Source organism: Sarcophilus harrisii, chromosome 1 (assembly GCF_902635505.1).
Source record: "Sarcophilus harrisii chromosome 1, mSarHar1.11, whole genome shotgun sequence".
Lineage (NCBI taxonomy): Eukaryota > Metazoa > Chordata > Mammalia > Dasyuromorphia > Dasyuridae > Sarcophilus > Sarcophilus harrisii.
Genome location: NC_045426.1, coordinates 87316209 through 87388297, shown reverse-complemented (window position 1 = coordinate 87388297; position 72089 = coordinate 87316209). Strand labels below are relative to the sequence as shown.

The following is a 72089-nucleotide window of genomic DNA, read 5'->3' as shown; positions in this document are numbered from 1 at the left end:
TCCAGCAGGGTGTACCTGGAAGATGTTAAGGCTATGACTGATTGTTGCTGTCAATCCAAGGGAAACTCTGGGACTCCTACTCTCCTCTGACTAGCAATCTCTAATCATTTCCTGCCCCCAAAGTAAACTCCTGGGAATCCTTGCTGTGAACAGCAGTCTTTAGCTTCCCCACATTTCTGCAGGCTCTTTCCCTTCCTGTTATTCTGTTGATTCTACAAGGGACCCTGGCTAGGTCAGTCAGAGATATGCCTCTGTTAGCTGCCTAAACTGAGCCTGTCTTTTTTTCTTGAAATGTGCTATCACCCTGTGATAAATAACTTGTGATCCACCCTCTGTTCCATGTAGCTTCTGAAATGCCTGAGTATATATATAACCTGTGTTGGGAAATGCCCGCACTGAACTTTTCTCTGTGGATTATATGTCATTGATCTGTATTTGATCAATTTTTTTTACCCTTACTGAATGCCTTACTTTATTTCTTGATTAGCTTTTCAATCTGATTTTTGTAGAAGTGTGACACTGTCTACATAGGATTCCAATTATTTGTATTTTCTGATTCTCAAAAATTTTTTGGCAGAAAACCAAAAGGAAAACTACAATTTAAACACATTTTTGGTTTCCATGCTCATATATGTCCTGATAGTGTTGAACTGGTCTCTGAAAACTGTGAACTCAGCACAATGTTCCTTTCTGACCTAACTCCATGAAATTAACCTCTTGATCCCACCTGGGCACAGGACAAGGTACAGACAGAAAGGACCTTTCCTATGCTAATAAAAGTCTCTCATCAGCAGAAAGCTTTCACTTTTCCCTGAGTGGCCTGAGAACACAGATCTTTTATGCTGTGGTGATGGCGTTCTGGGCTTCTGTGCTCATAGTCCTGGTGACCACTGTCCTGGTGGTGCTGTACAGGTTGGGAGCCCTCCGCCAGAGGAGAGTCAATGAGCCCCCTCTGGACAAAGGCCTCATCCCCTGGCTGGGCCATGCCATGGACTTTTGTAAGGATGCCTCCAGTTTCCTGAAGAGGATGCAAGAACGTCATGGGGACATCTTCACTGTCCAGATGGCTGGTAGATACATCACCTTTGTCACAGATCCCTTCTCTTTTGATGCCATCCTGAAGGAGAGCAGAAGCAGGCTGGACTCTTCCAATTTGATATCTGGTTTGGTGTTCAAAGTCTTTGAATTCCAAGGACAGGAATGTCATGGAAATATCATGCACAATTCTACCCCAAAGTACTTGATGGGTACTGGTTTAGTTGGTTTGACCCAGGCCATGATGGACAACCTGCAGATCCTGATGCTAGAACCTGATGCTGGTAGGAGATCAGGACCTCAAGAGTGGAAGCAGAAAGGGCTATTTCAGTACTGCTGCAACACTGTTTTTAGAGCTGGTTACCTGGCCTTGTTTGGGCACTTACCTACTAATGGCAAAGCAGACCATGCTCAGGACCTGCTCCAATCCCAGAAAGTCTTTGAGGAATTCAGGAACCTTGATACTCTCTTTCCCCAGGCATTTTATTCTGTGCTCCTACCCAAGGAGAAAGAAGAAATGAGGAGACTCAGACATTTCTTCTGGGATATTCTCTCTCCCCAGCACATCTTGGAGAGGGATGATGTGAGTGCATGGATCCGTTCTGCTCAGGAGCAGCAGGTGGAAGAGGGAGTATCTGAGAAAGCACAGAGCCAGTTTAACCTATTAATGCTTTGGGTTTCCCAGGGCAGCACAGGTATTGTATCCTTCTGGGCCCTCCTCTTTCTCCTAAAGAATCCTGAAGCTCTGAAAGCTGTGAGGGAGGAGGCAGAAGGAGTCCTCAGGAAAATGGGGCAGGAGATGAGACCAGGTGAGGCTCCCATCAGTGTTGAGTATAGCATGTTACAGCAGACCCCAGTGCTGGACAGTGTCATGGAGGAGACATTACGCCTGGTAACCACTCCTTTCCTCACCAGGACTGTGAAGGAGGACTTGATCCTGAAAATGGATGGTGGCAAGGAGTATGCCCTCCGCCAGGGCGATGAAGTGTCCATCTTCCCCTATCTTTTCCTCCATAGGAACCCAGAAATCTACCCAGACCCCACTGCATTCAAATATGATCGTTTCTTGAACCCTGATGGCAGCAGAAAGGTAGTTTTCTACAAGCAAGGGAGAAAGCTCAAGCCACACATGTTGCCATGGGGTGCTGGTATCACTATCTGTCCTGGGAGATTCTTTGCCCTCAATGAGATGAAAATGTTTGTGTTCCTGATGGTCACACAATATGACATAGAGTTAGTTGATCAGGATGTGAAGATCCCTTCAATAGATCTAAAGCGGTTTGGAATTGGTGCCACCCAGCCAATACAGGATGTTCAGTTCCGATATCGAATACGCTTCTAGCTTGTTGGTGAAAACATTTGCACAAGGTCAAGGCTACGGTGGAGTATATTCTCTCTCTCCCTTCTTAAACCACCCATTCTTTCCCCAGATTCTTCTCTCCTGTAACATGGCTGTCATCCTCCTCACTCTCATTAAACTGCTCTCCACTACATTTCCCAATCAACATCTCCAGTTGTCTTGTCTCAGACCTCTTTCATGTTTGTAGCTTTTACCACTCTTGACTATCCCTTCCTTCTGAATACTTTTTTCCCCTTCATGTGCTTCTCTGGTCCTTCCTTAATCTCTTTGAGTGAATCCTCTTCTGCTGGTGGGCAGAAATTGTAGAGAGATTGGTTTCACCTGAACAATAGGGTAAAAAGCCTCTAAACTATTGGGGCTGTCCCATGATATAATAGATTGCATTGAACACAATGGGGCTAGGGTGGTAGGGCAGTGTCACTGAAGGTCAGTAATCAAAAATTGGCCAGCTGGGGTAGCTAAATGGTGCTGTGGATAGAGCACCAGCCATGAATTCAGGAGGACTTGAGTTCAAATCTGGTCTGAGACACTTAACACTTCCTAACTGTGTGACCCTGGGCAAGATCACTTAACCCCAATTACCTCAGAGGGGAAAAAAATTGGCCAATTTCTTTGCAGGCATGTTGTGCAGGGGATTCCTACTCAAGTACAAATCAGACTAGATGGCCTCTGTGGTCTCTTCCAGGCTGAGATTGTAGCAGTGAATAATTATTTGTAGGACATCTTGTTTTCTGTGACCCTGTTCCTCTCTGTCTGACTGCTCCTTCTCTGTTTTCTCTGCAAGCTCCTCTTCTGTCTCCTGCCCCTCAGCTTCCAAACTTCTTTTTTGGCCCTTCTTCTATTCTTTCTTTTCAATCTCTCCCTTGATCATCTCTTTCACTCCCAGGCTACAGTTAGACCTTGTATTCAGGTCATTCCAACTTTACTTTCCAGATCAAGCTGTTGGTTCCCTTCCTGTCCAGGATGTGTGACTACCTTTGGATAGCTGCATCTTATATCCCAACTATACAGATCCCAGACTGAAATCATCCTTATTTCCCCAAAGCTGAGTCCTTTCCCAGCTTCTGCCTCTTTCTGTTGTTGACATCACCATTCTCCCAGGCACCCAGACTTTTAAGTGTTTGTTTCATTTTTACCTCCAATGTCCTCCTCTCTTGTCCTCATAGCCAACTAATAATTTTTTTTTCAAACACCCTCAAATCTCTTTATCTTTTTTGTTTACTCTCTCATGAAGCTCTGGCTGCGGGGGCCTCAATTCTCATCTGGATTGTTGCTGTGCTCTCTTTCCCAGTCTCCCCGTCCCAACAGGCCCATTAATAGACTACAAGATTTAGCCTCCTAAAATAACACTGTGATAATATTACTGCTTAGTTTTAAAAAATGTCCTGCACTTCCTACTATCTATAGGATAAGTTCCAAGCTCCTTAACCTAGTGGTTAAGACCCCCAACAGGCAGGTTCCATCCTTTCTCCCTCACCTTTTTCTCTCATAGATTTCTCATAAATCCTAAATTTTTCCTCACAATTGACCACTTACAATTTGTCTAAGATGTTCTGACTTGTTTCATATGCCAATTTTTATTTATGAGTGCTATGTTATTAAGAACACTGAAGTTGGAATCAAAAGATCAGCTTCCAAGTCCCACCTTTGTTTTCGTAAATGAAATAGAGTCATTTTACCTCATAAAGCTAACTTCCTGTTCCACAAAATGAGAATCTGATTTGGCGATCTTTAATCCTTTCCATCTCTATATCTCATAATATACTACCCAGAATACTGTCCTTCTTATCTATACTTATTAAAATTTAACCCCAACTTTAGGCTCATGGTTATGTTTTATATTCCACCATTTGTTTTACCTCCTAGAGGGTAGGGTGCCTCCCAAAATGTATCAAAATAAAGATTGTTTGCTATTTCTTCAGCATTTTTTAGACAGAGGATGTCTTGATAACCACAGGTTTTTTGGTTGACTGGCTGCTGTATGCTTGGAAAGACATATTAGTATAGCTCACAGGGCCACTCAATTTTTATAGCAGGTGTCTGTGATAAAGTTCACATTTCTCAAATATATAAAGAACTGTGTCTAATTTATAAGAATAAAAGCCATTCCCAAACTGACCAATAGTCAAAGAATATGAACAAATTATTTTCAGAGAAAAGCAATATTGACAGTTGTAACAAAAAGCTATCAATTGTCATAGTGCTCTAAGTCACTATTAATTAGAGATATGCAAATTAAAACAACATCCAGCTACCTCCTCACATCTGGAAGATTTACTAACATGACAGAAAGGAAAATGGCACATATTGGAGAGGATGTGGGAAAATTGGGCTAGTAAATGCATTGTTGGTGGAGTTGTGAATTGATTCATTCATTCTGAAGAGCAATTTGAAATTCTGCCTTAAGGGCTATCAAACTATACATTACCTTTGATCCAGCAATACAAAATCTCTATTCCAGAGAGATTCAAAAAAGAGTAGAAAGACCTACCTATACAAACACATATAAATCAGTCTTTTTGTAGTGACACAGAATTAGAAATTGAATGGATGTTCATCAATTGAGAAATGGCTTTTATCAATAATAGTAATAGAATACTGTGTGTTGCTATAAGAAATGATGAGCAGACTGATTTCAGAAAAAAACCTGGAAAGGGTTACATGAATTGATGCAAAGTGAAGTGAGTATGACCAGGAAACTATGGTACAAAGTAGCAGCAATATTGTATCAAGATCATCTGTGAATAACAGCTATTCTCAGTGATAAAGTGATCCAATACAACTACAAAGAACCAATAAAAATGCTCTCCACAGTTTGAGAAAGAGCTGATGAAGTCTGAATGGAAATTAGACCACATTATTTTTTACTTAATTTATTTTTATCATGTGTTTTTCCCATTTTGATTTGTGAGTTCTTTTAAAATATGATTGATGTAGAAATATGTTTTATATGATTACATATTGTACAACCTCTATCAAAATTGCTTACCATGTCAGAGAGGGATGAGGTAAGGGAGGCAGGAGGAAATGTGGAACTCAAATTTTTTTAGAGAATGAATGTTAATAATTGTCCTTGCATATAATTGGGGGAAATAAACATTTAAAGTTTTAAAAGATCATTCAACTGAGAGAACTACAGTTTATATTTGATTTCCTCTGAGACCAATAAAGTGTATTTCAATTTGACAGTCATCTCTGCAGCACCTACTGTATGCAAAACACTACTTCTTATTGTGCGTTTTGTAATTTGATGAACTCTTTGATTCATGATCCAGTGCTCAACAAGGAACTTCTGTTCTATTTGTTGGAAGTCAGCACAGTGTGTGGGTAAGAGGGCAGTGTACTGTGGTAGAAAGAGCCTGGACTTGGAATCTTATGACGTGCATTCAGTTCCCTTCTGCTAAATTGCTGTGGGACCTTTAGCAGGTCACATTCTTTCTCTGAGCCTCAATTTCTTTTTGGGTCAAATGAGGCATTTGGAGAAAGATGAAGCTGTTGTCCCTAATATTCTGACTCCAATGTTGTAAACTCCCTTTGAACTCTGATACTCTGGGATTATATGATCTTGTTGCCTTGAGTTTGCTTGTCATCTTGGAAGTGCTATTATAACTTGATTATTACATGAATAAATTGACAGCTTTTTTTTTCAGTCTTTTTTTTTTTTTATGTGTTTTGTTTAATTATTGGGCTTCAGGTCTCTAGAATATTTAAATGGATAAAAGCAAGTTTCTGAACATGCTGTGAATCTGTGCAGTACCCCCAGGAGGCCCAGGTTGAGCAGCTGGCCTCTGTTTTACACATTTTCACAATCAGTTCTAATACCATTTTAAGACTCACTTTCTTCATCTGTACATTGGGAATGAATACCACCCTTTCTAGGGTAGAGTATGATACTTTGGGGGCAACTAATATTTAGGGGGTAGTGGAAAAAAAATCCTTTTCTCTTCTACTGGTTAGTTTGGCATTTGCTACAAGTTGAGGAGGACCAGGGACTGTAAGTTATCTGGTCATTTTCATCTTAGGTGTCTTCTGGAAACAATTCAGGTATAAAAACATTTTGAAGATGGGTAGGTGAAAAGAGAAAATAGACTTGGGAGTTTTGTCTCTCAGCATTCTCTGAAGAACTCATCACCCATCACTTCATATACCCAGTCTTGTATCTCCAGGATCTCAAAGATGTTGTGTCTCTGCAGAAGAATTTCAGAGTGTTGTGATCTTGCAACCAAGGTTTTTAAGGGATGGAAACCATAACTAGGAGGATGTCTGTAACTGTTGCTGGAAGCAAAGGAGAAAGTTTCCTGTTTTTTAGCAATAGTGGGAATAAGTTAGAATTGGGAGTGGGGAAGGTTGCAGCTTCCTGGATCTTCTACAATTGTTTTCTTCTTCCTTCTCTTTTGGTGCTTCTTTGTAACTTCTTACATCCTGTCTTTCTCATGAAAGTTTGCATCTATCTTTTCACTATCCCCAAGACATTGAAATATCTCCAAATAGAGTTTATTGTGGAGAAGCATTAACATGGGCTGGACAGTAATGCCCAGGTAAGGGTGTGTGTGTGTGTGTGTGTGTGTGTGTGTGTGTGTGTGTGTGGTGTATCTTGAGAAAACATGTTCCCGCTATATAATATCAGGGCATTTAAAGTCAATAAATATCAATAAATCTTCTTGGTTGCTCTATTTGGCCAATTGCCTATTTCTAGTGCTGGACCTATGGAATGAACTCACAGAATGTTTTACCCAATGATGTTTTTATACGGAATAATGATCATTGTTATTCCTATTTTACTGGAGAAGGAAATGGCCAATCACTCCAATATCTTTTCCAAGAAAACCCCCAAAGCAGTCCCCCAAATGAAAATACTCAACTATAACCATAATGCCACATATATACAAACGTTTTAAGTTTTCCCAAACTCAGTCTCCCCCATATTATCATCTCCATTAAAATGAGAGGTTATTTATTAGAGAATCTCAAAGATTCTTCTAAGAATTAGAAACTTGATTCAATATGGAGATACTAAAGGGCTTTGAGTTGAAGAGTGGCAGAAAAAAAAAAAAAAAACCTCTCTGCATAAGGAATCTTGCAGCTGTGGAGGTTAGAAGGCAGCACAGACAAGGAAAGTAATAACAACAGTATCAGCATCCCTCCAGGTCTACCCAAGTTGTAATAATAATGTAACCTCCCTGTGAGGTTATTAGTACTACTATTGCTATCCTCATTTGTAGAAAACTGGGGCTGATGAATAGTTAATTTATAATGAATAATTAATTTAGTGGTTCACACACACCTTGTTAGGGCTGATTCTTGAATCCAAAACCAGCTCTCCTGGCTCTGGCTAGCATTCTTTCTAGTGTATCATAATGGACAGTGTCAGACTTGAAGCAGGAAGCTCCTAGTTACTGTTTCTGATAATTCTTAGCTATATGACCATTAGCATTTCACATAACCATCTTGAAGTCTAGTCTCTTTATCTGTAACAATGGAGATAATTATACCTCTAAGATGGCAATTCTCAAAGAGGGAAGTGAGGACCCCTGGGGTCTCGATGATCTTTTGGGGGCGGTCTGTATGATCCAAACTATTTTCATGATAGCACTAAAACATTTAAATCTCTAATATAGTAAATATGAAAAGATGTAAATAGTGGAATGCTAGAATCATCATAGACTGGCTCCTGAGTTGATTTTTAAATGTTAAATTTTCAATGTGAGCATATATGCCTCAGAAATGCTACAAATCAGGATTTGATTTATTATTTTTATTAATTATCTATTTTTAAGAAAGTGATGGAGAAAATCTCAGTAATGCAGATTACACTTGAACGTGTATTGTGAATACTTTTTGGAGAATGGGTTGTTAAATAGCTAATAGCACACTGTCAGATATAATCCCTTCAACAAAAGCTCTTTGGGAGATCTGCAATCATTTTATGAGTGTAAAGGAATCCTGAGGCCAAAAAAGTTTACACACAGTTTAGCCTGGGTGAAAAAGTATGAGGCAGAGTTGGACAGGAAGGGTGGTACCAGAATGTGAATGACTATGGATACCAGACTGAGAATTAGGAATTTGATTCAGTAGAAATGAAGAACAACAGACAAAATCCAGGACATTCACCCTACAGATTTGCGATGACATCATTATATGCAAAGCATTTTGTACGGTTCAGAGTGCTATGAGATGTCAGTTATTATTATATCACAAGGGGAGAACTTTTAAATGTCAATGAAGAGACCTTCCCAGATCTCTGGAATTCCCACCAAGTGGCCTATTCATAAGACCAATCTTGATCAAAAATAAATAATAAATGTGAGTGCTATATTGATTAAAAAGTATAGCATGATTGGTGGCTCATTTCTAAAATGAGATGATGAGGGAAAAAAAGTTTAAATAAATAATTTACAAAATAATAACAAATTGAGGCAGTGGAGCTAGTTTTGTTTTCTTCTACACCTCTGATCCTGGGATCCTGAAATCTCTGCTCTGACAAATAACTAACAGTGGGATGCAATTCCTACTCTTTCTCTCTATGCCTTAGGGAATTTTCTAGGATTGAGCTATTTAATTGAGTTGTTTTCAGTCCAAATTTTTATTATCATGTTGGCATTTTCTTGGGAAAGATATTGGTTGGCCTTTCCATCTCCAATTCATTTTACAGATGAGGAAACTGAGGCAAATGGGGTGAAGTGACATGCCCAGGGTCACAGAGCTAATGAGTGTCTGAGGCCAGATTTTTAACTCAGAAAGAAAGAGCTTTGCAAACCTCAAAGAACTATAGAAATGAGAATTATGTTTAAAGTAAAGACACCATTTGGGGAAGGGGAGAAGTTATCCTGTCTTTAAAATTTAAGTCTTTATAAATAGTTACACTTTCATAGGTACTATGTTATCTGGGTAAATATTTGTGAAGTTTGCAGGTCCATTCAAGGTCTTGATTCTGTTTCCCAATTCTCACTAAACTGGAGAGGCAAAGGCAAAGGGTCATGTATGGTCAATCTATGAGATGTAAATATTTTTGTACTCTTTTAGAGAGGAGAAAATTGAGAGGCAAAAAGGCAAAAAAGCAAAAAGCTTTGAGGCTCAGAGAGGGGATCATTGTGGGTATGGAATGGTAAATGGGGGATCTGGAGGAGGCAGATAAAAACAAGAGCCTTGGGCCAGTCAATTCAACTTAGCAAAAATTTATGTACTAGAGGGATGTAAGAGTAACACACTTGTATGTCATTGTTCTCAATGTTAACCCTTCCATGAGGCATGAATGCTTTCTTTTTCTCTGGGCTGGCTCATCATCTCATATTAGGCATTCTGATGGGTAAGATATAGTATCTCAGAGTTATTTTAATTTGTAATTTTCTAATTAGTAGTGATTGAGAGCATTTTGTCATATGACTATTGATAGTTTTGATATGTTCATGTGAAAACTGCTTGTTTACATCCTTTATCCAATTATCTTTTGGGAAATGCCTCTTATTTTATAAATTTATCTCACTTCCCCACATATTGAGAAATGAGGCCTTTATCAAAAAAAAGTTGTTGTGAAAAAATTCCTAGTAATTTTCTACATTTGGTTGCAGAATCTCCAAAGCCCTTCTCTCACAGAACTAGATTCCCTTCTCCTCCATGTAGAGAGACAGCATCAGAGACCCTCTGAGTGTTTGCCAGTCCTATCACAGCAATAACTCTAGAAACTACCTGTTCCTGGAAGAGAAAAAAGAGAAGTAAATCATTAGAAGAAAATTTAAATGAATATAATACAATGAATGTGTGGCAGGGATCGAAATCAAGGCTATATCATCTAAATAGGGAAGTTTACACTTTCATTTGCTTAGATGGAGAATCTGTGATTTCTCAGCATGAGTATTCTGGCTAGCATTGCAGATCCCTATTCAGTCATCATTTATTTATTAAGCACTGTCAAGAACTGATATAAATCAAACTCATGAGTGGAGAAATAAAGCATCTTTAATCAAGATAACAGGGTGACAAACCTGCCATCCTGTGGGATGGTCTACCAGAAGACACACAGGAAAAGGTACTTATACTTTTAGGAAACAGAAGGAAGGGGATCACATTAGGTAGCAAGAACTGGTCATGAGATGCTAGCTGCCCTCAGCAATCTGAGCAAAGAAACCACATTCATTCTACTTAATTTACCCTTCGTGAACTAACTTGCCATAATCTTAAAAAACAAGTGGGAACTCTGGGTGTGGTTCACCTAAATCTAAGAGAGTTAATATCTTAAAAAGGCATTACTAAAATTCTAACATTACTAGGATCATGAAGAGGGATTGAAAGGTAATACTACATTTCATTTTATCAGCTTTTAGCATTATATTAACAATTTTTCTGACATTCTCCCCTTGAGAAGGGAAAGTCTTCTCAATGGATCGTTAACTGGTATGACACTCAATAGTATAGAGGAAAGGAGAGAGAAATTGAACAACATATTGACAGGAGCTTGTTAAGGACAACCTCCAACAAGTAAGTACATGTTTCACAAAACAGAGGTACCCAGGGAAGAAGTGAAAAGAGAAGGGTCACATCCTTTATTGTCCATATTATTAATTCATCAAATCTTAAGGCTTAGACATCTCATAAAGCTGCCTGGTTTCTGAGAAATTCTTCTAATGCAGTCCTCTGGAAAGCTCTCCTCTTAAGAGTTCTGGAATAGGCACAATTTCAGAGCAACTTCTACACTTTACAATACATCAGCTCATATAGGTCTTTCCAGGTTTTTATTTTTTAAATCATCCTGCCTGTCATTTCTTATAGCACAATAGTAATTCATTACAATCATTTACCACATCTTGATCAGTCATTCCTCTATTGATGGCGCATCCCTTTGATTTCCAATTCTTAGCCATCAACAAAATAGAGCTGCTATATTTGCACTCTTTCTGTTGTTGTTTGCTTGCATTTTTCTTTTTCTTCCCAGGTTATTTTTACCTTTCTAAATACGATTTTTCTTGTGCAACAAGAGAACTGTACAAATATGTACACATATATTGTATTTAACATATATTTTAACATGTATAGAACTGCTTGCTATCTAGGGGAAGGGGAGGAGAAAGGAGGGGGAAAATTGGAACAGAAGTATTTGCAAGGTTAATGTTGAAAAATTACCCATGCATGTGTTTTGTCAATCAAAAGATATAAATTTTTTTTAAAAGAGCTGATATAAATATTTTTGGTATGAATAGATCCTTCCCCCGCCCCCCTTTTATTTTGAATGTCTTTAGGATGTAGACTGCCAAATTCCAATAATCATAGCTCTAGGTGAATTCAATTAGTCAAGATTACTTATTATTGATAACAAATATTAACCATATCCTCAGATTTAAAACAATAAGAGATTCATTATTTACTTTTAAAAAATTCCAATTTATCTTGCCCTGGTTAGATATATTTGCTATGAGAGGATGAAGCAGGGATGTAAATAAAACACATCAATACTGCTTTTAAAAGCCTATACCCAAAATTCAGAATGATTATAAACAGCTAAATATATGGAACATGATGGGTAGATTTCTTATATGGGAAAATGAATGAAAAGGGTCCAAACTTAGCCTTCCCAAGGTTGCCCTCTCAACTTTATTCACAGGGACAGATAGATATCCACTAACTTTAGGTTATTACTCCCGCTGAGCTGCTGGCATTTTTCCTGAAGTGCTCATTTAGGACTGGACCAAGGACACAACAAATAGGAATGAAACTCAAAAAGAATTTTCATGGTTCCCACATTTAAATGGAGCATTGCTACTGCTTAGTCTTCATATCAAACACTTCACTTCTCTATAAAATTATGCTCAATGAATAACTGAGTTCCCCTTTAATGTGATATTTGTTTCTTTATAGTAGTTAATGCACTTTGCCTGATCAAATTATTTTCTCCTTTGGATTTTGTAGTTTACTTTCCCATATGGCAGCCACCTCCCCTCCTGCCTCAGCTACATTGACTCACTTTGGAAACACCAGCATCTATGACTACAACTACCTTGACAATTTCCTGCATACAGTCTGTAGGAAGGAGGCCATCTTGTCCTTTGGCCAAGTGTTCCTGCCTACCTCCTATTCCCTAGTGTTTATCCTGAGTGTGGGGAGAAACCTTTTCTTCCTCACTGTTCTCTACCCTGCCCATAAAAGACAGGTTACTGAAGTATACTTGTTGAACCTGATTGTTTCTAACCTCTTCTTCGTGCTGACCTTGTCTTTCTGGGGGGTTTCTGCAGCCTGACATTGGGTCTTTGGGGAAGGTCTCTGTAAAACCATCTGCATCCTTTACACTGCCAGCTTCCATAGCAGCATTTTCTTTCTTGGCTGCATGAGCCTGGAGAAGAATCTGGATGTTGTCCATACTCAGACCCACCATCACCTGTGGACCCCAGCAAAGAGCTGGCTCCTTTCAGGTGGGGTATAGACAGTGGTCCTGGTGCTTTCAATCCCTGACCTGGCCTTTGCTCAAGTGCAAGAAGGTCCTGGAGCTGTGCTGTTGTTACCTGGACTTTAAAGATAATGGACTTGCGTGGAAGGTGCTTCTTCATTTTAAGCAAAATATTCTGGGAATTATCCTCCCACTTTTTCCATGGTCTTTTTCTACCCCCAAATAGGGTGCGTTCTCACAATCCTAAAATCTCGGGGCAGGGGTGGAGCCCTGTGGGCAGCTACAGCACTAGTGATAGTCTTTTTTACACTGTGGTGTCCCTATAACATCACCCTGTTGCTGCATTCACTGCAAGACTTACAGGTCCTCCAGGGCTGTGAGGTCAGCAAGTGTCTGGACTATGCCTGTCATCTCAGACAATGTGAGAGGTGTGTAGTGGTATCTCAGAGTTGTCTTAATTTGCATTTCTCTGATCAGTAGTGATTTAGAGCACTTTTGATGATTAGAAATAATTTTAATTTCTTCATCTGAAAATTGTCTGTTCATATCCTTTGACCATTTATCAATTGGAGAATGGGTTGAATTTTATAAATTTAAGTTAATTCTTTATATATTTTAGAACTGAGGCCTTTATCAGAACCCTTAAATGTAGAAATGTTTTCCCAATTTATTGCTTCCCTTCTTATCTTGTCTGCATTTGTTTTGTTTCTACAAAAACTTTTAAACTTAATAATCAAAATTATCTATTTGGTGCTTAATTATGAGTTGTAGCTTTTTGATATTTAAAGTGTTTCTTTCTGGCTGCTTGCAATATCTTGGTGTGATAGTTCTGAACTTTAGCCACGATATTCCTTGGGATTTTAATTTTGGGGTCTCTTTTAGGAGGTTATCTGTGAATTCTTTCAATGGCTATTTTACCTTCTGGTTCTAAGATATCAGGACAGTTTTCCTTTATGATTTCCTGTGAGATAATGTCTATGTTCTTTTTTTCATCATGGCTTTCAAGAAGTTCAATAATCCTTAGATTGTCTTTCCTAGATCTATTTTCCAAGTCAGCTATTTTTCCTATGAGGTATTTCATATTTTCTTCTATTTTTTCTTTTCTTTTTTTTTTTTTGTTTTTGTTTGACTAATTCTTGAAGTCTTATTGAGTCATTCACTTCTATTTGTTCAATTCTAATTTTTAGCGTATTATTTTCTTCAGTTACTTTTTTAAAAGCTCCTTTTGTATTTGTTCAATTGAATTGTTTTATTCATTGCATTTTTTTCCATTTCATAAATTTTGTTTTTCAATGAATTGGTATCTTTTTCATATCTATTTTGTAAGGCATTATATGTTTTTTCAAATTTCATCAAATCTATTTTGTAGAGCGTTATATACTTTTAACATCCCATCTTAAAAAGATCTTATTTTCTTTTCCCATTTTTCTTCTAACTCACTTTTAAGATTCTTTATGCAATCTTCCAAGAAAGCCTTGTGAAATGGAGACCAGTTCATATCTCCCTTTGGGGCTTCACCTGGAGTTGAATTGCCTTTAGGAACTTCAGGATTTGAGATCTGTTCTTTTTCTTTATAAAAGCTTTCTATGGTGAGAGTTCTTCTTCTTCTTCTTCTTCTTCTTTTTTTTACTTATTTTTTAAAAGACTTTTGGGTCTGCTCTTTATGAAAAGGAGTGACAGCTGCTTTAGTTTGCTCTATTCATTTGGGAATTTCAGGTGGGAGAAGTCATCATAGGCTAGGGGAAAAAAGAATCGAGGGTATTTGGGGCAGAAAAAGGTTACAACATCTCATTTTTTAAGAAGTTTTTCATGTTTTTATGTAGCATTCTGGACTATTCTCCAATTCAAATTCAAGAATTGTGCTACCTGGGGGTGATGATAAATCTCAGGTTTAAGATCCTCTGTCAGAATACATTCCTAAACCATAGAGTTGACTCACTTGTATTAGCATGTTTGAACTCTAGAAGGAATAGATTTTAAGGAATTTAACAATACCTAGAAGGACTGAGGTGTGTCAATTTATAGTAGCATGAAATTTTTATTTCAGAGTAAAATGATAATATTTGCTTGTAATTGTTTTATTTAAAATGTATTTTCCCAAAGAGAAGAAATAAATGTTAGCCATTAGATACAATTAGCTTAAAACAAAGGTACTTACTGAAATTATATCTTAAGGACAATAGTTTCAAAAATAGTTTCCCCCATAAACCTAAAGTGTGTAGTTCCAGAGCTCTCTGACACATACATAAAATATGCTGGGAGAAAGATACACACTTAGGGAATACATGTGGCTCAGGCCACTCATACCTTCACTAACAGAATGCTCTAATGGTGGCCTCCTGCTGCTACCCCTGGATCCAGGGTCTCTAACTGGGAAGTCTTCTTCCTACTAACCTACTAACTAATCTCCATCCTCAGAGGACCTACACCCCAGAACTATCTTGCCTTGGGTGTCTTGGCTTCTCTGAGGTGAACAGTTCCACTTCAAAATGCTATTGACAATGGTTAAGGGAAGAAGGAAGAAATCACAGAGATGAGAAATGATTCCTCTTCAAAAACTCAGTTTTTCTTCCTGCCATCTTTCTTCTCTGTATTCTGAATTCCCTCTGACCTTGTCTCACTACTGCCTACCCAGAGTGTCTTCCATTTTTTTAAAGGGTGTGATTGAATTCCAGTTTGGCTAGCTAGCTATTTTCAACTGCCCTCAAATTGAACTTGGATCTCTGCTTCTGTGTTTTTGGAGACTCCCATGAGAGAGAAGCTGGAGGAGGGAGTTCATTCTCCATTTGGGAACTTCATGGGCAGCTGTGGGATGCTTAGTCCCTTGTCCCTCCTCTAGGGAGCTGCTAGAAAAGACCTGGGATCTGATTCCCACCTTTGACACTTACTTGCTAATGGTTCTGAGCCTCAGTGTCATCACTTAGTAAAATGGAAATTATTGTTGAATGTATCTCTTCAGATGGTTGTGAGAATCAAATTAGGATGTAAGGTACACAATGCACTTAGTTAACCCTAAGACATCAAGGCAGTGTGAGCTCCTCATTTTGCCCAGGGAAAATAAATCACAGAAAGATATGTTTCCTAAGATCACAGAACTAGTAAGTGACAGAATTAGATTTTGAATCCAGGCCTACTACCTTCTCATTTATATTAAGAGGCATTGAGACCATTATACTTTCTTTTAGCAAACTAGTAAAACTACCCGTAGAGATAAGCTACCATCTTACTCATTTCTCCCTCTGCACAATAAATACAAACTCTCCCATCCACATTTCTCCCCAGATCATTTGCCCTCCTATCATCTCTCCAAAAGAATAGGAATTGTAGAGACTTTCAGATGAGGCCCCTCATTTGTGAACCTGTCAATCTAGGATCTTTTGTCAGTTTTTTCCTTTCCCTGACACAGAGAAAGTCAGTAACATTAACTAATAAAACAGAAAATTTCTCAGCTGTTCCTTGTCCTTTGTTCCCAGACTATGACGGAGGAGACTCACCCAAGACCCAGAGAGATAGCGTTCTACCTTTTCCTAGCCTTAGCTAGCCTTAAATTCTGGTAACTACTGAGCAAGGACAGGAGGATATGGATACAGCAAGTATTACCAGCAGTTCCACTGAGCACATTCTGAGAAATCACAGGCAGCAGGAAAAATTAGAGGGGAGAAAGGAGATCCAGATTTGGAGGGAGAAGCCCTCGGTTTGAATCCTGACTCTGTTATCACCATGACATGGATTTAGAGCTGGTAAAGAAAGACCTCTGACATCACTGAGTTTGGTCACTTCATTTTGGTTTGGAAAGATGGGAACAGGAGAAGCCAGATACAGCAGATCTGTTTTCTCTTTGGTTGGCATATTTCCCAAGGATGCATGTTCCGGACCAAGGTTGGGTTCCTCCCCAAATGCTACAAACATTTCTTGCTTTCTGTTTCAGATTTAATCTACTTAACTCCTTCCAGGGCTCTCCACATAATTGTATAACCAAGGGCAAGCCTGCTAAATAGCTGACATTTGAATGGGGCCTTAAGTTTTCAAAGTGTTTTACATAGTATTCCATTTTGTTTCTCATAACAAAGTTGGGAAGTAGGTGCTATTATTGCCCTACATTTTACAGTTGAGAAAACTGAGGCTGAGAAGATAAGTGACTTAAATAAGGTCCCACAACTAACAAGGAATTAAATTCAGGTTTCCTGATCCCAAGTCCAGGATTCTATTCACTGTGCCACTTTGCTGATATATTAAATCGAGTTATCAGACCTCTCCAGGGTTGCCTCCACCCAACTCTTACCTGTGGTGCCAGAAAGCTGCAACAAGTGCAAGTCCACACTTTGGTAAACCATCTTGGCAGCGAGGCGAAATAGATTGAAGGTAACTGAGAAGCCCCAAATCTATCAGTGAGTTAGGGGGTGTTAAGGACCATGCCTAAGTGTGAAGGAGCAGGTTGATTCTCCAAAAATCCACATACCCCCATAGTGAATCATAACACATTTGAAGGAATTACAAATCAGTCTTTACTGACTTAGATGTTGCTTGTGAATTGGGAATGAAATAAATCAGAGGCAAGAGAGAAGAGGAGAGAGGTCAGAGAATATACTTGTCTCTCAGTCTCCTTGTATTGTTATCATTCTTTCACATGAAGGGATGTATTCTGCTGGTCAGAATTAGATCCCCAGCAGCTTTTAGTTTTTAGGATTACAGCAACTCCTGTAATAAGGGGGATGTTCACTTAAGCAGGCAAAAGCTAACCCTGCTCGGATGATCAAAGGAGAATGATTTGTTCCAATGGCCATGAAGATGGCTGAAGCAGGGGCTGTGGAGAGCTGAGAGCTTGGTCAGACATTGTAGACACCAAGGTCATGCACTGCATTCTGGGCCATCAGCAATCATCCCAACTTTTGTCCTGCCACTGAGCTTCAATGTTCAGGAAGAGTGAGTGAAGCTGAGGATTTTGTGCAACTCTGCCTCACTTAAATCCCATTCACGCATAAGGATAGATATCAGCCCTGATGTCCTTGTTCTCTTGGAAAAGGGACAAACAACAGGTATCCCAGAAAGGATTGGTGGGGGGAGGGCTTGAACAGAACACTCCAAAGAGAGAGGAAATGATCCACATAGGTAGTGGAAATAGGAGAGTCAATGATTTTCTGATGGTAGGAAACTGTAAGGGACTTGCTGCTTAAATATTAGAAAGGGAATCACTAAATCAGTGTCTTTCCTCTTGGTTCAAATGGTCAATGATGGACCTGAGGGGAGCTATCACATCCAAACCAAATGCAGTCTGCCTCTTCATTAGTCTATCATCTTCAACCTACTTGCCTATTTTCTATCTATCATCTATTAGTCTTTTTCTCTCCCCTTCCTCTCCCTGTTCCTGTCCTTTCCCCCCCTCTCTTTTATTTACTATCTGTTTATCCATCCATCTATCTATCAATCTACCTTTTATGTATCTGTCTTCTACCTGCCTACCTTTTATCATCTATCTGTCTCTTCATCTATCCAGTCAGCCATCTATCTCTGAGAAAAAGCATTAGAACGATTCCAGCCATGTATCCCTTTGTCATTGCATCGCTTTGAACAAATTATTTCATCTCTGAATCTCAATATTTTTCTTGAGAAATGCAGTAGCTCATGATCAGCAAGAAGCTGATGTTCTTCTTGTTCCTTGTTCTAAGATTTCTATGTTCTTTGGTTTAAGCCTCCTCCCACTTCTGTTCTTCTATTTTCAGCATTCTAAGGTTCCTCCCAATTTCAGCATTCTCTTTTTCTACATTCTAGCCATCCTTTCAGCTCTGATATTCTAGCTCTATTTTATGTACTAAGAAGAGCTGTGACTATGAATTCTTGTACCTAGGAGCAAATTCATTTGTTGGGGAGCAGGAGGAAGAGGATGGTCTAGAGGACAGTCCAAATCCAAAGGCAGTTGGACAGAGTGTGGCCATATAGTTTAGGCTGAGTCCCATTGGAGTCAGGGTAAAGGCAAACCCCAGGAGAGAGTGATAAGAACTATAGAGGGTCTGAAACCTTAGGGTGCATAGCATAGAATGAGTGCCCTAGTGAGAGAGGATCTGCAGTGCTTCAAACTCCAGTAGTTCAGACCTGGTAGAGGACTACTTACCTGGGAGAAGTGAGGGAACACAACAGGTAGGGGGCCAGGCCTGGAATCAGGAACACTCATCTTCCTGAGTTAAAATCTAGCTTCTTACACTTCCTAGTTGTGTGACCCCGGGCAAGTCACTTCACCCTTTTTGCCTCAGTTTCCTCATCTATAAAATGAGCTGGAGAAAGAAATGGCAAACCATGCCAGTGTCGCTGCCAAGAAAACTCCAAGAGGAGTCACAAAGAGTCAGACACAGATGCAGACAACTAAGGTGAGTTCTTAATCCCACCAACAATGCGTGGGGGTCCCTGGTTTCCTACATTATTTGCACTGACCCTTCTTTGGGATCAGCATAATTTGGAGTCTTGAGTTATGCCTTGAACAAATCTAGTCTCTAAACAACGGGTCTGACCTCTCAGACACACAGGGCTGGGCTTAAGCAACGCAATAATATTTTTCCCATAGGGAAAATGGCAACTCAGATACAATTCAACATATTAATCAAGCTCCTAATATGTTGAAGCTTAAACAAAAATGCCACAGCCTTCAAGGATTAACTGTCCCGTTTCATATCCTCAAGGAATTTACATTCTACTAAAGGAGTACAGCCTGTACACAGATCAGTAAATACAAAGTGATTTTAGAAGGCACAAAGCACAAACACAACAAAGTGGGGTTTTTTACCAGTCCTTTGATTCCTAGTCTGCCACACTATGCTGTCGAAACTGGAGGTGGGGAATCTAGGCGATTTAATACCAAGACTTAAAAAGGATATTTAAGTTCATGTCATCCTCTCCTCATTTTATATCTTATATTGGCAACACACTTCTTAAATATAAATGATGATAAGCAAAAATAATATACAATGTGGAAACTGGCATTTCTCAGTAATCTCTTATTAATAACAGTAGTTACTTTCCCTACTTTAAAACTGGAGAAACTGATCCAGAATAGAAAAGTACCTGGTCCTCAGTCACACAGATAATAAGTGAGTCAGGTTTGATCTCAGCTTCCCTGACTGGCCCCCATTGAAATAGAACCTTCCCGAGGGCAGGAACTGCTTTTTGCCTTTCTTTTTATCCACTGCCTTTAGCATACTGTCAGATCACATAATGAGTATCTAGTAAATGTTTATTGAGAAATTACTGTTCTGCATTTGTTCAATATAATATAATGCTCAATAACTCTCTTTTTGAAACACTCTAATTCCCACTGCTATAGTACCTCAGGTTCACAAAGCACTTTATTTCTTATAGCTCTGCAGAATAAGCATTGCAGATGTTTGACACTAGTTAACTATGTGTTGGGCTTTGTGCTAAGTGCTGAAGATGCACAGAAAGGTTAAAAAAAAGAAATAGTGCCAGTTCTCTATGGGAGAGACAACATGCAAATGATTATGAATAGCAAACAAGCTATATACAAGATAAACAGAAAATAATCAACAGACAACTTTCTGTTATTAACTCGCTTAGTTAAGTTTGATTTGTGGATCAAATGAGGTATTGGAGAGTCACTGAACAGTTAACAGAAGGAGGTTACTTTGCCCTGCCACAATGAGAAAATTCTACAAGGTTATAGTAGCTCTTAGCTCCTGTGGATGCAGTCCTTTTTCCTCCATTTGGAGATGTGTCTGGTTGTTAGGGTGAGAAACAGTGAAGGACATGGTGGTCCTCCTGGTCTTCAGAAATCCACAGAGTCTAAGAGGCCTAGACTTTATATGGGTGGAAATGTAAATGCCCTTAGACAACAGGAAGTTGCATCAGGGAAGCCAGAGACAATTTGGGGTGTGCTACTTATATAACCATAGATATTTCTTTTTCTAGTGGATTTTATTTACCCCTATCCTAGTTACTGTTTCATTTGAGATAAAAATTAAAGCAAATTTGGTTGATCCAATCTTTTGATAGCCACCCCCCTTGGCTCCTTAACATAAAGATGAACTGTCATCCATTTGGTGGGGTTAGGTGATTAAAGAAACTTGAGATACATAAATGTAATGTGATATCACTGTCATTTAAGAAATGATAAAATATTAAGAATACTTTTTTCTTTTAAGCATCTAAAGCTTTTCCCTTCCTTTTGTTAAAATACAATTCTTCCTTACAGCTTTAACCAGGTAGGATCAGGAAAGATATAGTAAAGGGAATTGACTATTACTATTATACACTATAAAATACAAGGAATAGCAGTTGCATGGGCCTGGTCCAGAATTCAGCTAAGACTTGAACTTTTAAAGACAATCTTTTGTAGAAAAAAAAGTTAATTCTGATAGTTTAAAGTAGAAAGTGGGTTAGAATGGATTATACCAATGTCCATTATAGAAAATGGATAGATTCCTAAGGGGGATCCAGGCAATTATATTTAAAAGTATTACTAGATTCTTAGTAGTTTTTTGTCATCATGAACTTTCTCAATCAATGGGAAGATAATATTGAAAATATATAGAGATATTAGAGATGTGACAGGTGAGTATAGAAAAAAAACCACAACCATTCTCTCTTCCTTCAAGATGGATATGGAATAGAAGGGGGTACTACCCAGGAAAATGTGACGGTCCTCTCATAGGGAAGCTGCCCCTGTGTACCAGACCACCACACAGAGAGTATTAGAGGATTGTCATGTTTGTCACTTATGTCTCTAAAGGAAATGGAAATAACAGGTGCACTCAGGTTTACATGGTGTTAGTGGATAACTTCTTTAAAATTATCTTTCCATCAGTTGAGAAAGTTCATGATGACAAAAAACTAGTAGGATTTCAGGAACATTTTAAACTATAATTGTATTTTATTCATCATAATACATGGTTTAGTTTAGTTTTCTTTTTAGAAAAGAATATTGCAGCAGCTGTGTAGAATGGATTGTAGAGGGGAGGGAGGAGACAGGTAGACCAATGAAAAGCTTAGAGCAGTAACCTGGGTGAGAGATGATAAGGATTTAGGGTGAAAATGTTGTGAGTTGAGAGAAGGGAAATGAAGGAAGAAAGGCTGTGGGGATAGAATGTTGAATATGTGAGGTAAAGGCAAGGGAGGTATTAAGAATGATTTTGGGATTGTAAACCTAGATGACTAGAAGAATGATGACCTCAACAGAAACAGGAAAGGTCAGAAGAGGAAAATTGTAAAATTTAGTAGAATTTTAGAAATGAGTTTATATTCCAAACTTATGCTGCCTCTGGCTATCATATCTCTACTTGGCAAATAAATCAAATATTTGTTGAATGAGGATGAGGAGATATTTAAGTGTCCTTGTTATGGTCATTGATTCATACTAGTTATATTCATGAGGATGAGGAGATATTTAAGTGTCCTTGTTATGGTCATTGATTCATACTAGTTATATTTCATTGAGAAAGTATGTAACCAGCATCTATCTTGAAATCAACACAGCAGAAATATGACTTATGCTTCCTTCCAAGCCTATAATTTTATTGTGAATTTCCTGTTTCTGTTGGCAGGAAATAAAGTGAAACATGGTTATGGTTGGCTTGGTAGAAGAGACCATGGAAAGCAGTCATCCATCAGGACAGGAGTTCTGGCACTTAAAGGGTTAAGTGCTCTAGGGCAGAGTTTTTTATAGGAATGAATGATTTCAGGAAGAAGAAATGGGAAATTAGTGAGGACATAGCTAAGGAGTTGGAGGGATCTATGCTTTCCTCCCTTTTCTCTCTTAAAGAAAGAGGCAGAGTAGAAATCCTTAATCATGGTGACTACTGAGTCAGCTAGAGATTGGACTTTCCCCTTTAATTTCACCTAGCTCTTCCCCTCCTTCACATAAAAGGGGTAGAATTTAGCCTCATAGACTTGTGTTCACATCCCTTATGGCAGCAAGACTTCAATTAGCTCAACTTTCCATGAAACCTATGAAGAATCCCAGAATCAAGTTTTAATACCAGGCTTAGGAGAATTATATGATGATTCATAAAGCTAAACAATAATTCTTTTTCTTAATTAAAGCTTTTTATTTACAAAACATATGCATGGGTAATTGTGTCCCTCGCAAAAACTTTCTGTTCCAAATTTTTCCCTCCTTCTCCCCATCAGCTCCCCTAGATGGCAGTCCAATAATGTTAAATATGTTAAAATATATGTTAAATCTAATATATGTATACGTATTTATACAGTTATCTTGCTGAACAAGAAAAATCAGATCTAGAAAGAAAAATAAAACTTGAGAAGGAAAACAAAATGCAAGCAAATATCAATAGAAAGCATGAAAATCCTATGTTGTGATCCATACTCAGTTTTCACAGGATTCTTTTTGGATGTATATGGCTTTCTTCATCACTGAACAACTGGAACTTGTTTGAATCATCTCATTGTTGACGAGAGCCATATCCATCAGAACTGATCATTGTATGGTCTTCTTGTTGCCATGTGTAATGATCTCCTGGTTCTACTCAATTCACTCAGCATCAGTTCATGTAAGTCTCTCCAGGCCTCTCTGAAATCATCTTGCTGGTCGTTTCTTATAGAACAATAATATTCCATAACATTCGTACACCATAATTTACTCAGCCATTCTCCAATTGATGGGCATCCAATCAGTTTCCCATTTCTAGCCACTACAAAAAAGACTGCCACAAACATTTTGGCACATGTAGGTCCCTTTCCCTCTTTTAAGATCTCTTTGGGATATAAGCCCAGTAGAAACACTGCTGAATCAAAGGGTATGGGCAGTTTGATAACTTTTTGAGCATAGTTACGAACTGTTGTCCAGAATGGTTGGATCCGTTCACAGTCTCACGAACAATGTATCAGTGTCCCAGTTTTCCCACATCCTCTCCAACATTCTTCCTTATCTTTTCCTGTCATCTTAGCCAATCCGACAGGTGTAAGCCAAACCATAATTCAATAGTTTCTGTATAGTCTGTGAAGTACAAAAAAGGCCAAAATCAAGATCATCTGTAAGCAGGAAGGACAAATAACAACCTTTGTGAGTAGTAGTAGAAGCTGCTCCACTGACCCAACTGGAACTGGCCAATTGGGCTACACAATTCCCTCTCCCTCTTTCTCTCCCTCCCTTCCTTCTTTTTCCCCTTCCTTTCTTCCCTTCTGCTTCCTTCCTTCTTTCTTTCCTTCCTTCCTTCCTTTTGTTCCTCTTTCCTTAATCTTTTCATTCTTCTTTATTCCCTTCCTCCTTTCTCTTTCTTTTTCTTCCTTTCTTTCATTCTTTTCTTCTTTCTTTTATTTTTTACACTTCTTCCTTTCTTCTTTCTTTCATTCTTTCCTCACTCTTTTTCTCTTTCTTTCTTTTCTTTTTTCTATTTCTTTCTCTTTCCTTTCCTTCTTTCTTTTTTCTTACCTTTGTCCACATAGGGTATCATTCCCGCACATGTGGATACTCTGCCCAAAAGAATGTAATCTCAAAAGATATCTTTATATAGAGTATATTTTGGTTTTAAGGAACCTGCCTTAAACCTAAATCACTCGGAGGCTCATTGATTGGTTAACAAGATCCAAGCCACTTGGATATTTTTCAGTCCCTGATTGGTTCGGAATGAATGTAAATAGCAATTGTTGCTGCTTTGCCCAAAAATACAGAGGCATTTCCTCTCCTAAACTGATTTTTAAAAATTAGATAAAAAGTTCATTCTGCCCCTCATTTCTTTCTTACCTGACCTTAATCACTGAATGGTCAGTTGCAGTACCTCCTTCTATTCCATATCCATCTTGAAGGAGGAATGAATGGTTGTGTTTTTTCCTACAGTCACTTCTAACATCTCTAATATCTCTATGTATCTTCAATATTATCTTCCTATTGACTGAGAACTCTCTGAGACCTGTTGAAGACTTGAGTTTCAAAAGGCCAAGGTCTGCCATTGTATTCAGGGCCAACTCTACTCCTGATCTATATCTTGCCATTGGATCCAGCTGGCTCTGGAGGGGAACAAGAGGCAGGTGACCTTGCCCAGCCTCCCCTCACTTAAATCCATATCATTTCTAAGTTATGCTCCTCTTTGAGAACAATGAAAAATAACATCACTAGCAAGAAACATTAGTTGAAATAGGAAGCTCCCAAGTAGCCAGATCCCTGATCCCAGGTGAGCTTTGAGGGGACCTTTTGTAGTTCAGTTCTGGAACTTCTTTGAGTTCTTAGAGAAGTTCCTGCTGCTACTATTTCTGGTTCCTGTTCCTCTCTTCTTATCACATGATTTTCCAGCTCAGAAACCCTTGAGGCTGCTCAGGAATTCTCCTGTGTCCTGTTCCTTCCCAGAAATTCATTTGAACACCCTAGAACTGCTCAGGTTCTTTTCATGAGCCCTTCCAATGCTCACTAAAGATTTCTGGCAATTGCTACACAGAGTAAAAGAGTGGAAAGAGCACTGAATTTAGAGTTATCAGTAGGGATTTCAGTTCAGCCACTTACTAACTATGAGAAATTTAAAGGAGTCTCTTTACCTCTCTGAGTCTCAGTGTCCTCATCTGTAATACCAGACTGCTAGGAGGCTCGGTGGATAGGGCACTGGGCCTAGAGTTAAGAAGAAAGACCTGAATTCAAATCCAGCTTTAGATACTTAATTCTTACTTGCTGTGTGACTGGGCAAGTCACTTAATTCTGAGGGCTTCACCAAAAGAAAAAAAAATATTGATCTAGCCCATTAGTATTAGGAAATAATAATAATTGGCCTACAAAATGCTTTCCTCACAACAGTCCCATAAATAGGTTTAATTTAAATTATATCTGTTGTATGATTATCTCCATTTTATAGATCAGAATACTCAGAACCAGCAGATAGAAACAGTTTGTACAACTTGCATTGATCTGGGATCTTGATGTTTCCCTCACAGCAACCCTATTTTACAAATGAGGAAGTTGAGGTTAAGAGAAATGGTGTAATTTGTCTGAGATCATATAGTAAGTCAAGACAAGAGTGAGGTTTCAAACTGTCGTCCTCTGGTTATTAGTCAAGGAGATTTCTTACCTATCTTTTCCCCACTCATCCTCCCAATTGCCTATAAACACTTTGTTGTTCAGTTGTTTTGATTCTTGTCTGACTCTTCATGCTCCACTTTGGGGTTTTATTGGCAAAGATACTGGAGTGATCTGCCATTTCCTTCTCCAGATCTTTTTACAAGTGAGGAAACTGAGGCAAATGGGGTGAAGTGACTTCTCCAGGGTCATCTAGCTATTGTATCTGAGGTTGCATTTGAATTCAGGTCTTTTTGCCTCCAGACCCAGCACTCTACCCACTGCAACCCAATGAACATTAGGCTTGACTGATTACTGCATGTAAACCCTGTGACAGCTTCATCCTGTGGCCCAAGTTCAGATGAAATGATTGTTTACGGGATTGATTTTTCCCCAGAACAAATTTTACTGTCATCTAGAGCAGGATTCCAGTTATCTTTCCATTGGGGTTATCTGGGGCTTCTGGAAATTTCTATCTCATTTAGACATTTTTTTTGAGGATGCAATTCATTAGTCTTATAAGAGAAACAGCTGCCTTCCAGAAATCCATTTGCCTGGATCTCAGCAGTATTAAACTGATGTTTTCCCCACACCTTGTGTGCCAGAGGAGAAAATAAACCATCATCTGGAGAAAAGGTGAGACCCAAATAATCCAGTGAAGAACTGTCCTCAGTTTCTACCTCCATATAACAAAGGCATCAGATTAGCTGAGTTCTAAGCTTTCTTCTAGTTCTAAAAGGCTGTGACTTAAATAAAAGGCAATTCAATTAATTTAAATTTAATTCATGGAGTCATAGCCTTGCAGAGTTGGAAGAAACATTGGAGGTCATTTCCCAACCATTACATTATATAGATTAGGAAATTGATGCCCAGAGAGAGGAAATGGCTTTACCAGCTGGCTAGTGAAGTGACGCAGTGAGTGTGTGAGAGGGACAGACTTGAACCCAAGCCTTCTAATTTACATCCCCTAATTTTTCCCCTTAAAAAATGTAAATAGATGTCTGATTGTGCCTTTTAGAATCCATTCACTTCTCAATGCACACCCCCACCACTACCACATCTGCACTTAGTCAGTAGAGATCTCTTCTGTGATACAGAATTACAATGAAGCAAGATAAGCCAACAAACTGACCATATTTGACAACATATGCCTTGCTCTGCACCTATAGTCCACCACCCCTAAAGAAGAGGAAATTATGTTTCACTGACAGTCCTCTCACTTCACTGATCAGAAAGTTTCAGTTTCAGTTACTGTGGTATATTGTATAAATTGTTCTTCTGCTTCTGCTTACACTGTTCCTCCTAATGATCTTTCCATTACACTTTACTTCCTGTAACTGTAATACCCTCCAAACAAACATTGATGAAGTGTATATTAATAGCAATGTGTCGCTTTTTGATAGTCTTTAAAGCATACTTACTTCTTTCTTTCAAAACCATATGAAATATATACAGCAAATTTCCATATCTAATAGCTATTCAGAATTGAAATCTAGCTCTTCTGGACTTTGGAGTCTGCCAACATCATTTTTAGATCACTCTTCAGTCTGCTATTTGACTTCTTCCCATCTTTAATCTTATTATCTCCAACTGGAAGGTATTCCAGAGCTTATGTTTATACATTTATTTCTTGACATCTCTTATTCATCTGACCACAGTCGGCAACAAATTATCAATTATTGTTTATTTAGTAAAATGGACAAAACTTACTTCAGCTTTCAGTTGTTTTGATTCTTGTCTGACTTTTCATCATTCCCTTTGGGGTCTTCTTGGCAAAGATGCTGGAGTAGATAGTGGAATGGTTTGCCATGTTTTTCTCCACCAAGCAAGCATCATCACACTAGCATGACAGAATTGAATCAAATTCCATTAAACAAACCCATATTAAGCATCTACTCTGCAAGTTCCCTTTTGCTGGGAACTACAGACACTGAGATTGATAGGACACAGACTGTGCTCAAATGACAGCACCCATATAACCAGGATATAAGGTACAGTGTAAAAGAGACAGAAGCTAGAGATTTCGGCAAAGGACTAGAAATTTGGGGAGGGAGAAATCCCTGTGAGCAACCAGGAAGTTGTAGTGGGGGGAGCCAGTTTCCTGGTTCTTGAAGAACATAGCATCTGAGCTTCCCTTGAGGAAATAGGAAGAACTGAGCAGTTGGAGATGAGTGGGAGCATCCTTTCTAGGTATTAGGTGTTATGCAAAACTTGAGAAAGAAGAAGAGAGGGAAAGACAACAAGAAGGGGGCAGTGAACCATCATTCTAACTAGTTGCCTGGAGCTTACATGATGAGATCAAATTTTCTATGTTTTGTCTATTTATGGCCATAGGTTTTACCACTGGACCTTTTCTTAGATGTTGTCTCCTGTGAGCACATTTTAGGCACAGTAGGTCTAATCCAATCATCCAGAGCCCAACGAACCCTTCAGATAGTTGAAGACAGGTAAATAAGGGCCAAATTGTGGTGAGCCTTGACTTTAGAAGATAAAGTATTTTGACTTTCTTCTGTAAGCTCATGAGAGCCCCTCTAGAGTTGTTGAGCAAACTTAATCTTGGTAGCAGAGTAAAGGATTGATTGGAAGTAGGGCAAACAGAGAGGGCATCTCAACTTAGTAGCTGGGTGATCTTGGACAAGTTAACCTTTAAGCCTCAGTTTCCTCATTTGTAAAATGTAGGTGTTGGGCCATATGATTTCTAAAGTCCTTTTTATTTCCAACCCTACAATTAACCTAGCTAAGTTCAGGGAGGTTTGGCCATAACAACTCAGATTTTTCTATCAAGAATCTATCACCTATCTTGATAGAAAGGACAGTGGTCAAAGAAGTATCTACATGAATGAAGTTACTAGTTTATTGAAATGAGTTTGGCCACTGTGTTTTCTTTCTTTTTTATATAAAGCTTTTTATTTTCAAAACACATGCACAGATAATTTGACAACATTGACCCTTTCATAGCCTTGTGTTTCAGATTTTCTCCTCTTTCCCCTCAACTCCTCTCCTAGATGGCAGCAATCTAGTATATGTTAAATATTTTAAAATTTATATTAAATCCAATATGTATAAATATATTTATACAATTCTATTGCTGCACAAGAAAAATCAGATAAAAAAAAAAAAAGAGAAAGTAAATAAGTAAGAAAACTAAATGCGAGGGAACAACAACTGAAAGAGTGAAAATATAATGTTGTGATCCACATTCAGTTCCCACAGTCCTATCTCTTGGTGTAGATGGCTTTCTTTATCAAGAGATTAATAGAACTGGCATCGATCATCTCATTGTTGGAAAGAGTCACCTTCATCAGAATTGATCATTGCATAATATTTATATTGTCGTGTACAGTGATCTCCTGGCTCTGCTCATTTCACTTAGCATCAGTTCATGTAAGTCTCCCCAGTCCTCTCTGAAATCATCCTGTTGAGCGTTTCTTACAGAACAATAATATTCCATTATATTCATACCATAACTTATTCAGCCATTCTCCAATTGATGGGCATCCACTCAGTTTCTAATTTCTATCCACTACAAAAAGAGCTGCCACAAACATTTTTGCCCATGTGGGTCCCTTTCCCTCCTTTAAGATCTCTTTGGGATATAGGCCCAATAGAAACACTGCTGCATCAAAGGGTATGCACAATTAGATAACCTTTTGAACATAGTTCCAAATTGCTCTCCGGGATGGTTGGATCCCTTCACAGTTCCACCAACAATGTATAGTGTCCCAGTTTTCCCACATTCCCTCCAACATTCATCCTAGCATAATTAGTAAGACTTTGCTGTTTCCAGTTGAAACTTTGGGGGGATCCTGAAAATTGTTTTTGAGTTTCATTCTTAGGTTTCTTGTGTCCTTGGACCAGCCCTAAATGAGTGCTTCAGGAAAAATGCCAGCAGCTAAGTAAGAGTGATGTTTGAGATCGAAGGCCAGTGAATATATATATATTTGAATATATGAATATTTATATTTATATATATTTGTTTCTGGGAATAAAGTTGGGAGGGCAACCTTAGGAAGGCTAAGTTTAGGTTCTTTTAATTCATTTTCTCATGTAAGAAATCTGCCTTTCTTATTCTATATACTCAGCTGCTTATAGTCATTCTGAACTTTGAGTGTGGAGTTTTAAAAGCCGTATTGATGTGTTTTATTTACATTCCTGTTTCATCCTCTTACATCAAATATCTCTAACCAGGACAAGATAAGTTTTGATTTTTTAAAAAATAATGAAATTCTGACTGTTTTAAACCTAAGAATATGGTCAATATTGTTATCAATGATATATAATCTTTAGTAACTGAATTAACCCAAGGTTATATAATTATTAGAACTTGCCAGTCTATATCCCAAAGACATCCAAAAAATAAAAAGGGAAAGCACCTATTAATACAAAAAATATTTATAGCAACTCTTTTTGTGGTGTCTAAGAAATGGAAATTGAAGAGATGCCGGTCAATAGGTGCAGGGGACCAGCCTCTGCAGGGAGTCCAGGGAGTTAAGCAGGAGGAATAGGGTCGGTGTCAAAGGAAGACAGGAGTTGTGGGGTAGTTTGAGTGAGGAACTGATGGAAGTGATGCTCCCAGCTCTCTCAGGCTCCTACAGGCTTTATTTTATACTATCATGATCATATACTTTTATTTAAGTCAACATAGTCTTCAGACATGTGTCTGACTTATTTTTACTATATATGACATTTATATGTTACTACATTTGCCATTTAACATTTGAGTAAGTTTTTTATAGTTAAGTGTTAATTATTGATTACATTACTCTAAGTCAATAATCAAAGGTAGATGTTATACTAAGTTAAATGTCAGTGAATTTTGTTAGTTTACTTATGTCTTCTTTGTCAATTCTATGGATTGTTTCATTCCTGACTTGAAACCATATACATTGGCATTTAGGGTAATTCCTAGTTATACTTTAATCATCTTTTGGTTCCTAGATATACTGATCTTTTCTGAGTCTAAGTTGGTAAACACCATTATTTCTTGGACCTTTGAATTCTCTCCCATAGTGACAATGCTTTCCATAGTGTTCTCTCCTTTATCATTTGTCTCAGTGAGAGATTAGTTTTATTAGGACAGAAATATTCATGTGGAATCGTTTCTAGTTAATTTACCCAAATTCCCCTTGTTACCAGATTTTTTAGATAATGTTTTAGTGCCAATCAAGCCAATTATAAATAACATAGGGAATAGTAGTCCACTAATGAGAATTATAGAAGGAAATGTTGTTCCTGCATGAGTGTTGTGTATATCTGATCTCAGTGCTGAGCTTTGCCACTCAGCTTAGAGATTGTGGCTTCCAACAAATAGGGGAATGATTGAATAAGATGTGGTAAATGATTGTAATGGATTATTACGGTGTTATAAGAAATGACAAAGCAGGATGATTTCAGAGAAACCTGGAAAGATTTTTGTGAAGTGATCCAGGAGTATGTTGTACACAATAATAACAACGTGTTTGATGAAAACTCTGAATGACTTAGTTATTCTCAGCAAGACAATCTCAAAGGACTAATGATGAAGCATTCTATCCAGCTCCAGAGGAAGAACTAATATTGTTTGAATACAGACTGAAGCATACTATTTTTCACTTTTGTTCTTTCACTTTTTTCTTTTGTATTTGAGTCTTCTTATAGAGAATATTATACATATGGAAATGTTGTACATGATTACACATATATAACCTATATTTGGTTACTTACCGTCTCAAAAAGAGGGAGAGGAAGAAGGGGTTGAAATAGCAACTCAAAACTTTAAATAAAAATGTTTTTAAAAAAAGATCTAATGGAACTATAATTGACATTACTCTGAGTCTAATTCCAGGTATTATCATTTGAAATGGTGCTGAGTCAATGATCGATGATTCCAGTAACCCTATGTGATTGGCATCTATGACCTACAGGTGGGATTTTCATGGAGAATGACAAGAGAACAATTTTTGGCATGGGGTGAGGTAGGATTATCCTGATTTGAATTCCCCAGTATACCAGGCTATGCTGCCTACATGACATGCCTGGGATTGACTATGTCCCTAGTCTCCATTTATGATAACAGATAGATAGTTAGATAGTTAGATAGTTAGATCTTGGTCTAACTTTCCTGCCTTAGTTTCCCATTCACATTTCACATCCCATTTCACAACCATTTGTTACAATTGACAGTAATTTGGAAACTTTTAAATGAATTTAGTCATGCATTAGAGGTTCTCTTCTTATAAAAATAATGGTCTGTTATCAGTTCCTTAGAAGAATCTCATCCTCCTGCAGGGGAATCAAGAACTAAAAATAAATAACTAAGAGTAAATAATGGTAAACAATTAGAGCAAATCAAAAAATTTTTGGTGAAAATTTTGTTTTTCAAAATAATAATAAGGCCAAATAATTATATCTGTCAAGGAAAAGGATTGGGTTCAGAATTTTCTGATTTTTTGATTTGTATTTGAATTTCGTATCTATATATCAATACGATAATTTGCTATCTTATCTCACAAGTAACTATAGATGATAAATTAACATTTCTTCCTTTTCTGGAACTTAAATCTGAGATAAAAAATGAAACAGATGAACACCAGAAGTTAAATGATAAATTTATGCCAATTTAAAAGGCACCTTTTGCCTTAGCCTACATAATTATATTGGCAGATACAAAATTCATAATTCTATAAGCCAGATTCTCATAGATTCATTTTAGATTCTCCTTTTAGCCTATTGATGTCAGTGTCCTAATGCCACTTTAGATAAAGATAGGAGATGCAAGGAATATGGAAAAATGTAAATTATCTGATCTAGAAGTTTCTAATTTGATGTTCTTCTTAGAGACATAGGGTTTGAACTTGCTTTCATTATATGACCTGATTATTGGCAAAGCAAACTTAAATTATATTAAGATTTGTTTTGCAGGAGATTTGTAGTGGGACCTACTGGGAGAAGTTTCTTTGAAATTTCACCTATTCCAGAATGTCTAAGAGGAGACATTTGCAGAGGTTCCAAAGGATTTCATTAGAAGAAGTTCTCAGAAACCAGACAACTTTCTGAGATGTCCAAGCCTTAAGATGTGATGGACAAATAATATGGACAATGAAAGTGGGTGACTCTTCCTTTTTCACTTCTTCCTTATGTGCCTCTGTTCTGTTTAATATCTGCTTGCTTGTTGGGGATTTTTTACTACATTGTCTTGATTAAAGATGCTTTATTCCTCCACTCATGAGTTTGATTTATTTCAGGACTCGATAGTGCTTAATAAATAAATGATCGTTTGATTGGGATCTGCACTACTGGACAGAATGCTCATGCTGAGAAACCATAGGTTCTCCAAGTGAGCAAACGAAGTGTAAAGCTCCCTGTTTATACAATATAGCCTTGAATTCAATCCCTACCACACATTCATTGTGATATATTCATTCAATTCCACTACTGGGTTTTAAATTTTCTTTTGATTTACTTCTCTGTTTCTCTTACAGGAATAGGCAATTTCTAGAGTTATTGCTGTGATGGGATTGGCACACACTCAGAGGGTCTCTGATGTTGTCTCCCTACATGGAGGAGAAGGGAATCTGGTTCTATGAGAGAAGAGTGTTGGAGAGTTCTGCAGGGGAGGGGCCAGGATGACAAAGTAGAAGGAAGCAATTCAAATCAGCTTCTATATACAACTATTCCAAAGAGATCTATTAAAAAAATAGTAGAACAAATCCTGATGGAGAAATCCAGAAAAAATCATAATGACTTTGATCTGGGTCATCATAGGGAGACAGAGAGATCTGCAGACATTAACACAGAGCCTATACAGGAAGATCTGGTGCACAGAGTACTCCAGTGCTCAGCAGGAGACCAGCATAAAAGCAAGTTCTGGGCACTGCAATGGGGACAGATGACATCTGACAGCCACGTTGCCACTACCAAAATCTGAGTCACAGATCCAGAACAGAGCAAAAAAGGAAAGTGAAGAGGACCCAGATGGGATAGTACACTGAGAAAGGACAGAGGTCAGAAGTCAGCAGCAGTAATGGTTTGGCTCAGATCTCAAGCTCAGAGCAGGATCTTGCTTTTAACATCCATCCCAGTCTGTAGTAGAGAAACTAAGGCAGGAAAGTTAGGCCAAGGGAGACCCTGTAATTCAGGTTTTCACCTGATGGACACGAATAAAATCTTAATATAATTTAAGTTTGCTTTGCCAATAACCAGGTCACATAAAGAAAACAAGTTTAAACCCTATGTCTCTAAGAACATCAAATTAGAAACTTCTAGATCAGATAATTTGCATAAACTGGGGTCAGGAATGTATTACACAGCTCAAGCCAGGGGGAAACATCAGACTTTGCTCTGGATCAGCCCTCTCTTGGGAGCCCTGAAAGCTTGCAGATCCCCAACCTGTCACTAAGATCCTCAAATAATATAATACTCAATATCTCCAAGGAAGGAAAAATGGAACTAGCCCAAACTTTCCCTCCCGAAATGTATTAAAAATGTTAACATCAAGTCCAAAATTAGGAAGTGTACTGGAATAATAGGCAAACCAAAAAGGAGTGAACTGAGCATGTGTAGACATTTTTTAACTTGGTCCAGTCTGCTAACCGTGTTGTCAGGAAGAACTTTATTTAATTGGCTGTAATACTAGAATTGGAACTGGGGATGCCTTCTAAAAGGTGTGAGAAGACCTCTGCAATTCACTTACTTTTGGATGCCCTATTTTGTTATAACAACTTTGCTGATGTGTTCCAGTGAAATGTACTTTGGTCCTTGGCCTACAGGTTTATTTGTCTATTTTTAATAGAGATTAATCAGAAAGTTCCAAAAGGTTAGAAGAACAAGCCTCTAAGATTCTAGGAATCCAAGTTCATGCTTGTTTTTTCAATGGAGTCAGCACTGATTCCCCATAGAATATGGAGTGACCTTTCCAGCTGACCTAGTGATAGATGCAACCACTCATTTAGCAATTATGCTGAACTTGAATGTAAAACAATGTGGAAATTATATTAAGTCAGAGAAACTGAAAATGTCTAGAGGAATATGTTCCTGAGGTGTTGGATATTGGTGCTCTGCCATGTAGTGTCTTTTCTCTCAACTCCTCCCTCATGCTTCATGGGGTCTTTCCTCTTACCTCTCCCCCTTGTCTAATGGTGTCTTTCTTCTTGTTATAGATAACTAACCTTTTTAGGGTCTTAAACCCCTATATGGATTTAGCCTTCCAGTCAATGCTACACTCTCACCATGCTCCTAGATAACTGTAAAGTTCCCCTAGGGAAATGTGTCTTTTTCACTATTAATTATTAAAAACCCCTTTCCTTGCTAACTATATGCTCTCCCAAATCTATTTCCTATTTACCACTTTTGGTGCCTATTTTACCTCTTCATTTTGTCTGGAACCTCTTCTCAAAAATAAATGTGTTTTTTTGGCAAAAAGAAAGCCTTGTAAGTTCTTTATATGTGAAATGCTACTGATCCCTATCAATTAGGGCCAAACCCCGTCGTTTGGTACTAAACCACAGTATTTGGTGCCAATAGCTCTCTAAAACTTTTCATTTGATGTTTATACATGTCATCAGTTTTGTTTTATTTTCTATTATGTATTGTTTGTTCTCCTCAGTTTTTGTTGTCAGAGATGATCCCCACAGGACTAGGAATTTCAATCATGATAACCTTGGAGTCAGGATTTCAGGGAGAGTACTGCATTAGCCAGGTTAATGTGGAAGCCCTGAGAATACAGGGTCCCTGGGACTTCTTCCAGAGCAGGATTTCAGGCTTGGAATCAAGACTGTGCTCTAAGGAAACTGAAATAAGATAAGAACTGCTCTCCTTTGCCTTCCCAGAGGCTGCAGTAACAAGAAAGAGTTATGTCTCCCAGAGATTGTAAAAGTATGATGAAATATTTGCAATTATACATTCTGAAGTAATATCCCTTTGGAAAAGTTCCAATTTTCCTTTGGAAAATACCTATATTCTATTGGTATTTCATTAAATCTGCACGCTACTTTGCAAAGTGTTGGTATATTTTATTATATTTGCTCATCCCAGGGGAGATGAGCAGGGGATATCTTTTTGTTTGTTCAGTTCTTTCCTGATTTCTCTCAAAATCATTTTGAAGTAATCTTGATATTTGTCTCCTGTACAACTTGGCAAATTTATGCTTGGATGTGCTATATTATGTTGGTGTTATAAAGGATATTTCTTTTCATATCATTTTCACTTAATAGTTGGTGATAATATGTAGAAAAACAGAGGATGTTAAATGTTTATTTTACTTATTTACTTTGTTTAAATTGTTTATTGCTTCCATTAATTGTTTTGTTGATTGTCAGGGGTTTCCTATGTATATAAAATATCTTCAAGTTGAAATATTTTCACTTCTTCACTTACAATGTTTGCCTTTTTATTTTTTTTATTTTTCATTCTTTGTTACCTTTACTAATATTTCTCTATCCATGTCTAATAAGATTGGGGAACATGGAACTGTTTTCTTTACATTTATTTATAATTGAAAAGCTTTTAGTGTTTCTTGATTATACATTTGTTTGTGGCTTCAAATACATATGTTTCATTTTATCATAGATATAGTGATAGATGCTTCTAGTCCTATTTTTTACATAAATTAAAGCTTTATATTATCACAGCTTTTTTCTATATTTAATAATTTGTGTATAGGCTTTATTTTTTTCTCTTCATTATTATTTTTATCAGAGTAGAGTTCCTGGAGCTGTGGCATTTGAGCTGAGCCTTGAAAGATGGGCAAGATTTCAGATAGCAGAAATACAAAAAGGAGATAGCATATCATATTTTAGTTAGAAAAAACATTTTAAGAAAAAGCAAAATGGTCAACAATACAGGAGCTATGAGGCAGAAGTTGACTTCAAGTCTAGTCTATGATGTAATCAAAAGTAATCTAATGAAATCCCTTTGCCCTGGTGAAGAAGAAGGGTTAAGATATTGATCATAGGGAAGAGTTCCTTATGTTTAGGATAACTGAGAAGTCCCAAACCCAGTAGTAACTTAGGGGGATGTCTACCCCAGCAGGGAAAGCCTTTCCCTGTCAGGATGAGCAGATGAGAATGATTTGCTCCAATATCCATGAAGATGGCTGAAGCAGGGGCTGTGAAGATCTGAGAGCTTGGTCAGGCATTGTAGACATCAAGGTCACACACTGCATCCTGGACCATCAGCAGCCATCCTGACTCTCTTCCTGCCACTGAGCTTCAGTGCTCAGAAAGAGTGAGTGAGGCTGCCTCACATTAATCTGATTCATGCACAAGTGTAGACATTAACCCTGATGTCAGTGTTCTTTTGGAAAAAGGACAACAACAGGTATAACAGGGATTGGGACAGAAAGGGTGGGGGAGGGCTTGAACAGAACACTCGAAAGAGAGAGGAAGTGATCCACATAGGTAGTGGAAAGAGGACAGTCAGTGTTTATCTAATGGCAGTGTGTGGGATGGGTGCTAGACCCCCTTTCCCAAATTAACTAACCAGTGACATTTTCAGGTACACAGAGAGCATTTATTTAGTCCCTGCAGGGAGAGCACACCCAGAACTCCCAGCACACCCAGGAGGCATATCAGCTCCCACCATGTGCTTGATCTGGAAATAAGACACTCAGTTAAATAGGAAAAGACCCAAGCCTTTCCATTAGATAGACTAAAAGGAAGTAATCATCATTGACCAATGGTCACCAATATTGTCTGCTTCCTGTGGGTCACAACACTTCCTGTGGGTCTGACCTTTAGAAACCTGAGGCCCAAGACCTCATCTTCTGGCTCTGGGTATAGGGATCATATGAATTAGGCCTAGTCTCATAAACTAAGAAAACTTCATCCAATCAGTCCCATTCGGCAGGAAACAGAAAGGGATATGCTGCTTAGATACTAGAATGGAAATCCGTAAATCAGTGTCTTCTCTCTTGGCTCAGATGTTTAAGGATGGCTCTGAGGGGAGCTATCACATCCAAATCAAATGCTGTCTGTCAGTCTATCAGCCTAACTTTTCCTGGGTATCAGAATTCTATCTATATCTATCTATGTATGATATGCATCTATCTCCTACCTATCTTCTATCATCTATCTAGCTTTTTCTCTTTATCTATCCATCCATCTATCTATCATCTACCTTCCAATCATTTATCTCTCTCTTCTCTCTCTTTTCTCTCTCCTCTCTCTGTTTGTCTCTCCTTCTCTCTCTTTCTCTTTCTCTCTCTCTCTCTCTCTCTTTCTCTCCATCTTTCTACCTATCTAATCTATCTATATTCTATCTTCTATCATCTATCTGTCTATTCTTTTCTCTATCCTTCTACCTATCTATCTGCCTATCTTATACCTCCCTATCTTTTGTCATCTATGTATTTATATCTCTATGTATGTTCGTATCTATCTTCTACCTGCCTATCTTCTAGTTATCATTTAGACATCTGTCTGTGCCTTCATCTATCCATCTATCCATTTCTATCTATCTGTCTTTTTGTCTATCTCTATCATCTATTAATGTAGTTTCTACTCATCATCTATCTGTCTATATATGTATATCTTCTACCTATCATCCATCTATTTATCTGTGTGTCTATCTACATATCTTTCCATCTCTCTGTCCATCTAGCTTGCATTGTCCCTTCTTGCCCAGCCTGGAAGTGCGGCGGTCACTAATGGATAGGATCCTACCACAGCAATGAGCAGGAGCTCAAAACTGTTCCTTTTCTGATTTGGACTGTTCAGCCCCTCCTCAGGCAAATTAGTGCCTCCAGCTCCACCACATGGTCTCCAACTCCAGGGCACTACCTGTCCCATCTTTCTTGGAAGCAGCGATTATAAGCCTAGGCCACCACACCCGGCTTAGAATGTTTCTTTAAAGAACAGGCCGGCACAGCATGATCTTCATGGTGGTTGTTTCTCAACCATTGCTTTACTCTCAATGGGCCATTATGCTCTCCAGGGTATGGTTACCTTGTCCCCAGAATCTGTAACAAGAAGAACAGACCCTTTCCCTCATCTTTCCACTGTGGCTGGAAGGAGCTATTGTTCTGTAGCCAGATCTTCCCACATAACCTGTGAAGCCAACAGTGGGGAGTTATTATGATGGCTGGTGGAACTCTTAGATACTTGTTGGAGTGAATAGAGAAAAAAATCACTTGACAGGAGAGATGCCATCAGAATCAAAAGTTAAAAAAATTTTAAGTGAATAATACTTGTCTTAATGGTGCTGCTGAGGAGAGTGGTTGCACTCAACCATTAATGCCCCCTTTTTGCTTTTGTAGATAGGCTTTGATGTCTCAGTATCCATGTTCAACAACCGCTTGACCCTGGGGCTTGTGAAGAACACCTGTTAAATGGTGAATACAGAAGGAGACACAAAATGTGTGAAAAGCAGAAGCAGCATATCCAGGATCATTGTCTGTTCTAAGAGAAGCTGGGATAGCTAAGGTTGCAAAAGCAAGGAGAAAATGAGCCTTAAAGGAACAAGAAAGCTCTGTTGTTCTTTGTGGCATCTATGTATGCATGAAGAGCTTGTGGCAATGGAGAAAAACTTGTTATGTGAGGAACTATAAATGGCCAAGAGGAAACAGTAGACACAATTGGTAAAGTGGAACAAGATGGGGGTATAAAAGGAATAGTGTATATGAGAAGCACTTGCCATTCAGGGTCCTGTGAGAGGAGGGCCTCCAATTGGCTTTTAGTATATATATATATATATATATATATATATATATATAGTGACTATAGCATCTGGTAGAGAAGCTAAGCATAAAATAACTCTTTTAATAGCTGTTTGCAAGAGGTGTCCTGCTGAAAACTTGGGAGTGGGAAGAAGAGACAAGGTAACTGGAAGAGCTGAATCATATTGATCAGACACTGAATGAAGAGTGCTGTGTTCTTCTTTCTAGAGCCTTCAAGTTGGGGTGATAAAATGTACTGTGCTTTCTAGATCCCCCATGCCGGGGTGATTAAAATATACTATCTCAATGGAGGAGTGATGAGGTGGGACTCCTGAGGATGGTGGGGAAATGGAGTCCATTTATTACAAGGTCTTTTTCCCTTTTATACCCTCATACCCTTAAGTAACAAAAACACTGAGCATGCGCCTAGTATATACTGTGTGCATGTGGGACTACATAAACAACTTGCTATTGTACATAGTTTGCCACCTGGAATCACTCTTCCACCTACTAACATTCTGCTTTAATCACAACACAGGTTGTCCCCACCCCCTGACTTCTCAGGAAAGCTGAGAGCCCTTAGGGGAGCTGGGGAGCTGAACCAAACATTGTCAGCAGGTTCCCTCTGGGCTGAAGGGTCTTATATCTCACCCACAGTTCCCTCACTGACCGTGACCCTCTACAGAAGAGCATGTACAACTTGCTCCAAAGCAGCTGTGGCTGCTAGGGTGAGAGAATAGGGAGAAATTAAAGCCGGGTCCCCTGGGGAGCAAATCATACAAATGCTTTAACTGAGGATTTGGTAAGAGCAATCTGGAACGTAATTGCTAGATGTCTCACAAGAGCTTTTGATAGTCATTAAGAGTAACCATTTGATCTGAATGTCTTGTCCATGGGTGAGATTCCAATTTATGCATTAGCCTAGTGTGACTCAATTAACCCAAGGAACAAAGAAGGCTGCATGCCAGTGAAGCTAACTTCACTTTCTTGAGCAAGTCTGGAAGGGGAGCCAGCCCTGCCAGAGCTTGTCAAGGGAGAGAGAATAGTTACAGGAATGGCCAGCTCCGGTATATAGGTAATGCATCCTTGGTGGGTTTGGCCAGAATCTGTCCAGGAGGTGGTTCTGTAAATGATATTTGTTCCCAGAGCCATCCAAGAGCGACTTAACAAAGGCAAATAATAGTTCACTGTACAATAATTACCCCATGGATGAAGAGGGAAACTGAGAGCCGGGTTTTTACTATTCTTTGCCTCCATCTACTGGCTTGCCACATTTAAACTTTATAGCTGGACAGAGCTGCCATGGCTTCTGACAATAAATCAACATAAAATGTCTGGGTGCCCACAGAGAAACAACACTCAATCATCTCTTCAAAAGCCTTGTTTGACTGATGCATTGTTGGTGGAGTTGTGAATGAATCCAGCCATTGTGGAGAGCAATCTGGAATTATGCCCCAAAAGTTATTAAACTGTGCATATCCTTTGATCCAGCAGTGCTACTACTGGGCTTATACCCCAAAGAGATACTAAAGAAGGGAAAGGGAACTGTATGTGCCAAAATGTTTGTGTTAGCCCTGTTTGTAGTGGCCAGAAACTGGAAAATGAATGTATACCTATCAATTGAAGAATGGTTGGGTAAATTGTGATATATGAATGTTATGGAATATTATTGCTCTGTAAGAAACAACCAGCAGGATGAATACAGAGAGGCTTGGAGAGACTTACATAAACTGATGCTAAGTGAAATGAGCAGAACCAAGACATCATTATACACTTCAACAATGATACCGTATGAGGATGTATTCTGATGGAAGTGGATTTCTTCGACAATGAGAAAATCTAACTCAGTTTCAATTGATCAGTGATGGACAGAAGCAGTTACACCCAAAGAAAGAACACTGGGAAATGAATGTAAACTGTTTGCATTTTTGTTTTTCTTCCCGGGTTATTTTTACCTTCTGAATCCAATTCTCCCTGTGCAACAAGAGAACTGTTTAATTCTGCATACAATATTGTATCTAAGATATACAGTGACATATTTAACATGTATAGGACTGCTTGCCATCTGGGGGAGGAGGTGGAGGGAGGGAGGGGAAAAGTTGGAACAAATGCAAGTGCAAGGAATAATGTAAAAAAATAACCCAGGCATGGGTTCTGTCAATAAAAAGTTATGATTATTTAAAAAAAAAAAACCTTGTCTGGGAATCCTCCCAAAAGAGTCTTTTTGAAGTCTTTATAACAATTCTCTGTAGAGGGCCCAAACTCTGGAGAAGTATACTTGAAACAAGGTTAACTCAGTGTGATTGATGAGATGATGGTTCTCTAGTTCACTTATATACTTAGTACTTAGTATGGTAAGATAATGGTTCTCTAGTTTACATATACTCATGATATAATCATGTAATTTTAATAGTGTATATAAGAGCTGAGAGAACTGAGGAAAGAGTCAGACTATCACAGACTACTGGAGGAGACTGGGTCAGACTGCACTAGACACACATTGTAAAGGAGACAATAAAGACTTTAGAGTCTATTCCTTACCATCCTCATGGTGACTATCTTGCTGAGACTAAGGCCCATCCAGAGGACCTCCAGAAAGCTAGCCCAGACATTACAGTTCTCTCTAGCCAATTGTTTAATAATGATATCAGAAAACTATTCCTCTTCTATAGTTCTAATCACTGCAGTTATGAGTTGGGCAAAGAAATCACTGAAAGACTCAGTGGCTCCTTGTTTGATCTGTGTGAAAGAAACATTCCTATCTTTTGCAGAGGGGATTTTTTTTGCCAAGCCCTTAGAGCAAAAGCAGTAATCTGTTGGCATGCTTGCATAGTAAATAATTGCCTTGCTAACTGAATGTACTGGCCCGTTCTGGCTAATTGTGCATAATCAATATTTACATTGTAAGTCTGATTTTCTACTGCCTGAAGCCTACATTGTTCCCGAAAAGCTGTGGACCTAGTTACCTATTGGCCTGGCCAAGCAAATACAAGCAAGAGCGTTCCAATCATGTTGGGGTAAAACAAAGTGTTGAACCTGTTCTAAAAGACTCCTAACATATGCAGATATGGGGCCAGAAGACTTTGATGCAGCTCTTAATTCTTTAAGGACACTCATAGGCAAAGGGGTGTAATCTCGCCCAGGTTGCCCTGAGTTATTTGGGTCCGGAACTTCTATGACTGGAAAAGTTCCAAAGAGCTGGAAGAAAATTATCCCCTGGATTTTCCTTTAAGATCTTTTGCAGGGAAGTAAAAAGCTGTCATTTTGCCTGCCATCACTGCTCCCGTCCTGAGGCAGAAGCAGGAAGCTGTTGCTGCCCTCATCATGGAGCAGACTTGAGAGGTACCTCCTTGATATACAAGGAGGACTATTCACCAAAATCTATCTGAATCTGAGCATTACTAAATAAAGAGGGCAATCCATCAGGATCGGTTTGGGTTTAAGCAGAGAAATGTCTGATTTCTCAGAAGCTAATAGAATCAAACATGCACAATTTTAAAATACACAGCTGAAAACAATAAGAGGAAAAGCATCTGATCCCATTTCTTGGTAATATTCTGTAATTCTCTTTGAAGTGATAATGAGGCCCTTCTCCATTAGTAGGGCTTTAAAAATCTTTTCTTAGGTTTCTCTACAGAGCTATTTAACTTCTACCTTCCCTATTATTCAAACTGAAAGTAACAGATAAATGAGAAAGGAAAATGCAGATTAATCTTACCCTTCTTGCTGTGCTGTGTATCTGTCAAATTGTCCCGGGCCAGGGGTGGTCTCTGGAGAACTGGCAGCCTGAGTGCAAGGTCTGGGAAGTCTTTGATGTCCCTGTTCACAAATGCCAGTCTGACATGTCACTGACAGACCAGCTGTATTGGCTCTCGCTGAGACCATGAAAGCAAGAAAAGAGAGAAAAATAGATGTATGTGGTCAAGACAAGTTTATTATAACTATGCCCTCCATATTTGAGCCCTAAAATTGCAAAATTATTAAGGAAACGTAAAGAAACATAAAGCAGACAAGCCAATCAGTACATGAAGGGGCAATGTTCCATGTACTAGTAAAAACCAGAGAAAAGAATAGAAACGGCTTGACCCCTTGCCATCCTGATTTATGATACATGCCCAACACACCTGTTCCTAATTGTTCTCAGTCTTTGCTGGTCTGCTGGCTGACATTTTAGGGGAGCTCAAGGGGAGTTCAGAGCCAGTCAAGATAACTTTAAATCCTACAGCTAAACAGATGTTGCTAGGTAAGTGTTGAGAGGCTCAGGGGTAGCATTCATTTGTGACTAATCACATTCTTCTCTGACAATTAATGAATATTAATTGTTTAATGGAAACTCTGCTTCTTGTAACGTTGTAAGCCTAGTTGCCCAAAATCCAGGAAGTATAGATGAATTTTTCGGTGTGGCACGGGAGGTGGGAGGGAGGCAAGTGATTGATTATCAAGTTAAACCAGGTAGATCTGCTGACAACAAGCAGATAACTAAATGCTTTTGATGATTGATGCTTCATAATATAATTTTACATCTGGTACATATAGGCTATCTTCATTTGCACTTTTTTATTAATTTCTTTGAAATTATTGACCTTTCATTCTTCCAGATTAATTTTGTTATTATTTTTTCTAGCTCTATAATTTCTTGGCAGTTTGATTGCTATGACACTGAATAAATTAATTAATTTAGGTAGCATTAACATTTTTATTATACTAGCTGGGCTTACCTATAAGCATGTGATATTCTTCCAATTGTTTAGATTTAATTTTATTTGTGTGGAAAGGGTTTTGTAGTTTATGTAGTATTCATATAGTTCCTGACTTTGTCTTGGCAGGTAGACTCCAAAATATTTTCTATTATCTACACTTATTTTAAATGAAATTTCTTTTTGTATCTCTTGCTGCTGGACTTTATTGGTAATATATAAAAATGCCGAAGATTTATGTGGATTTATTTTGTATCCTGCAACTTTGCTAAACTTATGGATTGTTTTTAGCAGTTTTCTAGGATTCTCTACATATACTGTCTTATCATCTGAAAAAAGTGATAATTTTGTTTCCTCATTACCTACTCTAATTTCTTTAATTGTTTTTCTTCTTTTATTACTAAAACCCACATTCCTGGTATGACATTGAATAATAGTGGTCATAATGGATATTTTTCTTTCACCCTTGACCTTATCAAAAATGTGCTTTGCTTCTCTCCATTACAACTAATGCTTGCTGATGGTTTAAAAATAGATAATGCTTATCATTTTAAGGAAAACTCCATTTATTCTTATGCCCTCTAGAGCTTTTAATGGTAATAGGTGATTTTTCCCCCCAAAAGTTTTTTCTGCATCTATTGAGATTATCATTTGATTTGTTAGTTTTGTTATTGATATTGTCATTTATGGAACAGGTTTCCTTATATTAAAGCAGCCCTGAATTCCTGGTATAGATTCCACTTTAAAGTATTGATAAGTTGTTGTAATCTCTTTGCTAATGTTTTATTTTAAAATCTTGCATCAATATTCATTAAGGAGATTGGTGTGTAATTTTCCTTTTCTGTTCTGGCTCTTCCTTGTTTAGGATCATATTTGTCAGGATCATATTTGTGTCATGGAAGGAATTGGTCAGGACTCCTTCACTGCCTATTTTCTGAAATAGTTTATATAGTATTGGAATTAATTATTTAAATGTTTGGTAAAATTCACTTGTAAATCCTTTTGTATTTTTTTCATTTATTATCTATTTATTTATTTGTTTTGCTGAGGCCATTGGGGTTAAGTGACTTGCCCAGGGTCACACAGGTAGGAAGTATTAAGTGTCTGAGGTCACATTTGAACTCAGGTCCTCCTGACTTCAGAGCTGATGCTCTATCCACTGCATCACTTAGCTGCCCCTTCACTTGTAAATCCATTTGGTTCTGGAGATTTTTTTTTTTCAGGAAGCTCTTTGATACTCTGAGCAATTTTTCTTTCTAAAATGTGGTCATAATTTCCTCTTTTAATCTAAGCAATTTATAGTTTTGTAAATATTCATCCATTCCAATTAAATTGTCAGATATGTTGGCATACAATTGGTCAAAATAGCCCCTCATTATTGCTTTAATTTCTTCTTCTTTGGGGGGAAGGTCACCTTTTCATTTTTGATGCTGGTAATTTTCTTTTTCTAACCAAACTAACCACAGATTTATCAATTTTGGTGGTTTTTTCATAAAACCAACTCTTAGTTTTATTAATTAGTTCAATAGTTTTCTTAGTTTCAATTTTATTACTTTCTTATTTGAGTTTTCAGAATTTGTAATTTGGTATTTACTTGGGGGTTTATAGAGATATAAAATTTCCACTAGAAATTGCTTTGGCTGCATCCCATAGGCTTTGGTATGTTGTCTCTTAATTGTTGTTCTACTGGATGAAATTATTGATCTGAATCTCCTTTTCCACTTGGTTGACTTTCTTTTCATGATCTGCATGTTTTTCTTGGATTGTTCTTTTTCTTAAAAAAAAAAAAAAAAAAAAAAACACTTTTTCTTCAATCTCTCTCATTTGAGTTTTTAAAAATTTTTTTTTGAGTTTTCTGAATTCTTTTTGAGAAGGCAACCATATAACCATGTAGAATAATCTCTCTGGGATAGGGGAGACTTTTTTTGATTGAAGGGGATTTTGATCAAGGGGATCCCTCAATCTTTCCTGACTCAGATCACAGACCTCCCCATGCACTATCCATTGGTGAATATTCCTTTAGTTGAGGCTCAGGCTATCTCCAAATCCAGCTAGTTCCAGAGTTCACAGATTGCTATTTCAGCAGTTATTCTAGAGGTTAATTCTTAGTCCTGGAGTCTTTCTTTTGATCATCTCTGCTTGTCCTAAGAGAAGTACTATTCTTTTCCAACTATCTTCTCTGCTTGTCCTAGAAGGACCATTATTCTGCCTTATTTATTTTTCACTGATACACATTTGCATTGAGGGACAACTTTATTTGTGGGAAAAATCTGGAGAGCTTGGAATTTTCTGATCTACTCCACCATCTTTCAAGAATTCTCTTTAATCCTGTGGTGTTTTGAAGAGCCTGCTACACCTTGTAATACATAACTTGTGACTCACCAGTTGTTCCATGCAGGTACCTGGCCTAAGTGTGATGGGATTCTGATTGTTGCCCTGAACTCAAGACTCTCCCCCCAACCGCAAGCCCTACAGAATTAATCACTGGACAATGAGAAGGTGCCAGCATATTCTGTCACCACATCACCAGTTTACCATATGACTGTTACTATAAAACATAACACAGAAATCAGCCAATAAGAAAATCGCACAAACAGGCTGCAGAACAGGATATTGCTCTGCAAACCTCAATAAATCTTTCTGCCAACATGGCTCCTGAGCAGTTCCCCTTGGGTAAACTTATACTAGTTTATACTGTCATTACCATAAATTAATAGGACTACAAGTGAGCTTTTCTGTATGTATTCTGAGTAATCATGTACATACTTCCATCCAAGGCTTTAGGACCTCCTCATATTAGCAAACTCTTATAATCTCAGAAATTACATGTTTTATGATGTAATCAGTAGCATTTACTCTATAAAAATTCTTTTCTGTGTTTCCTGGTCTACTGACTTTTTCAGGGGGCTTAACTCACACACTAAATGTCTAAATGTCAATAATATAACTTTGTTTGGGTTGGAGATTGAACAGGAATGCTTTTAGAAATGATATCACAACACAAACCTGAATAAGTGTCTATAACCTCTGCTTGAACTGCCCTCACTGACCTTCTCTGTGTGATTTATACAGGGTATTGATTTGAATTGCAATTTTTTGACTTGGTTAATTTATTAATGTAATTTAAATACAATTGTGACACTGTCTACATAGGATTCCAACTACTTATACTTGCTGATTCTCAAGGTTTTTTGGCAAAGGCCCAAAAGGAAAACTACAGTTTAGTCACAATTTTGACTTCACTCCTCAAATATCTCCTCATCCTATCTGGCTGTTTTCTCTTTGTCCTCAGGCTTTTGAAAGCATAAGTTCAGCACAACAGTGGCGTATTGACCTATCTCCATGTAATTAACTTCTTGGTTCCACTTAGCCACAGGACATGGTGCAGCAGAAAGGACCTTTCCTATGTTTATAAAAGTCTCTCATCAGCAAAAAGCTTTCACTCTTCTCTGAGTGGCCTGAGAACAAAATCTCTTGTGCTGTGGTGATGGCGTTCTGGGCTTCTGGGCTTCTGTGCTCATAGTCCTGGTGGCCACCATCCTGGTGGTGCTGTACAGGTTGGGAGCCTTCCGCCAGAGGAGAGTCAATGAGCCCCCTCTGGACAAAGGCCGCATCCCCTGGCTGGGCCATGCCATGGACACGTCTAGGGATGTCTCCAGTTTCCTGAAGAGGATGCAAGGACGTCATGGGGACATCTTCACTGTCCAGATGGCTAGTAGATATGTCACCTTTGTCACAGATCCCTTCTCTTTTGATGCCATCCTGAAGGACAGCAGAAGCAGGCTGGACTCTTCCAAGTTACTAACTAATTTGATCCTCAAGGTATTTGATTTGCAAGGACAGATGTCTCTTGGAATTATGCACAATTCTATCCAAAAGCACTTGATGGGTACTGGTTTACTTGGTTTGACTCAGGACATGATGAATAACCTGCAGATCCTGATGTTAGAGCCTGATGCTGATAAGAGGCCAGGACCCCAGCAGTGGAAGCAGGAAGGGTTATTTCAATACTGCTGCAACATTGTCTTTAGAGCTGGTTACTTGATCTTGTTTGGGAACTTACCTATTAATGGCAAAGCAGACCATGCTCAGGACCTGCTCCAATCCCAGAAAGTCTTGAGGAATTCAGAAAAATTGACACTCTCTTTCCTCAAGTGTTTTACTATGTTAGACTGCCCAAGGAGAAAGAAAGAATAAAGAGACTCAGACATTTCCTCTGGGATATTATCTCTCTCCAGCACATTTTGGAGAGGGATAATGTGAGTGCATGATTCCATTCTGCTCAGGAGCAGCAGGTTGAAAAGGGAGTGTGTGAGAAAACACAGAGCAAGTTTAACCTATTACTGCTCTGGGCTTCCCAGGGCAACACAGGTATTGTGTCCTTCTGGGCTCTTCTCTTCCTCCTAAAGAATCCTGAGGCTCTGAAGGCTGTGAGGGAGGAGGCAGAAGGAGTCCTCAGGAAACTGGGACAGGACATGAGACCAGGTGGGGCACCGATCACTGTTGAGTATAGCATGCTGGACAGTGTCATGGAAGAGACATTACGTCTGGTGCTTACCCATTTCTTGCTAAGGACTGTGAAGCAGGACATGATCCTGAAAATGGATGGTGGCAAGGAGTATGCCCTCTGCCAGGGAGATGAAGTGTCCATCTTCCCCTACCTTTTCCTCCATAGGGACCCAGAAATCTACTCAGACCCCACTATATTCAAATATGACTGTTTCCTGAACACTGATGGCAGCAGAAAGATAGTTTTCTACAAGCAAGGGAGAAAGATCAACCCACACATATTGCAGTAGGGTGCTGGCACCACTGTCTGTCCTGGGAGATTTTTTGCCCTCAGTGAGATGAAAATGTTTGTGTTCTTGATGGTTGCACAATATGACATAGAGTTAGTTGATCAGGATGTGAAGATCCCTTCCATAAATAGGAAGCAGTTTGGAAGTAATGCCAATACAGCCAATACATGATGTCCAGTTCCAATATCGGATACACTTCTAGCTTGATGGTGAAAACATTTGCACAAGGTCAAGGCTATAGTGGGAAACAGTCACTTTGTCCCCTCTTAAACATGGCTCTCATTCTCACCACTCTGCTAAACTGCTCTCCAGTGCATTTCCCACTCAACACCTCCAGTTGCCTTTTCTTAGACCTCTTTCACTTTTGTAGCTTTTGCCACTCTTGACTATCTCTTCCTTCTGAGGACTTTTCTTCCCCCTCACTTATCTCTCTGATCCTTCCTCAATCTCCTTGAGTGATTCCTCTTCTGCTCATGGGTAGAAGTTGTAGAGAGATTGATTTCACTTGAATAATAATTCACTTGAATTTTGACTTGAATTCAAGTCAAATTATTCACTTGAATAATAAATTATTATTTCATTTGAAATAATAATTTTACTTTGGAATAATAGTTCCAAAAGGCTAAGGAACTCTTACTTCTTGGAATAAGAAGTCTCCAAATTATTGGGGCTGTACAATGGTATAATGGGCTGCATTGGATACGGTGGGGCCAGGGTGGTGGGATAGTGTCACTGAATGTCAGCAAAGATTGACCAACTCCTTTGCAGAGATGTTGTGCAGGGGCTTACTATTCAAATATAAGTCAGACTAGATGGCCTCTGTGGTCCCTTCGAGGATAAAATTGTAACAGTGAACAGACATTTGTAGAACATTTTGTTTTCGGTGACTCTGCTCTCTTCCTCTGAGTGCTCCTTCTCTGTCTCCTTTGCAGGCTCATCTTTTTTCTCCTGCCCCTGAGCTCTGAAGTTTCTGCCCTCAAAGTTTCTATACAACAAAATGTTGCACACCCTCATACTTGAAAAGTGAATTGATAAGTCTTTTTCACCTCCTACCTCTTTTTTCACACTTAGCAATTGCCATTTTTTTTTGTTTTAACATAATGAGAGTAACTTTAAATAATTTAATTGACAATTATAAAATTTTCATAAGTGGAGACTTCCAGCCAAGATGGTGGAGAGGAGGCCCACAGCTGCGTAAGCTCCACGTTTTCTCTCAGAATTCATTTCATGACAAGCCTCTGAATTAATGCTTGACTGAAAAGAACCCACAAATAATTACCAAGAGAAGACATCCTTGAAATTTGCCAGGAAATGTCTGTTTTTGCTTGAGGGTGAGGAAGGTTTTAGATCTGGTGTAGGCTGAGGGCAGGCAGCAGCAGTGAGAGCACAGTAGGCAGCTCACAGCCAAGCAGACCAGAGAGGGTTGGGGTGTGATCTCAGCTGTCTCTGCGGAGAGAGCTTTGCTACAGGATTGGAAACTTTGCCCTGGCAGCAAGCCAGCAGACAAGCAGAGAAGCTAAAAACACAGGGGGTGAAGAATACAACCCCAAACAGCTGGAGTCTCTCGGGACCTGGCCACCCCTTCCCCACAGTGTCTCAGCACGCTCTCGAAGTCTCAGAGTGCAGGTGCAGCACAGTCATCACTGGTCTGCTAGTGCCTCGCTGCTATCCCCCTTCCCTGCCCCCTACTCCCCACAGTCTGTAAAGGAAGCTCGGTAACACCATCCAGCCCCCAAAAGAAAGCAAATTTCTTTTGGAGTTCTTTTCTTTTTTCTTTGCTAGTTTGTCTTTGATTCTTTAAGAAAATGAGCAAAAAATTGGAATGGAACTTAATCATTGATAGCTTCTATACGGATAGAGAGCAGACTCTAAAAACCCTGAAGAGACTAAAAACAGACTGTCTCCAGGTGAATCCCCAAAGGAGGAGATCATCTGTTCCTCAGCACAGATGAATCTCATAGAAGAAATTAAAAAGGCTCTCACAAGAGAGCTAGAAGAAAAATGGGAAAAGGAGAGGAAGTCTTGGCAAGAGAGTCTGAAGAAGTCATCCCACACATTTAAAGGCAGAATGGATAAAGAAATTAAATCATTGAAAAATAGAATTAGTGAATTGGAAACAGATAATAGCTCTCTAAAACATAAAATTGGCAAAATGGAAAAAAATTCCATAGAACAAAACAACTCACTTAAAAACTCAATTGGACAATTAGAAAAAGATATTTAAAAAGTGAGTGAAGAAAATACTTCATTGAAAATCAGAATCGAACAAATGGAATTGAATCACTCAAGGAGATAACAAGAATCAGTCAAGCAAAACTAAAAAAAAAGTGAAATATCTTCTTGGGAAAACAACAGACTTGGAAAATAGATGTAGGAGAGACAATCTGAGAATTATTAGACTCCCAGAAAAATATGATGAAAAAAAGAGCCTGGACACTATTTTCCAGGAAATTATCAAAGAGAACTGCCCAGAAGTCATAGAAACAGAGGGTAAAATAGACATTGAAAGAATTCATTGATCACCTACTGAAAGGGATCCTAAAATCAAAACACCAAGAAATATAGTGGCCAAATGCCAGAACCCTCAGATGAAGGAAAAATTACTGCAAGCAGCTAGAAAAACCCAATTCAAATATAGAGGAGCTACAATAAGGATTACCCAGGATCTAGCAGCGTCCACATTAAAAGATTGAAGGGCCTGAAATATAATATTCCAAAAGGCTAAGGAACTCGGTATGCAACCAAAAATAACTTACCCAGCCAGAATGAGCATCTTTTTCCAGGGAAGAAGATGGTCATTCAACAAAATAAGTGAATTTCACCTATTTTGATGAAAAAACCAGAACTTAACAAAAAGTTCGATCTACAAATATAGAACTCAAGAGAAACCTAAAAAGGTAAAAAGAAATCTTGGGAACTATATTTCTGCTGTAAAGATGTATAAAGAGTACATGTATACCTTATTCTAGAAACTTGAAGTGGAAAGGACATAGTACCTGGAAAAGGGTAAAGTGGGGGTACTACATCTCACGAAGAGGCAAAGGAAACCTTATATCTGAGAGAAAGAATGGAAGGGGATGAATATAGTGGGTATCTTACTGCCATCAGAATTGGCTTTAAGAGAAAAATTGTAGACATATTCAATTTATGGTGAAACTTCTCTCACCTCATTGAAAAGTAAGAAGGGAAAAGTGAAAAGGGAAGGAATAAGCTAAGCAGAAGGGAATATGGAAACTGTGAGGGAAAGGAGTAAGATGGGGGAAGAACTCTAAGGCGGCGGTGGCGGGGGAGGAAGGGACTAAAAAGGGAGGGCTGTGAGAAGCAAGTGGTGCTCACAACTTTAATACTGGGAAGGGGGGAAAGGGGGAAAGAATGGAGAAAAGCATAAACAGGGGTTAACAAGATGGCAAGCAATACAGAATTGGTTAATTTTAACCATAAATGTGAACGGGGTAAACTCCCCCATAAATAGGAAGTGGTTAGCAGAATGGATTAAAAGCCAGAATCCTACAATATGTTGTTTACAGGAAACACACCTGAAGCAGGGAGATGCATGCAGAATAAAGGTAAAAGGTTGGAGCAAAATCTACTATGTTTCAGGTGAAGTCAAAAAAAGCAGGGGTAGCCATTCTGATCTCAGATCAAGCAAAAACAAAAATTGGTCTAATTAAAAGAGATAAGGAAGGCCACTATATCTTGCTAAAAGGTAGCATAGATAATGAAGCATTATTAATATTAAACATATATGCACCAAGTGGTGCAGCACCTAAATTCTTAAAAGAGAAATTAAGAGAGCTCCAAGAAGAAATAGACAGCAAAACTATAATAGTGGGAGATCTCAACCTTACACTCTCAGAATTAGATAAATCAAACCACAAAATAAATAAGAAAGAAGTCAAATAGGTAAATAGAATACTAGAAAATTTAGATATGATAGATCTCTGGAGAAAACGAAATGGAGACAGAAAGGAGTACACTTTTTTTTCAGCAGTTCATGGAACCTATACAAAAATAGACCACATATTAGGACATAAAAACCTCAAACTCAAATGCAGTAAGGCAGAAATAGTAAATGCATCCTTTTCAGACCACGATGCAATAAAAATTACATTCAACAAAAAGAAAGGGGAAAGTAGACCAAAAAATAATTGGAAACTAAATAATCTCATACCAAAGAATGATTGGGTGAAACAGCAAATCATAGAGATAATTTATAACTTCACCCAAGAAAATGACAATAATGAGACATCATACCAAAATGTGTGGGATGCAGCCAAAGCTGTAATAAGGGGAAATTTCATATCTCTAGAGGCCTACTTGCATAAAATAGAGAAAGAGAAGGTCAACAAATTGGGCTTGCAAGTAAAAATGCTAGAAAAGGAACAAATTAAAAACCTTCAGTCAAACACTAAACTTGAAATTCTAAAAATAAAAGGAGAGATCAATAAAAATTGAAAATAAAAAAAACTATTGAATTAATTAATAAAACTAAGAGTTGGTTCTATTAAAAAAACCAACAAAATAGACAAACCCTTAGTAAATCTGATTAAAAAAAGGAAAGAGGAAAATCAAATTGTAAGTCTTAAAAATGAAAAGGGAGAATTCGCCACTAATGAAGAGGAAATTAGAGCAATAATTAAGAATTACTTTGCCCAACTTTATGCCAATAAATTTGACAACTTAAATGAAATGGAAGAATACCTCCAAAAATATAGCCTGCCCAGATTAACAGAGGAAGAAGTAAGTATCCTAAACAGTCCCATCTTAGAAAAAGAAATAAAACAAGCTATTAACTAACTCTCTAAGAAAAAATCCCCAGGACCAGATGGATTTACATGTGAATTTTACCAAACATTTAAAGAACAATTAACTCCAATGCTATATAAACTATTTGAAAGAATAGGGATTGAAGGAGTCCTACCAAACTCCTTTTACAACACAGACATGGTACTGATACCTAAAACAGGTAGGCTGAAAACAGAGAAAGAAAATTATAGACCAATCTCCCTAATGAATATTGATTCTAAAATCTTAAACAAAATATTATCAAAAAGATTACAGAAAATCATCCCCAGGATAATACACTATGACCAAGTAGGATTTATACCAGGAATGCAGGGCTGGTTCAATATTAGAAAAACTATTAGCATAATTGACTATATCAATAAGCAAACTAACAAAAGCCAGATGACCATCTCAATAGATGCAGAAAAAGCATTTGATAAAATCCAACATCCATTCCTAATAAAAACACTTGAGAGTATAGGAATAAATGGACTTTTTCTTAAAATAGCCAGTAGCATATATTTAAAACCGTCAGTAAGCATCATATGCAATGGGGAAAAATTGGAACCTTTCCCAGTAAGATCTGGAGTGAAGCAAGGTTGCCCACTATCACCATTATTATTCAATATTGTATTAGAAACACCAGTCTCGGCAATAAGAGTCGAGAAAAAGATTAAAGGAATTAAAGTAGGCAATGAGGAAATCAAACTATCACTCTTTGCAGATGATATGATGGTATACTTAGAGAAGCCCAGAGATTCTACTAAAAAGCTATTAGAAATAATTCATAACTTTAGCAAAGTTGCAGGGTATAAAATAAATCCCCATAAATCCTCAGCATTTTTATACATCACCAACAAAATCCAACAGCAAGAGATACAAAGAGAAATTCCATTCAAAATAATTGTCGACAGCATAAAATATTTGGGAATCTATCTACCAAAGGAAAGTCAGGAATTATATGAGCAAAATTACAAAAAAACTTTCCACACAAATAAAGTCAGACTTAAATAATTGGAAAAATATTAAGTGCTCATGGATAGGCCGAGCAAATATAATAAAGATGACAATACTCCCTAAACTAATCTATTTATTTAGTGCTATACCAATGAGACTTCCAAGAAAATATTTTAATGATCTAGAAAAAATAACAACAAAGTTCATATGGAATAATAAAAGGTCAAAAATCTCAAGGAAATTAATGAAAAAAAATCAAATGAAGGTGGCCTAGCTGTACCTGATCTAAAACTATATTATAAAGCGCAGTCACCAAAACCATTTGGTATTGGCTAAGAAAGAGATTAATTGATCAGTAGAACAATGACAACTGTTGACAGAATAGTCAACAATAGCAATTTAGTGTTTGACAAACCCAAAGATTCTAACTTTTGGGATAAGAATTCATTATTTGACAAAAACTGCTGGGATAACTGGAAACTAGTATGGCAGAAATTAGTCATGGATCCACATCTAACACCGTATACCAAGATAAGATCAAAATGGGTCCATGATTTAGGCATAAAGAACGAGATTATAAATAAATTGGAGAAACATAGGATAGTTTATCTCTCAGACCTGTGGAGGAGGAAGAAATTTGTGACCAGAGATGAACAAGAGACCATTATTGATCACAAAATAGAAAATTTTGATTACATCAAATTAAAAAGCTTTTGTACAAACAAAACTAATGCAAACAAGATTAGAAGGGAAGCAACAAACTGGGAAAACATCTTCACAGTTAAAGGTTCTGATAAAGGCCTCATTTCCAAAATATATAGAGAATTGACTCTAATTTATAAGAAACCAAGCCATTCTCCAATTGATAAATGGTCAAAGGATATGAATAGACAATTTTCAGATGATGAAATTGAAACTATTACCACTCATATGAAAGTGTTCCAAATCACTATTAATCAGAGAAATGCAAATTAAGACAACTCTGAGATACCACTACACACCTGTCAGATTGGCTAAGATGACAGGAAAAAATAACGACGAATGTTGGAGGGGATGTGGAAAAACTGGGACACTGATGCATTGTTGGTGGAATTGTGAATGAATCCAACCATTCTGGACAGCAATCTGAAATTATGCCCAAAAAGTTATCAAACTGTGTATACCCTTTAACCCAGCAGTACTACTACTGAGCTTATACCCCAAGGAGATACTAAAGAAGGGAAAGGGATCTGTATGTGCCAAAATGTTTGTGGCATCCCTGTTTGTAGTGGCTAGAAACTGGAAAATGAATGGATGCCTTTCAATTGGAGAATGGTTGGGTAAATTGTGGTATATGAATGTTATGGAATATTATTGTTCTGTAAGAAATGACCAGCAGGATGAATACATAGAGGCTTGAAGAGACTTACATGAACTGATGCTAAGTGAAATGAGTAGAACCAGGAAATCATTATATACTTCAACAACGATACTGTATGAAGATGTATTCAGATGGAAGTGGATTTCTTTGACAAAGAGATCTAATTCAGTTTCAATTGATCAATGATGGACAGAAGCAGCTACACTCAAAGAAAGAACACTGGGAAATGAATGTAAACTGTTTGCATTTTTGTTTTTCTTCCCAAGTTATTTTGCCTTCTGAATCCAATTCTCCCTCTGCAACAAGAGAACTGTTTGGTTCTGCACACATATCTAGGATATACTGCAACATATTCAACATTTATAGGACTGCTTGCCATCTAGAGGAGGGGCTGGGGGGAGAGAGGGGAAAAATCAGAACAGAAGTGAGTGCAAGGGATAATGTTGTAAAAAATTATCCTGGCATGGGTTCTGTCAATAAAAAGTTATTATAATAAAAAATCATTTTAAGAACAACTTTAAGCAAATAAGTCTTTTTTATTATAATAAATACTCAGTAGATTTGCAAAAAAAAAAATTCTAAGGCACACAGCTAATCCTCCTTTCCTCTGATTTGATCAAGATGTTAACATCATCATCATGGCATTATAAATTTAGAGTGGAAAAGAAACTTGTGGTCTTTTAGTCAAATCTTTTTATTTTGTGAAAAGTTCAAAAACAAAGATTGAGGAAGTTAATAAGTGAAAGTAAAAATAATCAGTTTATAGGATGTTACAAAAAGGAATAGAGAGATTTGATAAATCCAGGCTAAAAGAATTACCAAAAGGCCCAGATATTACCCAATCTGCATTTGTAGGTTTCAATAAACAAACAAATAAAAAGACAGATAAGTAATTCACAAAGTTCATAATAGTTCATATTTCAATTCAATACAGGAAGTATTTCAAAGTTGCCCAAAATAAGTTTCTCAAAAACAATTCCGAAGTTATTTAGAAGACAAAGGATCAGATAAAGAGGACCGAAAGGCTCCATTTCTTCCCTTGTCTCTCCGGTCACCAGAAATGATTAAATATATGGAATTTAATAGAATGAAGGAGGGGCATAGTTTTCCTAAATCTGGTCATCCTGATGTCTAACTTGACTGGACAGCATGTAAGCAGTCGGACCTATGTATTTCCTTCCTCATCTGGTGAGAAGGGATGATAGTCGTCTCAAGATGACCACAGACAGTCTAAGATTTGCATCAGATTTCAATCTGACCACACAGTGGTCTTATATTGCCAACAAAGTCCAGCAGCAAGAGATAAAAAGGAAATTCCATTCAAAATAACTGTCAATAGTATAAAATAATTGGGAATCTGTCTGCCAAGGGAAAGTCAGGAACTATATGAACACAACTACAAAACCCTTTCCACAGAAAGTCAGATCTAACCATTTGGAAAAATATCATGTGCTCATGGGTAGGCTGAGCGAATATAATAAAAATGAAAATACTACCTATATTAATCTACTTATTTAGTGCCATAACAATAAATTCCCAAGAAATTATTTTACAGATCTAGAAAAATAGTAACAAAGTTTATATGGAAGAACAAAAGTTCAAGAATTTCAAGGGAATTAATAAAAAATGCTAATGAAGGTGGTCTGGCTGTGCCAGAGCTAAAATTATATTATAAAGCAGTGGTCATCAAAACCCTTTGGTACTGGCTAAGAAATAGAATAGTTGATCAGTAGAATAGGTTGGGATCACAGGACAAAATAGTCAATAATTATGACAATCTAGTGTTTAACAAACCCAAAGACCCCAGCTTTGGGGATAAGAACTCACTATTTGACAAAAACTGCTGGAAAAATTGGAAACTAGTATGGAAGAAATTAGGGCTTGACCCCTACCTAATACCACAATGGGTTCATGATTTAGACATAAAGAGTGATATTATAAGCAAATTAGAAGAACATAGTATAGTTTACCTCTCAGATCAATGGAGAAGGAAGGAATTTGTGTCCAAAGAAGAACTGAAATCCATAATTGAACACCAGATAATTTTGATTATGTTGTTAAAGAGGTTTTGTACAAACAACAAATGTAGATCAGATCTGGGATCTGAAGGGAAGAAATAAATTGGGAAATCATTTTTACATTTAAGGCTTCTGATAAAGGAGTCATTTCTAAAATATATAGAGAATTGACTCAAATTTATAGGAATTCAAGCCATTATCCAATTGATAAGTGGTCAAAGGATATGAACAGAAAATTTTCAGATGAAGAAATTAAAACTATTTTAAATCATGTAAGAAGGTGCTCTAAATCACTATTGATCAGAGAACTGCAAATTAAGATAACTCTGAGATACCACTATACACCTCTCAGATTGGCTAAGATGACAGGAAAAGAAAAGGACAAATGTTGGAGGGGATATGGGAAAACTGGGACACTAATACATTGTTGGTAGAACTGTGAAAGGATCCAACCATTCTGGAGAGCAATTTGGAACTATGCTCAAAAAGTTATCAAATCAAAAGTTGTATACCTTTTGACTTAGCAATGTTTCTATCAGGCCTATATCCCAAAGAGATCTTAAAGGAGGGAAAGGGACCCACAAGTGCAAAAATGTTTGTGGCAGCCCTTTTCATAGTCGCAAGAAAGTAGAAACTGAGTGGATGCTCATCAATTGTAGAATAGCTGAATAAGTTATGGTAAATGAATGTTATGGAATATTATTGTTCTATAAGAACTGACCAGCAGAATGATTTCAGAAAGGCCTTGGGAGACTTACATGAACTGATGCAAAGTAAATGAGCAGAACCAGGAGATCATCATATACAGCAACAACAAGACTATAGGATGATCAATTCTGTTGAATGTGGCTCTTTCCAACAATAAGATGATTGATGTCAGTTCTAATAATTTTGTAAGGAAGAGAGCCATCTACACTGCTGGAGAGGACTGTGGGAACTGAATGTGGATCACAACATTACATTCTTACTCTTTTTGTTGTTGTTTGCTTGCATTTTGTTTTCTTACTCATTTACTATTTTTTATCTGATTTTTCTTGTGCAGCAAGAGAATTGTATAAATATGTTTATACATGTTGGATTTAACATATATTTTAACATATTTAACATATACTGAATTGCCTGCTGTCTAGGGGAGGAGGTGGGGAGAAGGAAGATAAAATCTGAAACACAAGGTTATGCAAGGATAAATGTTGTCAAATTATCCATGCATATGTTTTGAAAATAAAAGGATTTATTAAAAAAGAAAGAAAGAAGAAAAACACAGTGTTCAAACTCATTTCAACAGTCTAGTAACTTCATTCATGTACATACTTTTTTGACCACTGTCCTTTCTACCAAGATAAGATCTTGATAGAAAAGTCTTGAGTTGTTATTGCCAAACCTCCCTGAACTTACCTAAGTTAATTGTAGGGTTAGGGGAAAAAAAGACTTTAGAAATCATATGGCCCAATACCTACATTTTATATATGAGGAAATTGAGGCTTAGAAAGGTTAACTTGCCCAGGATCACCCAGCTACTAAGTTGAAATGTTCTGTTTGTTTGCTTTACTTCCAATCAATCCTTCACTCTGCTACCAAGATTAAATTTGCTCAACAACTCTAGAGGGGCTCTCATGAGCTTACAGAAGAAAGTCAAAATACTTTATCTTTGCAGTCAAGACTCACCATAATTTGGTCCTTATTTACCTGTCTTCAAGTATCTGAAGGGTTCGTTGTGAAATGAACAAAAGACTGGCCCCCTCATCTCTGGATCAAGGGACCTCAGGCTTATAGGAAAATGTTGCTTAAACTAAATTAAGGGAAGTGTTTTTATGTTCAGACAGAATGCTTGCCAGCAATGACATCCTGTAAGCTCCCCAGCATCCCCCTTCTCGAGCAAGAAGTCGAGTCACTGTTGTAACCACAAGGCAGAATAAGAATTGCTTATAAGCCTGTCTCTTTTTGGGTTTGAGGTGGGACTGTACTGAGAGTCCATCCAGGTCTGGCCAGTAAACAAACAATAAATGATTTCTAAATTACAAACACCTTGGCTGTCCTGAATTTTATTGCCTGGGCTATTTTATTTGGAGGTCCCACCAAGATAAGCCTTTGGCTCAGTCTGACAGCCAGTCCCTCTCCCTGAAAGGCGAAAGAGGTTATGGATCCTAGGGGGTGGCCACCGAGAGATGTTCCTCAGCCCCAGTTTCCAGAAATCTTTCTGCGGACCAGGAGAGTGAGACCCAAATTTTTGAATTCAGTTCAAAATTGGCACAGAGCATTCTAAAAGCCAGTTTTGGTTAATACGATTTTAAGGAGCCCCTGCAGCTGCCTAACTATCCTGCAGCCACCTGTCTGATATGGTGAATACTCCTGTGTCTGTAGTAAGTGGGGTAAGCTGGACACAGCACTAAAGCCCCCTTGCCGACCTCCACCGGATGCTGTGTGATGGTCCTGGGTGTCTAAATCTGGACACATCTGGTCTGATCTGATTCTGAGTGTCTTTTGGGGGCACTCTTCTAGTTGTATGTGTGCTGTGTGATTTGTGTCTGTTTTGTTAATTTAAGGGCTCTGTTAAATTTTAAGAATAATGATTAAGAAATTTGGGAATTGATTATTTGAAAATTTGCTTGTGATTTTAAACTTTTTAAACTGTTGTACTTACTAATTTGTAAGTAAATGGAACTTGGCCATTTTAAACTGACAGGAAAGTTTTTCCCTTAAAGCAGTTTTCAGAGCCTGCTAGAGTAGAGCGCAATAAAACCTTATCTGGTTGAAACTCAGAAAGAGAAAAAACAATTGATTAGGAACTTTAGGATGATTCTGAAAATTGTGAGAAATAATTTTGCTATTCTGTTTATTCTGAGGATAATATCTTGGAATTTGTTTAAATATTGATACCTTTATTACTAAAGAAAAAAAAGCAGCCTGATTTAGTTAAAGAGCAATACAATTCAAGCTCTGCTTGGACAGATAAGAGAGATGCTAATTGTGGTCAGACAAACACTCAGGCAGAAAAAAAAAAGTTTGATATGATTCAGTTTAAATGTTGACATTGTAAGTTATGTTTTATGGAGTTATCTAGCTATTCACTATATGGTGAATTTTAAAAGTTTTGAAGAGAACTGGAAAGAAGAATGCAGGTGATTGATGAAGGATTGGTTTGTAGGAACAATTAAAGGTTTGCATGATTTTAGGAAATAAGAGAAAGGTTTTTGGCAGTAAGAAGAAGAGGTGGAGGAGAGAGAAATGGGAAGAGGACCTTTTGTCTTCAAAGATAAAGATTCAACTCACCCACCCCACACTGCTTTCTGCTACTTTAGCAGTGGAGCATCTAGTTAAAGTTGTTGGAGATTGTTTAAGTATGTAGCATGAAAGAAGGAAAAAGTTGGGAATCTGGTAGACTTGGGAAGAAATTGATGGGCTACATCTTGAAAAGGATTCCCGTGTAAGAAATTGAGTGGGGAACCTGAGGAAAGTTTTATCCAGGAGTGCAGGAGTAGGGGAAGGGTGGCCACAAGAAATCCTGTCCTCCCCTCACCCCACTAAGTGTGTTCCAGCCGTTTTGTTTTGTTTTGTTTTTTAATCAAATTACTGCCAGTGCAGCAAACTGATTTAAAGGGACAGGCTTACTTTTAGGTTAATTGACTGAATATTTGTTTCTTGATACATAATGTTTTTTTTGTTTGAGGAATATTGTCATAAATGTAATCCATACTTTGGTAGGATTATTTCTAAAAGTTTAAAGAATCTTTCAGATTCTCTTATGTGGTATTTGGACATTCTGTATAAGTTTTAAATTGATTGTATTAGGTCATCCTGAGGTTATTTAAAGGGCCTGTGAAAATAATAGTTTCTCTGTCCTTTTGAAAATGTTTCTGTTATGGACAATATGCAATTTGGGATATTTTTCTATGTATTGGGTATTTAAAAACAAGTTGATTTGTATGTATAATGTTCACTTATGAAACATCTACTTGGATAATTGTTTAAGTTGTGAACTTATTGGGACAAATTTCTTACTGTTATCACTATAAGGTTATGGTAAAGATTTGTTTAGGATTTACCAGAAATTTGATTAATGGAACCTGTTATTGGAGGTAAAATTTCTTGGGTTTATAGTTAATTAGTTAATGCTTTATGGGAATTTTAAAGCTCCACTCTCTGACAGTTAGTGGGACAATCTATTGGAATAAAACTGGATTAAAGATATTTTATCCTGTATGTGCTGAAGGTTGAGTTTTGACTGCTTATGTTAAGTTCTTGCAACTTTTGCTCCTGTAACTGATCTCTATGGTCAGAGCAATGATCAATAGAATTATTAATGCAATTCCATTATTCCATACCTTGCTGTTTTCAGTCTGATTATATGTAATCATTGTATCCTAAATACTTAGGCAAATAAGTAGTTAGCCTGGTCATCTGTCTGTTATTGGGTATTTGTGGGGGGTTTTTAAGGTTTCTAAATGATAAGAGGACAATTAACAGTGGTCTGTGAGACCTAACTGTTGTTAAAACTTGACACTACAGCTGGTGCCTGTCCTGTAAAGCAGTCATCTCTTCACATAGGAAGCTGCTCTTCCCATTTCACAGCAGTCTTGTGGACCAGTCTTTTTATTTCAGACTGTTCTAACCTTTATTTGTTGGGTTTGTGTCAAATCATGGATATTGACATGCTTCTGGGACCTTGATCAGCTTTGATTGTCAGCACAGCACACCCATCCTCTGCATGGAATGAGAGCCTCTCATTTCTCAGTCTGCAAGCAGTTTTTAAATGAAACTATGGACCCTGCTTCTAGTAAATTTTGGACTGATATGGAAGACTTTGGGAATGGTTAATGACTGACTGTTAAACCTTACCTGAGTCATCTATTACTATATGTTTAAAATTTGGGATGGGATTTGTTAAAACTGTGTAACTATTAATGTTATGTTTGAGGGATTTTTAGGTAATGCTATTGTACTAGTCTGTTATATATAGGGATTTTGATTCACTTTTGGGATTTATATGTAGAATGGTCCATTTGATAATTCCTTTCCATGAGAAACAAAAAAAAGGGGAGAAAGAAATAGAACATTGGGGAAACTGGTATATTTTTTCTAAAAATACCTGAAAGAATAGGAACCCCTTATTCTGTCAGAATTGCCCTGGCAGACTCAGTTCTTGGGATTATTTTTTTAAAGAAACAATCAGAAATCAGACACCCGTCTTGGGAGTGGCAGTCTCTCTGATCTGTTTTTCCAGTCCTGAAACCCCAGTTCATTAATTAGTATTTCAACAATCTCAAAGGACCTTGTAGTTTGATATCAGGCATCTAAAACTTTGGGGTTTGCCTACTTTGATGGTCTAACTGTGCCTAATCTGCTCTGCAATCTGATCCTTTCTGCAGCCCTGTCTGTTCCTCTGGGTGGGGACAGGTAAAGTTACTCCAAGCCTCATGTTCCTCCCTTGGAGAGGGTTGCCCCTCTGAATGGGCCTTGAGCCCTTGAACCCTGCTGCTCTGTAAGCAGAGACTGAGTTAAGTGCACAAATGACTGCAGACCACCTAATTCACAGTGAACTGTCCATCTCAAACTGGATTCTTGGCTGAGATGGCGCCCCAACTGCAGAGGACCTGACATGCTTGCAATGGGGAGCCTCTGTACTGCTGTTAACTCTGGAGTTATCAGGGAGAGACTTGTCCTTGCATTTTTTTTTCTTTTCTAGTTTTATTTTGGTTTATTTGCTTCACATATGATTCAAAAGAGAGAGAATGTGGAATGTTGTGCCACAGTCTTCTAAATTGTTCTGCCTCAGTTTCCCTAAATTGCTCTTCTTCAGTTTCCCTAAATTGTTCTGCCTCAGTTTCCATAACTGTTCTGCCTCAATCCCCTTAGTTGCAAAAACCCCCTCTGGTTCATTAAGAATGAGGGCCACTTGCTTTAAGGTTATAAATTGTTAATGTGGCTGGCTCCTATCAGAATGTCCAGTGTCTCCCACCATGCTGTCAGAACCAGATTGCTGTTCTCACTCTCAATGTTCTGACCCCACCCCTGCCTTGCTCTAACTCACATTTACCACTGGATGCTTTGAGAATAGAGTGGATTTCTGGAAGGTAGTTGTTTATCTTACAAGATTAATGAATTGCATGCTTATACAAAATGTTTAAATGAGATAGAAATTTCCAGTAGCCCCAGATAACCCCGATGTATGGGATATCTGCTCTAGCTGACGAAAAATTTGTTCTGCAGAAAAATCAATTCTGTAAACAACCACTTCATCTGAACTTGGGTCACTGGATGAAGCTGGCACAGGGCTTACTTGCAGTAATCAGTCAAGCCTAATGTTCATTGGGTTGCAGTGGGTAAAGTGCTGGATCTGGAGGCAAGAAGATCTGCGTTCAAATGCAACCTCAGATACAATAGCTGGGTGACAAGTCACTTCACCCCATTTGCCCCAGTTTCCTCACTTAAAAAAGATCTGGAGAAGGAAATGGCAGACCACTCCAGTATCTTTACAAAAAAAAAAAGGGGGCGGGGGGGGGAGGGCATGAAGAGTCAGACAAGAATCAAAGAACTAAACAACAAATTGTTTATGAGCAATTGGGAGGATGAGTGGGGAAGAGGTAGATAAGACATCTCTTTGACTAATAACCAGAGAACCAGAGTTTGAAATCTCACTCTTCATTTGACTAGCTAGATGATCTCAAACAAATAACATTATTTCTCTTAACCTCAACTTCCTCATTTGTAAAATAGGGTTGTTGTGAGAGAAACATCAAGATCACAGATCAATGCAAGTTGTACAAATTGTTTCTATCTGCTGGTTCTCTGTGTTCTGACCTATAAAATGGAGACAATGATACAACAGATATAATTTAAATTCAAGCTACTTATGGGGTTGTTGTGAGGAAAGCATTTTGTAGGCCAATTATTATTATCTCCTAATAGTAATGGCAAGATGAATACTTTTTTTTTTCTTTTGGTGAGACTGTTAGAATTAAGTGACTTTCCTACAGTCACACAGCAAGTAAGAATTAAGTAGCTAAGGCTAGATTTGAATTCAGGTCTTTCTTCCTAACTCTAGGCCCAGTACCCTATTCACAGAGCCACATACCAATCCCATATTACAGATCAGGATACTGAGGCTCAGAGAGGCAAAGAAACTCCTCTAAATTTCTCATAGTAAGTGGCTGAATCAAAATCCCAACTGACAAGTAACTCTAAATTCAGTGTTCCTTCCCTTACATTACTCTGTGTAACAATTGCCAGAGGTGTTAGTGAGCATTGGAAGGACTCATGAAGAGAAGCTGAGCAGTTCTAGGGTGTTCAAATGAATTTCCAGGAAGGAACAGGAGGTCACAGGAGAATTCCTGAGCAGATTTAAGGTTTTCAGAGCTGGAAAATCATGTGATAAGAAGAGAGGAACAGGAACCAGAAATAATAGCAGCAGGACCTTTTCTAAGAACTCAAAAAAGCTCCAGAACTGAGTTATAAAAGTCCCCTCAGAATGATGCAGTGTAGGAAGGGGGAAAGAGCCCCTCTGCTTGGAGGCACAGATCCAAATGCAAAAGAATTCATAACCCCAAAATCAGTGACAAAAGGGTAGGTTTATGTTTCATTAAGACGCTCTCTCTTAGCAGACAAATCCCTCAGTGAGGAAATTTGCAAAGAATTTGTTAATAGAAACCTATTTTATGAACAAATCTTGGTTGGCTGGGGGCACTTTGAGTTGATTATCAGACCAAGATCTCCCAATTGAATGAAAGCTTTTTTCCCCAAAATTTGGAATTTCCTGACTGGGGAGCCAGCTACCTAAAAGATCAATGGGAGGAAAAGGCCAGTCTGGAAAGTATGCCTCCTCCCAGACTCTCTGGAGTCTAGGACCCCAAATCTCTCTTCTTTTACAGATTAAAGGGGACACAATTTCATAGTTCATCCCCCTGTCAAGAGCTCACCTGGCATAGGGGATCTGGCCACTTGGGAGCTTCTTATTTCAACTAAGATTTCTTGCATTAGCAAGATGGTGTTATTTGACCTTGTTTTCAAAGAGGACCATGACTTAGAAATTATTTGGATTCAAGTGAGGGAGGGCTGGGCAAGGTCACCTGCCTCTTTTTCCCCTGCAGAGCCATCTGGGTCCAATGGAAAGATATGGATCAGGACTGGAGATGGCCCTGAATGCAATGGCAGACTTTGGCCTTTTGAAACTCAAGTCTTCAACAGGTCTCAGATTGACTAAGGCAATTGATCTTTCGTGATTAAGGTCAGATAAGAAAAGAAATGAGGCACAGAATGACCTTTTTTATCTAATTTAAAAAAATCAATCTAGGAGAGGAAATGCCTCTGTATTTCTGGGAAAAACAGCAACAACTGCTATTTATATTCACTCTGAATCAATCAGGGACTGAAAAATATCCAAGTGGCTTGGACCTTTTGTTAATCAATCAATGAGAGTCAGAGTGATTTAGGTTTAAGGCAGGTTTCTTAAGAACAAAATCTCCTTATAAAGATATCTTTTGAGATTACATTCTTTTGGGCAGAGTATCCACATGTGTGGGAATGATATCCTCTGTGGGAAAAGGGAAGGAAAAAAGAAAGAAAAAGACAGAAAGAAGGAAAGGAAAAAGAAGGAAATAAAAAAAAAAAGAAAAAGGGCAAGAGTGAGAGAAAGAAAGAAAAGAGTGAAAAATGAAAAAAAGAATGAAAGGAAGGAAGAAAGAAAGAGAAAGGAGGAAGGGAATAAAGAATAGAAGGAAGGAAGGAAGGAAAGAAGGAAGGAAGGAAGGAAGGAAAGAAGGAAGGAAAGAAGGAAGAAAGGAAGGAAGGAAGGAAGGAAGGAAGGAAGGAAGGAAGGAAGGAAGGAAGGAAGGAAGGAAGGAAAGAAGAGGAAAAGAAGAAAGGGAGGGAGAAAAAGAGGGAGAGGGAATAGTGCTGCCCAACTGGTCACTTCCAGTTGGGTTAGTGGACCAACTTCTACTGATGCGGGAAAGATTCCAATCTTTGATTCCCAACCCCCCCTAGTTAATGTAAATTACCCTTTGACTCACAAATCCTGGTCCCTTTGAATTCCAATAGAAGATCGGGACCTGTCCCAGCCCCACCCAGCCAACTTTGGGGCTACACCCAAAAGCCCCTCCAGCTAAGTCTCTTACTATAAAAGGGCCACGCTGGGAACCCCTCTTTGCAGAGATTCCAAACATGGCAGCACGTGAGGACCCTCTGTCCACTGGACCCTCTGTCCAGTGCCCTCCTTATCTCTACCTTTGCCTGTCTCCTACTTCTAAACTCAGTAATAAACCTCTTTTATTAATCTAGCTCTCGGGCTAATAAATGCTTTTATTGGGGACTCACACCGCCACCGCTACTAGACCTCATTTACTGCCGTATCCTTGCGCCAAATCCAAGGGGGTTGCAGGGTAGCTTTGCTTGACTTCCTGTACCCCAAGCCTGCCACTAGACCTTAACTAAACCCTAATTTAATTTAGGTACCCCAAATCTAGACCTCAACACATGGTTTACACCTCAACACTACTACAACCCACAAAGGTTGTTATTTGTCCTTCTTTCTTACAGATGATCATGATTTTGGCCTTTAAAAGTTTTATACTGTAATGCTGGAGAAACTGAGGCAAGATAAAGATTAGAGTGTTTTTAATATTTTATTTGAAAGGAAGAGATTGTGCTGGGGGCATGTTACCCCCAGGGCTGATGTTCAAAGCATCCAGCAGCTAATGTGTGCTTTCCCATGAAGTATATATGCATGTGACTCTAAGCTGCCAGGGGGTAGACCAAGGCAGGAGCAGAGTCAGAGCACTGAGAGCTGGAACAGACTATCAATCCAGTTCTGAAGGGTTAGGGGATGCACTGGACATTCTGATAAGTTGGGATAAAGAAGAATAATGACAGGATGGGGGGAGGTACCAGATGTTCTGATAAGTAGGGAAGGGCTGGGGTCATGATGTCTAAGATAGAAGGTATTTCTCTTATCTAGATCATGATGATTAGGAGGGAGGGGTGATATTGCAGGATTGAGCTTCTGCTCAATCAGGAACTGTGGCAGAACAATTCAGGGAAACTGAGGCAGGACAATTTAGGGAAACTGAATCAGAACAATTAGGGAAACTGAATCAAGACAATAAAAGGGAACTGTGGCACAACAATATCTCACAGACTATGTAGAAACTATTGAATTATGATTTAGCTCACACCCGTTAGATTGGCTAAGATGACAGGAAAAAATAATGACGAATGTTGGAGGGGATGTGGGAAAACTGGGACACTGACACATCGTTGGTGGAACTGTGAAAGGGTCCAACCATTCTGGAGAGCAATTTGGAACTATGCTCAAAAAGTTATCAAACCTCCCATACCCTTTGATCCAGTGTTACTACTGGGTTTCTATCCCAAAGAGTTACTAAAGAAGGGAAAGGGACCCACATGTGCAGCAATGTTTGTGACAGCCCTTTTTGTAGTGGCAAGAAATTGGAAAATGAATGGATGCCCATTAGTTGGAAAATGGCTGAATAAGTTATGGTATATGAATGTTATGGAATATTATTGTTATATAAGAAATGATCAAGAGCATGCCTTTAGAGAGGCCTAGAGAGATTTACATGAACTGATGCAAAGTGAAATGAGCAGAACCAGGAGATCATTATACATGGCAACAAGAAGAATATATGGTAATCAATTTTGTGGATGTGGCTCTCTTCAACAATGAGATGATTCAAACAAGTTCCATTTGTTCAGTGATGAAGAGAGCCATCTACACCCAGAGAGAGGCCTGTGGGAACTGAATGTGGAATACAACATAGCATTTTCATGCTTTCTGTTGATATATGCTTACATTTTGTTTTCCTTCTCAGGTTTTTTTTTTCTAGATGTGATTTTTCTTTTGCAGGAAGATAACTGCATAAATATATATATATAATATTGGATTTAACATATATTTTAATATATTTATCATGTATTGGACTACCTGCCATCTAGGGGAATGGGCGGAGGAAGGAGAGGAAAATTTGTAACAGAAAGTTTTGCAAGGGTTCAATGTTGAAAAATTACCCATGCATTCTTATAAAAGCCTCATTTCCAAAATATATAGAAAATTGACTCTGATTTATAAGAAACCAAGCCATTCTCCAATTGGTAAATGGTCAAAGGATATGAACAGACAATTTTCAGATGATGAAATTGAAACTATTACCACTTATATGAAAGAATGTTTCAAATCACTATTAATCAGAGAAATGCAAATTAAGACAACTCTGAGATACCACTACACACCTCTCAGATTGGCTAAGATGACAGGAAAAAATAACGAGGAATGTTGGAGGGGATCCAGGAAAACTGGGACACTGATGCATTGTTGGTGAAGTTGTGAACGAATCCAACCATTCTGGAGAGCAATCTGGAATTATGCCCAAAAAGTTATCAAACTGTACATATCCTTTGACCCAGCAGTGCTACTACTGGGCTTATACCCCAAGGAGATACTAAAGAAGGGAAAGGGACCTGTATGTGCCAAAATGTTTGTGGCAGCCCTCTTTGTAGTGGCTAGAAACTGGAAAATGAATGGATGCCCTTCAATTGGAGAATGGTTGGGTAAATTGTGGTATATGAATGTTATGGAATATTATTGTTCTGTAAGAAATGACCAGCATGTAAAAAAAAATTACCCTGGCATGGGTTCTGTCAATAAGAAGTTATTATAATAAATAAAAATTAATTAATTAATTAAGAAAAAAAAAAAAAGAAATGACCAGCAGGATGAATACAGGGAGGCTTGGAGAGACTTACATGAACTGATGCTGAGTGAAATGAGCAGAACCAGGAGATCATTATATACTTCAACAACGATACTGTATGAAGATGTATTCTGATTGAAGTGGATTTCTTTGACAAAGAGACCTAATTCAGTTTCAATTGATCAATGATGGAGAGAAGCAGCTACACCCAAAGAAAAAACACTGGGAAATGAATGTAAACTGTTTGCATTTTTGTTTTTCTTCCCAGGTTATTTTTACCTTCTGAATCCAATTCTCCCTGTGCAACAAGAAAACTGTTTGGTTCTGCACACATATATTGTATCTAGGATATAATGTATCTAGGATATACTGTGACATATTCAACATATATAGGACTGCTTGCCATCTAGGGGAGGGAGTGGAGGGTGGGAGGGAAAAATCGGAACAGAAGTGAGTGCAAGGGATAATGTTGTAAAAAAATTACCCTGGCATGGGTTCTGTCAATAAAAAGTTATTATAATAAAAAATATAAAATTTAAAAAAAGAAAAAGAAAAATTACCCATGCATATATTTTGTAAATAAAAAGGTTTAATAAAAAAAAATGGTTTAGCTTTATGAATCATATAATTCTCCTAAGCCTAGTCTTAAAACTTGAATTTGGGATTCTTCATAGGTTTCATGGAAAGCTGAGCTGATTGAAGTCTTCTTGCCATAGGGGATGTGAACACAAGTCTATGAGACCAAATCCCATCCTTTTTATGTGAAGGAAGGGAAGAGCTAGGTGAAATTAAAGGGGAAAGTCCAATCTCTAGCTGACTCAGTAGTCACGGTCATTAGGGATTTCTACTCTGCCTCTTTCTTTAAGAGAGAAAAGCATAGACCCTTCCTTGGCTATAGCTACACTAACTGACCCTTTCTTCTTCCTGAAATCATTCATTCCTACCAAAGACCCTGCCCTAGGAGACTTAACCCCTTAAATTCCAGAACTCCTGTCCTGATGAATAACTGCTTTCTATGGCCTCTTCTACCAAGCCAACTATAACCATGTTTCACTTTATTCCCTGCCAATAGAAAAAGGAAACTCAAAAAAATTATAGGCTTGTAAGGAAAGATAAGTCATATTTCTGCTGTGTTGCTTTCAAGATAGATGCCGATTACATACTTTCTCAATGAAATATAACTAATATGAATCAATGGCCATAACAAGAAGACATAAACATCTCCTCATTCAATAAATATTTGATTTATTTACCAAGTAGAGATATCATAGCCAGAGCCAGCATAGTTTGGAATATAAACTCATTTCTAAAATTCTACAAAAATTTTACCATTTTCCCCTTCTGACCTTTCCTGTTTCTGTTGAGGTCATCATTCTTCTAGTCATCTAAGTTTACAACCCCAAAATCATTCTTAACACTTCCCTTGCCTTTACCTCATATATTCAACATTCTATCCCCACAGCATTTCTTGCTTCATTTCCCTTCTCTGGACTCATAGGATTTTCACCCTAGTTCCTTAATCACCTCTCACTTGGACTACTGCTCTAAGTTTTTCATTGGTCTACCTGTCTCCTCTCTCCCCTCTACAATCCATCCTACACAGCTGCTGCAATATTCTTTTCTAAAAACTAAACTAAACTAAACCATTTATTATGATGAATAAAATACAATTTTATTTAAAAGTATTACTGAATTACTAGTAGATTTTGTTATCATGAATTTTCTCAACCGATAGAAAGATAATTTTAAAGAATTTATCCACTAACACCATGTAAACCTGAGTGCACCTGTTATTTCCATTTTCTTTAGAGACATAAGTGACAAACATGACAACCCTCTAATACCCTCTGTGTGGTGATCTGGTACACAGGGGCAGCTTCCCATGAGAGGGCTGTTACATTTTCCAGGGCAGTATCCCCTTCTATTCCATATCCATCTTGAAGGAGAAAATGGTTGTGTTTTTTTCTACAGTCAACTGTCACATCTCTAATATCTCTCTATATCTTCAATATTGTCTTCCCATTGATTGAGAAAGTTCATGATAACAAAAAAACTATTAAGAATCTAGTAATACTTTTAAATATAATTGCCTTGATTCCCCGTAGGAATCTACCCATTTACTATAATGGATATTAGTATAATCCATTCTAACCCCCTTTCACTTTAAACCATCAGAATTAACTTCTTTTTCTACAAAGGATTGTCTTTAAAAGTTCAAGTTTTAACTGAATTCTGAATCAGACCCATGCAACTGCTATTCCTTGTAATTATATAATGTATAATAGTAATAATCAATTCCTTTTACTATATCTTTCCCTTTCCTGCTAGGGTGAAACTGTAAGGAAGAATTGTATTTCAACAAAAAGGAGGG

At 38.0% G+C, this 72089-nt stretch overlaps 1 protein-coding gene, 1 long non-coding RNA gene and 2 pseudogenes across 2 annotated transcripts; 3 read left to right on the top strand and 1 right to left on the bottom strand.

The window, feature by feature from the left end:
* The first annotated feature begins 574 nt into the window (after nt 1–574).
* On the top strand, nt 575–2377 carry LOC100919664 (5-beta-cholestane-3-alpha,7-alpha-diol 12-alpha-hydroxylase-like). Its single transcript, XM_003763197.3, has one exon. It carries the CDS (start codon nt 851–853, stop codon nt 2375–2377), a length of 1527 nt encoding a protein of 508 aa, XP_003763245.2. The 5' UTR covers nt 575–850.
* A 9202-nt stretch (nt 2378–11579) lies between these two features.
* On the top strand, nt 11580–13220 carry LOC100918870 (annotated as a pseudogene).
* A 10393-nt stretch (nt 13221–23613) lies between these two features.
* On the bottom strand, nt 23614–43358 carry LOC116422405. Its single transcript, XR_004233020.1, has 3 exons — nt 43119–43358; nt 27481–27610; nt 23614–23727 (listed from the first exon to the last, which is right to left on the bottom strand). It is a non-coding gene; the product is annotated as an uncharacterized LOC116422405 (long non-coding RNA).
* Nucleotides 43359–46745: 3387 nt separating this feature from the next.
* Nucleotides 46746–49098, top strand: LOC100918615 (annotated as a pseudogene).
* Nucleotides 49099–72089: the final 22991 nt, after the last annotated feature.

Bases quoted from the DNA above. Each gene is read 5' to 3' on its own strand.
- LOC100919664 (XM_003763197.3), top strand. From the start codon at position 851: ATGGCGTTCTGGGCTTCTGTGCTCATAGTCCTGGTGACCACTGTCCTG.